General features: G+C 56.6%; 5 protein-coding genes across 7 annotated transcripts in view; 3 read left to right on the top strand and 2 right to left on the bottom strand.

Moving 5' to 3' along the window:
* SLC9A8 (solute carrier family 9 member A8) overlaps nucleotides 1–3313 on the top strand; it is an 18170-nt gene extending 14857 nt beyond the window's left edge. The window contains exons 13-16 of one of the 2 annotated variants that reach the window (XM_041478508.1): nucleotides 1–112; nucleotides 541–761; nucleotides 1831–1977; nucleotides 3158–3313. In XM_041478508.1, coding sequence (XP_041334442.1) covers nucleotides 1–112; nucleotides 541–761; nucleotides 1831–1977; nucleotides 3158–3289 — 612 coding nt within the window. In that variant the 3' untranslated portion in view covers nucleotides 3290–3313. Of the gene's footprint in view, nucleotides 113–540; nucleotides 762–1830; nucleotides 1978–2686 lie in introns of both variants that reach the window. The other variant, XM_041478509.1, reaches the window with a different exon arrangement.
* A 6172-nt stretch (nucleotides 3314–9485) lies between these two features.
* On the bottom strand, nucleotides 9486–15431 carry LOC121359464 (opsin-5-like). The gene is made up of 5 exons (XM_041478410.1): nucleotides 15344–15431; nucleotides 13863–14025; nucleotides 13242–13369; nucleotides 11145–11473; nucleotides 9486–10040 (listed from the first exon to the last, which is right to left on the bottom strand). The coding sequence occupies exons 1-5, from the start codon at nucleotides 15429–15431 to the stop codon at nucleotides 9486–9488; spliced, it is 1263 nt and encodes a 420-aa protein (XP_041334344.1).
* Nucleotides 15432–30050: 14619 nt separating this feature from the next.
* Nucleotides 30051–36938, bottom strand: SPATA2 (spermatogenesis associated 2). Of its 2 annotated transcripts, XM_041478476.1 has the most exons (3): nucleotides 35344–36938; nucleotides 35061–35217; nucleotides 30051–33831 (listed from the first exon to the last, which is right to left on the bottom strand). In XM_041478476.1, exons 1-3 carry the CDS (start codon nucleotides 35376–35378, stop codon nucleotides 32578–32580), a joined length of 1446 nt encoding a protein of 481 aa, XP_041334410.1. In that variant the 5' UTR covers nucleotides 35379–36938; the 3' UTR covers nucleotides 30051–32577. The 2 variants fall into 2 exon arrangements, with proteins under 2 accessions (XP_041334410.1, XP_041334409.1); XM_041478475.1 differs by having other exon boundaries at nucleotides 35061–36938.
* A 1490-nt stretch (nucleotides 36939–38428) lies between these two features.
* Nucleotides 38429–44354, top strand: RNF114 (ring finger protein 114). Its single transcript, XM_041478518.1, has 6 exons — nucleotides 38429–38577; nucleotides 39279–39429; nucleotides 39880–39986; nucleotides 40483–40597; nucleotides 41465–41572; nucleotides 42479–44354. Exons 1-6 carry the CDS (start codon nucleotides 38459–38461, stop codon nucleotides 42542–42544), a joined length of 666 nt encoding a protein of 221 aa, XP_041334452.1. The 5' UTR covers nucleotides 38429–38458; the 3' UTR covers nucleotides 42545–44354.
* Nucleotides 44355–47988: 3634 nt separating this feature from the next.
* On the top strand, nucleotides 47989–51520 carry SNAI1 (snail family transcriptional repressor 1). Its single transcript, XM_041478588.1, has 3 exons — nucleotides 47989–48112; nucleotides 48645–49148; nucleotides 50232–51520. Exons 1-3 carry the CDS (start codon nucleotides 48034–48036, stop codon nucleotides 50411–50413), a joined length of 765 nt encoding a protein of 254 aa, XP_041334522.1. The 5' UTR covers nucleotides 47989–48033; the 3' UTR covers nucleotides 50414–51520.
* Nucleotides 51521–67544: the final 16024 nt, after the last annotated feature.

Raw genomic sequence — 67544 nt, 5'->3', positions numbered from 1 at the left:
GTGCTGGTTCTCTTTGGTAGAGCAGTGAATATTTTTCCACTTTCCTACCTACTCAACTTTTTCCGTGATCATAAAATCACTCCCAAAATGATGTTCATCATGTGGTTTAGTGGTAAGTTAAAGCTCAGAATACTGAGAACCAGAAAAATGTTTTATCTCTTTGATTGTGTGGCCCACTCAAGGACGAACTGGTTTCTCATTGGCTGAGCAAAACTCAGCTGAACATTTGCACTATTCTGGAGCCCAAGTGCAAGGAAATGTTCTCTTTCCCCTTTGTGCTGGAGGACTTTGCTCTGCTGAGCCCCATGAGAGCTTTTCTGCGTGGAGGCTGCTTGTCTCTCTAGGCCCAGCAGCTTCCCAGTTTGAACAGCAGCATCTGAAATGCACAGGCTTGTTTAGGGGGGCAGCCAAGGGGCAGGTGCTGGGCATGGCACAGGATTGCAAAGGCCCTTTTGGGGGTGCAGGGTTGCTCTTGGGGCCTCGGGGTGCTCAGGTGTTGCTGGTGGCTGACTCTGCCTTGCTGCCCTGTTCTCCCCCGAGGATTGCGTGGTGCCATTCCCTATGCCCTCAGCCTCCACCTGGGCCTGGAGCCCATGGAGAAGCGGCAGCTGATCGGCACCACGACCATCATCATCGTGCTGTTCACCATCCTGCTGCTGGGAGGGGGCACCATGCCCCTCATCAGGCTCGTGGACATCGAGGACTCCAAACCGCGCAAGAGGAGCAAGAAGGACGTCAATCTTAGCAAGACAGAGAAGATGGTTGGTTTGGGGGTTCTTGCAGAGCACCACTGGGGTTTCCTGGGGTTTTTTTTTCAGTTCAGACATTTTTCAGGACTAGCACATGATTTTTTACTGAAAAGTAAGATGAAGGCAGTAGAAAAAGCCAAGGTAATAGGGCAAAGCCAAGCAATATAATTTTAAAATATCCCAAAGCCAGAGTTTGGTTAGTGTTTGTACAAAATACGTATTTGGACAAGGGGAGGAGAAATAGTCTCTTAACTCAATCCAATTACAGGCTGATCTGTATAAATTAAAGTAATCCCTGCAAAAGCATAAAGCAGATAATAGAGCATTGAGTCATGTACAGAGAGAAAGTAGTTGGTACAGGGTGAGATGGAAATTAATCATAAAAGGCAGATGGAAATTATTTTGAAAAATCCAAAGGCCATGAGAAGGTCATAACAATAGTCCCCTCTGACTGGACTTTATTTTAAAGCAATTTCTGGCAAAGCAAGAGATCTGACAAAGCCAAAAGCCACTCTGGAACCTCTTGTGCAAAAGATGAGAATAAAAGGTATCACAGAACATTTTTTGCCTGTTTTTCTCTAAACCATTGAAGAGTATATGCAGGGTATTGTTCAGGAGGACCTTAAGAACATTTTCTCTTTGCATGAGGTTGGTTGTAGTCTTTAGAATTACCTTGCACTGTCCACACAAGGAATGCTGGCAGGGAGCAGGGACAGGGCTCGTTTTCAGTGGGACAATGACAGCAGTGGTGCTTGCTGCATTAAAGCATTGTCCAGCTCACAGAGAAAACCTGCACAGTAGAAACCTGTTCTCAGCAATAGTGACAACACAAAACATGGAACATTTGAGGTCTTTTCCCTTTCAGCATGGAAAGGGAAGCTAAGTGGCTCTGGGGTTCAACAGCTGAACAGACTCATACAGTGCTAAGCCCTGCAAGGCTGGGATGGGGATCATTGCCATATTGTGCCAGCAGGACAACTGGTTGTGGCAGGGGAGACCACAGAGCAGGGGCTGAAGCAGAGTGGTGGGATGACTGACTGCCACTTCTCTTGGGTTATTCTGATCTTTGTGATTTTTCTAGGGAAACACTATAGAATCTGAGCATTTGTCAGAGCTCACAGAGGAGGAATACGAAGCCCAGTACATAAAACGCCAGAACCTCAAAGGGTTTATGCGGCTTGATGTGGAGTATTTGAATCCTTTCTTCACCAGAAGACTCACACAAGAAGTAAGTCTTCCTTATTTTCTTGAAGAAGAGAAACTGGTCGAGTTGGTTGTCCTCAGAACCACACAGGGCTCATGGTGCACGTGACTTGTGTGGGGACAGAGGGACATCTGTGTATTGCTCATGCATAGAGAGAGCAGCTGTAATGAGCAGCTGCTCTGTAAGGTGGATTAAGTGAGCATCTCAGAGCTCCCCCAGTTAAACTTGGTGAATGGATTTGCTGAACTCGCCCTTAATGGTGCAGGGAGCCATGAAGGGCATCAGGAGTCACTGGCTGCTGCTGCTGCCACTCGGGCAGAGTTTTTAAAGTGCTGTCACACACAGTTCCTGCCTCTTACTGTCAGTGGTCCTGTGCCTTCTGGAGCTGTGCTGTGGCTGCAGAGTGCAGTTTCTGTCTTGGACATAGGCACCAGCATTGCACCCTGTGCTTTCCAGACTGCTCACTTCCCAGAGACAGGGCTCTGGGGCTGCACATGCAAAACAACACCTGACAGTAACTTAACACTGAGTGGCCCCAAGGTGTAAATACTGTGCCTTTTTCACTCCCATGCTTCAGAAATCTGAGGCTCCTTAGTCACAGAATTCACTGTTTTTCCAATTTCCCATGGAAGCATTTTGGCTGTGGAGTTGATAATTTTGTGTAAGTGCACATTCCATCTTCCTAGCCTGCTCAAAAGTACTGTTTTTCCTCTTGTTTTGTACTTTTCAAAAGTACCATTTCAGCACTTTCCTACAAAAACTAGTCATTTATTGCAAAACCAGAAAGGAATCAAGAAACCAAAGTAAGCATCTGATTCGTAGTTGGTAGCCAAAAGCACAGGCTGCCATCCAGATTGCAACCAAAGGCTGGAAAAATAAGCATGTGAATCACCGTGGCAGGCCACAAGCTTCCCCGTGTCCCTGGGAGCACGGGGGGGAGAGTCAAAGCCAGCATCAGGATTGCTGAAACACACAGAGCAGGACTGTCTAGAGAACACAGGTAGGAATACCATCAGCAGAGCTGTCGTCTGTAGCAGTGATCACTGACCGAGCACGTGCGCAGCGTTTTCTGTTGGGAGGCAGAGCGTGCTCTCAGGGCAGGGGCGGATGCTGTCCCGAGGGCCGTGAGCTGCCCTGGCCCTGCAGAGCCCTGGCACGGGGCTGGTGCAGCGGCAGTGCCAGCGCTGTGCTTCGCTTTGCCCAGGACCTGCACGACGGGCGCATCCAGATGAAGACCCTGACCAACAAGTGGTACGAGGAGGTGCGCCAGGGCCCCTCGGGCTCCGAGGACGACGAGCAGGAGCTGCTGCAGCAGAGCGGGGCCGGGGCACGCTGAGCTCGGGGCCTGCGCAGGAGCGGCCGGGCCCTGGCACGGGGCTGGTGCAGCGGCAGTGCCAGCGCTGTGCTTCGCTTTGCCCAGGACCTGCACGACGGGCGCATCCAGATGAAGACCCTGACCAACAAGTGGTACGAGGAGGTGCGCCAGGGCCCCTCGGGCTCCGAGGACGACGAGCAGGAGCTGCTGCAGCAGAGCGGGGCCGGGGCTCGCTGAGCTCGGGGCCTGCCGGGGCCCATGCTGCGCGGGAGCGGCCGGGCCAGGCCGAGCCAGACTGAGCCAGACTGAGCCAGGCCGAGCCAGGCCAAGCCAGGCCGAGCCAGGCCGAGCCAGACTGAGCCAGGCCGAGCCAGACTGAGCCAGGCTGAGCCAGACTGAGCCAGGCCGGCCCAGCCCGAGCCAGGCCGAGCCAGACTGAGCCAGGCCGGCCCAGCCCGAGCCAGGCCGAGCCAGGCCGAGCCTGCGCGCGCGCTCCCTGTCCAGGGGAAACCACAGCTCTGCTGCCCCGGTCAGGAGGGGAAACCCTCGGGGGTCAGACACTGGGTGGGCTCAGGGAAGAACCTTTTGCTCAGACTGCACTGCACGGCAAATTCCAGGCAGCCTGTTGGAGAGCAGAACCCTCTGCCATGAAATGATGACATTGTTAATGAGGATGGGCTTCTTCCCGTCCCAAAACCTGCTGCGACCACACGCTGCAGTGCAGGGCCCGTGTGTGGCTCTGCAAAACAACAAATTGCACTTTACCTTTTATATATGTATAAATGTATTCATTCACAGCATGAAGAGTCTTGACAGTTTATACTGTGAATTTATTTCAGCACTAGTAAGGGAATCTGACTAGAAGAAACGTATAATTTATGGAATTTGCACATTTTGAACCCAGAAAAGATGCATACCTTGACAAAAGCAATGTTGCACATACAGGGAATCACCTCTGAAAATGCAGTTTTGTCACTTAAGAAATCCTTGATTTCTGTTCTATGGGATTTTCTGGTTTTTATAGTAAGGGATCTGATCCACAGTACTGATTATAGCATGGTTTTGGGGAAATGGGTTCTGTGACAGCACAGAACTGCGTTTGAAATTGTAGTTTCCTTTCTTTGGCTAAAGCCAGTTGCAGTTGGGTTTCTATAATTGGCAGTTGCTCCTTGCTGGCACTTCGGCTTCAAATCTTAGAAAAGAGCAGCTTCTGTTTTGCCTAATTTATGAAGTGTCCCTAACACTCCAGAATTCACCTGTGGAATTTTTAAGCTTCAGTGGAAGCAAAAGCAGCACGTACATCAGGAAAAAGAGCCTACAAAATCTAATCCAGGTACAGGAAGATTAATATTGCACGTGGCTGAAGCAGCCTCTGCTGGGAAGTGCCAAACAGCTTCCATTAAGCTGTCCCATTTTTCTCTTCTGCTTACACTGTTTCAGAATCTGTGTTATCACTGCGTTTGTTCTCCATGGCCCAGTGTTTGCTCAGCCTTGCCAGCACCTGAACGTGTTTGTTGCACATTTGCCATGGTGACACATGCAGCAGTTTGCTCCCACTGCCAAATTCCTCCTTGGTCGTTTGCATATCCACTGCCAGGATGTGAATTACAGTTCAGCACCCAAATCTGACAGGCAAATGCACACGTTTGTTTCTGAAGATGGGAGACTTAGTTTTGGTCTGGTTTTGCTACTGAGTTTTTTAATCCACTGCTTACCTACCGAGAGAATAAAAGTTCAAGAATGTATTCAGAATCCCGCACCTGTTGTCTGAGCAGTTTTTCAAAATACCCGGTCTTGTCCCCTGCCGCCCTTCCCGTGCCTGTGGAAGGGGCCTCACCGCTGGTCCCGGGGCTGGGCGGGCTGTGGAAGCCGCCGGTGCCTGTGTCATCCCTGGGGGATGTGTGTGACCCTCAGCCTGTCTGTCACCCGTCCGGGCCCCAGCAGACGGAGTTCACTTACCCATCACTCCTGCTGCTTCTCCCCTTTACGCCCGGGAGGTCCCTGAGAGCTCCTCAGGTGCTCCGTGCTGGGGCTGCCACAGTGCCCCCGTCCCGCCGCCGCACCCGAGGGCCGCGGCCCGAAGCCGCCGGTGCCTGTGTCATCCCTGGGGGATGTGTGTGACCCTCAGCCTGTCTGTCACCCGTCCGGGCCCCAGCAGACGGAGTTCACTTACCCATCACTCCTGCTGCTTCTCCCCTTTACGCCCGGGAGGTCCCTGAGAGCTCCTCAGGTGCTCCGTGCCGGGGCTGCCACAGTGCCCCCGTCCCGCTGCCGCACCCGAGGGCCGCGGCCCCCGGCCGTTCCCGGTCCCCCCCGGCCGTTCCCGTTCCCGGTCCCTCCCGCTCCCCCCCGGCCGTGCCGTTCCCGCTCCCGCTCCCGGGCCCGGTGGCGCCGCCCCCGCCGCCAGGTGCGCTGTTCGCTGCCGCCCTCTGGCGGCGGGCGGCGGCAGCGCCCCGGGCCGCGCGGCGGTGGGCGCGGGGATCGCTCTGAGGATCCCGGTGAAGACGCTGCGGATGCTGGGTTTAAAAACAACTGTTCTAAAACTTAACATAACATTACGCTTGTCAAACCTTGGAATTAAGTGTGTATTCTGGGAGAGCAAAGCTAACTCTCATTTCGGAACAAAAAGAAGTCTTTACCATAGTGTCCAATGCTTATATTCATTTATCAATACAATGGCTTTTCTGTCAGTCACTTCTCCTTTTGGAGTTTTCACTTAATATGCTTAAGAAATAAATATTATTCTTCATTGACATTTCTGGCAGTTACTTTAGACAATTTCCAGTTTTATCAGACCAATATTAAACCCTAACCCTCTTTCCACAAGTTAGCTCCTCCTTCCTAACCTGATGTCACCTGCAAACCTGTGCAAGAGTGAACTTGATTTCTTGATATTCTCAGCTGAGCAGCCCAGCAGCGGAGGCGGGGGCTGCTGCTCGGTGAGCTCTGGCTGACCCTCCAGGCTGCAGAGATGCTGCTTGCTTTGCACACCAAAGCACTCTGGGCTGTTTCCAAAGCTGCCACAACCAGGAGTCCTCACCTGCCCTTCAGGAGCTCAGCCTCTGGGGAGCCAGAGCAGAGCTCTGACCTGTGCTGATTAAACACCTTTTGGCTTTTCCCCATGCCTGTGCCCCCAGGTGAGCTCCCACCTGAGGCGTTTCCACCTCTGGGGCTGCACTTAAGGGTCAGTGGCACAGGCTGAGGCCACAGGAGGGGACAGCGCAGGACCAGGGCCACGTGCACCCTCAGCTTTGTGCAGCAGCCAGTTCTGGAGCTACAGAAGGGCCTGACTGCAAAGCCTCCCTGGGCATTACTGAGGGCAGCTCTGGTTTGAGCTGATAGCATTTCCATCTGGGCTTCACCCTCACGATTGGAGCAGGAGATGGATGAGTTTTGGGGTCCTGCTGGAGCACAGAGCTGCTGGGGAGGCTGGTCCTGCTCCCAGTCCTGCCCCTGGACAACACCAGGAAAGGAGCTGAGAGCCCCAGCTGGAAGCATTTTTACCTTCAATTATCCACCACAGGCAGAAGGAATTAAATCATTTGGGGCAATGAAGCTGGAGCAATGGGGGGTGGGGGAGCTATTTAAAAAGCAACTGCACTAAAATATCACCACATTTGCACAACTCAGAGTTAAGGCTTCACTTTCCCTCAAACTACACGTTAACCTCCATCGCTCAGAACCACTGCAAGAAATTTCTGCTGTGTTTGATTTTCACATTCATGTACGACTTTGCTGACTTTCCTTGACAGCCACCTTATTCCCCATTTTTCCTCTCCTAGAACAGATGGCGTCCCTGCCACCTTGGCGTTGTAGCTGTGCCCTCAGACTCCCAGGCAAGCCAACACAGTGGGAAATGCAGAATCCATAGTGCAGCCCCCGGGCACCAAACCCACCCCAAGGCAACCCTGGCTCCATTCCTGCTCCGTGCCCTCACTGAGCAGAAATACAGCGCTGCAGCACGACCAGACCCAAGGAAATTGGTTCTTGCAATCAGGAGCCCTCTTCCAAACCCTGCTGGGCCTCAGCTCGAGGGTGAAGCCACCACCCTCTTCTCAGGCTCAGCCCACCAGCAGCACCAGGGGAGCTGCCCGAGACAGAGGGGTTGTCTCTAATCCTCAGTAATTGGTGGCAGCTGTCAGCACCATTCCCAGCTGGGGACACGGCTACATTGGCCCCAGCTGTGCCATGCCCCACGGGATGGAGCCAGCCTGGGCAGTGCCAGACCCTGGACTGGCCGTTTGGCCTGGCCTCAGCACATGGAGTTTGTTGGAATGGTTGGGGTTTGCTGGGTGGCTGCAGCTCCTCGGCCCGTGGCAGCAGGAGTGTCTGGGAATGGAGATTAGACACCCCCAGCACTGGGGCTCAGTGTTGGGCATGCTCACACCGACCTGTGCATGAAAACACTGATCTGGAGGTTTTCTGGACTAATAAAGGACTTGGGGGATTGGCAGGTCATTATCTTTCTCCCTGTCTTCTTTAGATGATCTCTGGAGCACCGGATTTTTAGGCAGCAGGGGCCAAAGCCGTCGGCCAGGGGGCTGGCAGGAGGAGCAGGGACCCAATGCTCTGTCCCCAGGCCTGGCACAGCCCAGTGTCCATCCTGGCTGGTCAGTCCTTGGTCCCTGTCCATCCCGGGGACATGCCCTGAGAGCCCCCAGGAGATGGCAGCAGCCCTTCGTGTTTGTGTCCTCCGAGGGGAAATCGGCCCCGCTCCCTTTCTGGAGGCTCCTCTCCACGGGCAGCAGCAGGATGGCCCGGGGTGGCCCGGGGTGGCCCAGGGTGGTCCAGGATGGCCCGGGGTGGCCCGGGGTGGCCCGGGGTGGCCCAGGATGGCCCGGGGTGGCCCAGGGTGGTCCAGGATGGCCCGGGGTGGCCCGGGGTGGTCCAGGATGGCCCGGGGTGGTCCAGGGTGGCCCGGGGCGGCCCGGGGTGGCCCGGGGCACACGCAGGGCTGTGGCAGGGTCCCGTTGCTGCCGGACACAGCATGTTTGTGGCTCTCTGGAGGCCGGGCTGCCGGGGCAGAGCAGGTTCATGGTGCCAGGTGCCCGTGCCCAGCCCATGGGCTGTGCCCCTCTCTGCGTGCTGCCCGTGGCACCCAGCCCCAGCACGCTCTGGCCCCGGGCAAGCTCTGCACCATCCCCATCTGCATTCCCGTTATCCTGGAGTGCAGCCACCGACACGGAGCTGAACTGAGTCTGACGCTGGTTTTGCACGAGTGGATTTACTTTAGAAATGACAGCTGGAACATGATGAATGCTCAGTGGAGACATGTGAGATGCCCTGGGGATGGGGCACAGGGAGCTTTCCAGGTGGGGTTATGCTGTGGATGGCTTTGCACCAGGCTCTGGCACAGCTTCTGGTTCCTTTTTGTCCCAGGCTCTACCCAGGGTGTGCTGCCCTCAGTGATCCCCAAAGGCCAACTAATCCTTCGGGATGCTGCAGCCCAGGCAGCTGCTGCCCTGTGCATGAGCTGCCCCACTGTCCCAGCACTGGGGACACCCTGCAGCCACTGTCCCTTCTCCAGGGTGCTGCTCACCCACAGATTTGCAGTTCCCTGCCTGCTGATCATTCCCTGGGACTGCCACTACTCACTCCAGGATTATTGTAACCCCAAATCCTTGCTCTAGAGCAAGCTCCCATTTCTGTCTGTGGGACAGTGGTGGCTTTCACTGCAGTGGAGGGAGCAGGATAGCACAGCTGGCACAGAGAGCAGTCCCAGGGACCTGGAGGGAGGTGCTTCCTTACCCCAGGTGAGGTAGCTGTGTGGACAGTGCCACTCCCCAGCAGGACACAGGTGGCTGTGGGGGCTGCAGGAGCTGGCACTGGAGGTAGATTCCCCTCGGGGCCTGCTGGCCCCCAGCCCGCCCTGCCAGGCACGATTTTTCAGACAACCAAGTTCCTACTTGGCCATCAGAGCACCAGGTTGGAAAAACAAAGGCCAAGGGCCCAGAGAGCAAACTGCAGGAGAGACTGTAAGTAAGCTGGGCTGCACCCTGGGCACATCTCAGGCACTGGGCTCTGTTTTTGTTCTTGTTTTTGCGAGTGCAAACACCAGGCTCAGAGCTGCAGGAGCCAAACCAGAGGGGTTGGTCTGTCATCTTCATGTCACTTCAGGTGTGGAACGTCTGGGACCCGCAGGGCACGGGGTGAGAGAATGCTGCGTTTGGGTTTGTGTTCCAGCGCTCTGCTAGGACACAGCTGGGCAGGGCCGGGCTCAGAGCAGCTCCTTGGCCATGGCCGAGGGCAGGGCCTCCCGTGCCACGCTGGCAGTGCCCAGGCCTGGCCACCTCCGTGTGAGCAGCACCACCACCTGCACCGTCCTCCTGAGCCCCGGCTGCCCCGCGGCCCCTCCGGCCAGCACGGCCAGGGGCCCACGCTGGGCAGGGCCGCCGGGCAGCCGGGGGGGAGCGTGGCACCTGGGGCAGCCACTGAAACACTCAAAAACCTCACTGCAGCTGCTGCAAGCACCGGAGCATCCCCTGCAGCCCGCGGCCGGGAAGGGCCGGAGCGCGGTGCCCCGGCAGCCGCAGCACAGGAGGGTGTGCAGGGCCCGCGGCAGCGCCCCGTCCTTGGACAGCAGCTCGTGGAAGCTGGGCTTGAGCAGCAGGTACACCAGCGGGTTGTAGAGCGTCGAGGACTTGGCAAGGACGGCCGAGAGCACGAAGGCCAGCGCTGGCACCTGGCTGGCGTCCCCCAGCAGCGCCCACAGCGCCAGCACGGCGTAGGGAGTCCAGGCAGCCAGGAACCCCAGGCACACGGCGATGCTCAGCTGCAGAAGGAGCAGAGCAGATGGCGGCACCGTGAGCCTCCTGAGCTTTCGGGGGACGCTGACACCCCCCAAACCCAGCCACGTGCGGCAGGACCCTGAGCAGCCCTCACACCCCCAGGGAAAGGTGATCTGCCTTCCGGACCTGTACTGGAATGTGGGAGAGCAGGGCAGCAACTCAGCGCAGCCCATGCACAGACCTGCTCCTGCTTCAGGCCACTCGTGCCCTGTCCCGCCTGGGGAACTCGGGAATGGCCTCAGGCTGCTGTGCCAGGTGGGTGCAAAGGACCCAGTGACCTGGCAGGACCAGCTCAGCATCGGACCCCAACAGCTTTCGGCAGCGCTGCAAATCCCTCCTGCAACCTGTGTGGCTTGGGAGGCCTGGAAGTGGGCTGTGCTCAGTCCCCCTGCCCTGAATGGATGTGGATGTTTCCTTTGGAGCCAGGCTTGCAAGTTGTTTTCTTTCTTGCTGGGTTTTTTAAAGGTTATTCGGGGTTTTTTACATATTCTTGGTAAATTATAGTATTAGCTTGTAGTCTGGGGAACAATGACTCATGCAAGTTCCTTTATGATCTTTTCCAATGTAATTTAAAATGAAAACTCCTCCACCTGATGACTTTAAATGAGGAGCAATGTGTTGTTACCCACGCTGGCACAAACACCTGGAGAATTCCTCAGGAACAGCAGACGCCGGGCAGGAGGGGCCCTGCTGCTCACCTGCCCCTGGGCAGCGGGCTGGGCAGGGCACCCCATGACCCCACAGCCCCTAGTCCCTGGTACCTTGAGGAGCAGCCGCATTCCCTGTTCCTTGAGGAACAGCCCCCATTTTCTGTACCCTGGGGAGCAGCCCCATTCCCCCTGTTCCCTGAAGAGCAGCCCCGTTCCCTGTGTTCCCCATACCCTGAGGAGCAGCCCTGTTCCCCATGTTCCCCCTGTTCCCCGTACCCTGAGGAGCAGCCCCGTTCCCCGTGTTCCCCGTGCTCCCTGTGCTACCCGTGCTCCCCGTGCTCCCCGTGTTCCCTGTACCCTGAGGAGCAGCCCCGTTCCCCGTGTTCCCCGTGTTCCCCGTGTTCCCGGTGTTCCCCGTGCTCCCCGTGTTCCCCGTACCCTGAGGAGCAGGCCGTGCAGGCCGCGGGCCCCGCGCCGGGGGGACGTGTGCTGCCTCACGGCTCTCCGCGACGCCCACACCGTCCACAGGATCAGCGCGTAGGACGCCAGGATGAGCAGGCAGGGCAGCAGGTAGCAGAAGATGAAGAGGGCGAGGATGTAGAGCGTGGCCCCCCGGCCGGAGGCCTCCCAGGTGACGCAGCAGGCTGTCCCGTAGGGCTCGGGGCCGTAGCTGCCCCAGCGGGCCAGGGGCGCGCTGGCGAAGGCCAGGGCGTAGGCCCACACGGCCGGCAGCAGCCCGGCGGCGTGGCCCCGCGAGAACCTGCTCCCTGCGGCGTGGGGAGGGCTCCTGTGGGCCAGGGGCAGCGGAGAGGGAGCTGCCCTGGGGCACCCACAGCCCCAGCCCCGGCACAGGAGCCCGGGGAGGCGCTGGGGTCCGGCCTGGGCCGGCCGCGCACCCCTCGGGCCGGAGGAGCAATGCCGGGGCTCCTGTGCTCACTGCCAGGGCTCCTGTGCTCATGGGCACTGCTGGGGCTCCTGTGCTCACTGCTGGGGATCCACCGGGCACTGCCAGGGCTCCTGTGCTCACTGCTGGGGCTCCTGTGCTCACTGCCGGGGCTCCTGTGCTCATGGGCACTGCCGGGACTCTTGTGCTCACTGCTGGGGCTCCTGTGCTCACCAGGCACTGCCAGGGCTCCTGTGCTCATGGGCACTGCCGGGACTCCTGTGCTCAATGCCAGGGCTCCTGTGCTCACTGCTGGGGCTCCTGTGCTCATTGCTGGGGCTCCTGTGCTCATGGGCACTGCCAGGGCTCCTGTGCTCATGGGCACTGCTGGGGCTCCTTGAGGCCACCCAGACCCTGCCACCTGAGGGACCTTTCCCTCCCTGCAGATTGAAGCTCTGGGGGAGATGTTTTGTTTTCATTTTTGTCCCAACCCCCATCGAATCTCAAACTCTCTGATCTTCTAAGGCTCGCTGTAAAGTGCTGTATCTTCAGACATGTATACAAATAACATTTTGCTTTGAAACTAAGCAACTAAGAGCAAGAAGTGATTCTGCACTTCCTCACAGAAGATGGGCTGGGCTGTAGGTGTGCCCCAAGTGCCAGGCTGCCAAGCACTGGCTGACCAAGAGCAGAGGCTGTGCAGGGAAACGCCACTGCCACGTGGGCTGCCTTTCCACAGCCAGCCTACATCTTCATCTTTCCTCCCACCTTTTTAGCCACCTCCTGAGCTGTAGTGCTGGCACCAAGGTGGCTCTGCTCCAGCACTGTCCTTGAGGCACTGAGAGCTGCTGGGGACACACTGGTGGCTGGCAGCAGACACTGGCTCTGAGCACACGGGCAGTGAGTGGGGGAGAGGGGGATAGGAGGGACCCTGGGGTGCTGGTCTGCAAACCAAACTGATATGTATGATTTCCCATTTTGTTTCTGTTTTTGGTCTTTAATGGAAAGTCTATTCTGAAGATAAATGCTAGAGGGAGGATTAGCAGCTGAGCTGAGGAAATTAAGGACTCCAAATTGGAGTAGGAGCTGTGTAAGGAAGATCCATAGCTCCCTCACTTCCTCAGGGGCTCTCTGCAGTGCAATCATTCACCTTAGCTCTGTGGAGGACACGCAGGTGAAAACAGGGCTACAGACATGAGCTGTGACACTGCAACCCCAGCCCTCCTGTATTAATTATTTCAGTGAATTAAATACATTTATCCTATGGCTCTCCCACCAGGGACCAGGGAAAGCAGCTCTCGTTGCTCTGCCAGAGCTTGTGGCTTCCCAGCTGCAGTCTGCTCTAGCCTAAGCTCAAGTCTGTGTATGGACATTCAAAAACCTGCAATCTGCTGTGATACAGCCACACAGACTGGGGACATGGTTTAGAGCTGGACTTGGGAGTGCTGTGGTAACAGCTGGACTCAAGGATCTTATAGATATTTTCCAGCCTAAACTTGTTTCTGTGATTCCGTGACAAAATATTGACTGGGAATGAGTTGCCCTGGGGCAAAGCTTTCCCTGAGGAGGTGGATGTGGCTCACTAAAGGAAAAGGGCTCTGTTAACCGGGCGGGGTGTGAGTGAGGATCGGATAACGCATCCCAGCACCTACCGTATGCCGGGTAGCAGACCTTGAGGCAGCAGAGCGTGCTGAGCACCGTCAGGCTGGCCAGGCTGCACAGCCCGAACAGGACCCCGCAGAAGGCGTAGAGCGTGCACACGGCCTGGTCGAAGAGCCACCTGCAAGGACAGCCCGAGGTGAGCCCGTCCCTGCCCCTCAGCCCTGCCCTCGGCTGCACTGGAGCTTCTCCTGCGTGGGAGTTTCCCAGCGGATTTCCCATTCCTGCAGCAGAGCTGGGCTCGTGTGGGAGGCTCCAATGGGCTGCACGCTGCAGCACCTGAGCTGCAAATATGGGCATGGCCTTGGCCCTGATTTGTTCCCTGAGCACCCCAAAGATGCCCGTGGGTGGAGCTGGGGGTGCAGGAGCTGCCCTGACCCACAGCAGCTCCCACCACTGCAGTGCCAGCTTGGACACCCACCCGCAGACCCCTTTTGCAGTGAGGAGCTGCAGGGACAGGGAGCAGAAAGCACAGGCTGTGGGATGGCTGCCTGGGAGCTTACGTGTGCCCCCGTGGCACCCCGAGCCCCTCTGCACCTGCCAGGGCTCTCCTGGCTCCCAGGCAGTGCGCACACCGGGCCACTGGCCAGGGCAGGGCGGCTCCCACGAGGTACCTGTGTGCAAAGAAGGAGGAGGTGGCCAGGGGGAAGAGCGTCACCGTCATGCTCAGGTCGCTGACGGCCAGGTTGACGATGAAGAGCTCGGCAGGTTTCAGCAGGGACCTCTTCTGATGGGCCACCAGCAGCAGCAGTGAGTTCCCAGACAGGGACAGGATGCCTGTGGAGGAGGCAGAGCATGGTGCTGAGTGTGACAGAGCCAGGACAGCACCAGGAGCATCCTGAGATGTTTGGAGGGAAACACTGCAAAGTCTGCAGAGCGTGGAGAGGGCTCCAGGCTTCCCTCTCTGGGGTGGGCTGAGCAGGGGAGCCCACGGGACCCACAGAGCTCTGTGAGCACATCTGGAGCTCCTTTACATTGGATTGGATCCCTTCCCCTCCCTGAGATCCTACAGAGGTGTTTGGTAAGAGGGCAGAGATGGGATGAGGCTGCAGCAGGCTCCGGGTGCAGGGTCTGGCCGCAGTCACTTGCTGCAGCTGAAGGAGCAAGGGGCACTTCCTCCCAGCTAGATAAACAGGAGCTCTGCGAGACTGCTCCTCTGATGTGGGGCCAGCGAGCTGGGCCCCTTGGCCTTCGCAATTTCTTCCTGGCAAAGTCACTCCTGTGAGTCTGCACTGTCCCATATCATGGTAACAAAATAAACAAGAAGAAAGGCATTAGGAAGATCAAGGAAAATCCAGACTAAACAAAAGAAGGCTCTTTGTTTGCTATTAATGTATTTAAATCAACAGCGGTGATTTAAGTTTTATAATAAGGGCTTTCTCTTTTTCATCACATAATTGTGATTTCATGGAAAAGAGGTTTCAGTGTCCTCAGAAGGGGAATCATTGCTGCTTTCGGGGCAGGTTGAGCAGGGTAAGAGTTCCTCCCTAATGGATTAGGCTGCAATTAAATCTCATGGCAAGAACCCGCTTCCAAAGCCACTGAATGGCCAACACTGAGCTCCCCTCAGGGAACAGGACTCCCACGTGGGATCTGGGCAAATCCAGAGCTCTGGAGGATTTGGAGTCACTGGAAAGCAGAGTATTGAGATGTTTATCCTTTTTCCCAGCCTCACAAGGCATTTTTCCCACAGAGCAAGTCTCACATCTGTGCTAAGTACACTTTATTAGCTTTTCCAACTCATGCTGAAGTCAACGGCCAGCTCGGGTTCCAGACCCTCTTCAATGGACCTGAAGCTGGTGGTACCAACAGAGCCCTTGCCTGTCTCACCTCAGGTGGCTGTGGTAGGAGTTACAGGACATTCCTCAAAGTTATTCAACTTCTCAAATATTTAAAACCATAACAGGAACTTGCAATTCACCTGAGAGGGGAATGCAGTCACCAGACCATACTTTTGGGTAACATGGGAAGGGTCAGTTTAATTAATCTGCTAATGACTGGACACTTCTAGAAGCACCAGTGACTGAAAAGGCCTGACTGTCTCTGGCAGGCAGCTGGGCAGGGACATGGGGATCAACAGGCCATCTTTCCTTACCAAAGACCAAATAGAGAGTGCCAAAAATCAGGTCTTCTCTCTCCGATAAGGTGGAGGTGAACACTGAGGTGTTGGACGCATTCCCCATCTGTAAAGCAAGACACACATGGGAGTGAGAGTGAATTCTGGCTGAGGAGGAGTGCCCAGCTCCCTGAGTTCCCCAGAGGATCTGTGACACATCCCTGGCCAGCAGGGTCCTCTGGCCAGCGCTGCCTGCAGCACTGAGCAGCCAGGGGTGGGCTCAGGCTGGTAATCCCACTTGACTGCCATTCCTCCAGCCACAGGTTTCACTGCTGAGCATCAGCCTTTGCGTGGCAATTCTCTGGGCAAGTCCTGGCCTTGTGTGACTGCACAGGCACGGCGTGTTGGGACACAGGGGCTGCCTGCTCGGAGCAGCCAGGACACCCCCGAGCTGGCAGCCCCCAGGGCTGATGGGTGGCAGCAGGACACAGGGCTGGTGGTGGGAGGGGGCTCTGGGCTCCTCTCCTCCCACCCTGGATGCTCAATTCTTCACAGCCCAGTGAAAATTATCTTCTTTACTCTCCTGTGCTTTTCAGAGTGTCTGTGTACAGGGATGGGAGATTTATATCTCCCTGTACAGACCAAGTGACTCTGCACATGAGAACGATGTTTTCATTAATCTAATTGGGAACAACCTTCATTTAGAGCTGAGCAAATCACTCCTGAATTTCTCATAATGCACAGTTCTCCCCTAGGCCACAGCTGATCTTCCTCAAGAGCCTTTGGAAGCAGCCAAGCTGAGCACATCACCTCTCCAAGAGGCTTTAGCAAAGCATCTGTGTATTCAGAGCACAGAGCCAGGGAAAAAGGAGGGACTGTGGCCACACAGCTGCACTGGTGATGAGACAGGGCAAGGCCCAGCATAAACAGTCTGGAAGGAATTGTTCCTGCTCCTCAGCACACATGCAGCAAAGGAGAGAACTGGCAAAGCTTGTAGGATTTGATTTCCTTCAGATCCCTGGCAGGTCTCCATCCTGCAGTACAGCAGGGGAGCTGCAAGTGTCCTGTGAGATCAGGCTGGCAAAAAGCACCAATAATCACAGGACAGGAATTTCTATTTCTGACATATTGCTTACGATAAACCTGATTTTCGTGATTGTGCTTGAGCTGCCTGTAAAGCACACCTCTCTCATTCTAATACAGAACTGATGAAAATGCATCTCTTGTTCTGATCAATGTGCTGCTGTCACTGACATAGACGATAAATCAGTTTTATAGAAATGTGGAGAGCTATCCCTCTTGTGTCCAAAAGTAAATCATAAATTGGATCCTCCCATCAAGGTGAGCATGTGGTGGGGGATACCTGCCCAGGCACATCCTTTAGGGAGAGTCACAAACTGCAGAAATATCAGTGCAGGTACCAAACACATCCACAATGATTTCTGACAGAAACAGCTACAGAAGTTTCCTTCCAACTCAGAAATATTCCAAACACATGACTGTGCTCAGTCAAGACGAAATCTGTGACTCCTGTGGGGGGATTCAGCCTAGACTGTCCTTGGAGGTACAGCCAGCACTGAGCAGCCCTTCAACATCAAACTGCTCAGCCACGTAGAGCTGCGTGCTCTGGGCACGCAGAGCTGCTGAATTTGATTTAAGCTCCATTGCTCAGACGCTGCTCTGAGAAGAGACAGACTGTGAAAGCTCCTTTCCCCTCAATTTAATCAGACTTCAAAATGAGATGCAGTTTTCCAAGCAGCTGCTGCCAGAGGTACATTACAAGGAAACCCTCGTATTCTGCATCCCAGCCCTTATTCCTGTGTTCACGGGAAGAATCAGACCTAAACCCAAACCTACACCCACGCCCGTGTCTGGCACCTGGGAGAACACTGGCATGGCTGGACTGGCCTGGTCACATGCACTCTGTCTGCATGGAAAATCCTGCTTTCATTTTGTGTGATTGTCAGCTTTGCCCTTTTCTCCTCCAGACTTGAACAGTTGCTTTCCTTCAGCAGACGTGCTACAAAGCCAGAGTCTGCCTTGGAGAGGAGGAAGAAACCTGATGAGCCTGGAAGCTCTCCTGACATCCAGACTCTTTCGATAGTCAACAGCAGAAATCAATTTCTGCAATTCCCAGCACAGGGGAAGCTCAGACACTGTTGCCTACCTAGCAAATAGTGCAGGCTTTAGAAAGTCACAGAATAGCAGAAGCACACAGCTGGGCAGCGCTCAGGGTGGGAAGGACAGGCAGCAGTGTGAGGACAGACCCCTACCCGAAATCACAGAGTTCTCCTGTGCCAGGGCTGCCCATCCCCACTGGCTACAGACAGTAAAACCTGCTTTCTGCCTCAGTTTCCCACCCGGGACTCCTGCAAGCCTCTTTTAGGGGAGTTCGACCCTGCCCACAGCCCCAAGCGTGTCACTCGCTCACACACACCGCCGGTGCTCAGGGCAGGCACGGAACACACAGCTCGGACCCGGGGGGCTCCCGGCGCTGCTGCACCCGGGCGGGACCCGTGTCCTGCCCTCACCCGGGGGGATCCGCGGGACCCGTGTCCTGCCCTCACCCGGGGGGATCCGCGGGACCCCTGTCCTGCCCTCACCGGGGGGGATCCGCAGGACCCCTGTCCTGCCCTCACCCGGGGGGATCCGCGGGACCGCTGTCCTGCCCTCACCCGGGGGGATCCGCAGGACCCCTGTCCTGCCCTCACCCGGGGGGATCCGCGGGACCCGTGTCCTGCCCTCACCCGGGGGGATCCGCGGGACTCCTGTCCTGCCCTCACCCGGGGGGATCCGCGGAACCCCTGTCCTGCCATCACCCGGGCTGGGGGCACCCGGGGCCCCGCGTCCCTCCGGGGCAGCGCCTCACCTTTCCCGGAGGAGTCCCGGGCGCTGCCCGCTCCTGTCCCCGCCGCAGGAACTTACCGGGGCTCCGCGGGGCGGAGGCGGCTCCGCCACTCGCTCAGCACCGCCGGCGACGGACAGCTCCGCTGGGCACCGCGCCGCGCTGAACTGAACTGTCCGCACCGCTCTGTGTCCCTCCCGCACGGCGCGGTGTCCCTCCCGCACCGCTCTGTGTCCCTCCCGCACGGCGCGGTGTCCCTCCCGCACCGCTCTGTGTCCCTCCCGCACGGCGCGGTGTCCCTCCCGCACCGCTCTGTGTCCCTCCCGCACCGCTCTGTCCCTCCCGCACCGCGCTGTCCCTCCCGCACCGCGCTGTGTCCCTCCCGCACCGCTCTGTGTCCCTCCCGCACCGCTCTGTGTCCCTCCCGCACCGCTCTGTCCCTCCCGCACCGCTCTGTGTCCCGCCCTGCCCGCGGAGCTGGCCGGGCTGAGGGACAAGGGACAAGGGACACGGCCTCCACCGCCCCGGTGTCTGCCCCCGGGGGTCACCCCGCTAACCGCCCCTGGAGCGGCGGTTTTCCCAGCAAGGGAAACTGAGGCACCAAGAGGGTTTTAAAGAGCTCTCCGTGGCCTCAGCGTTCCCGGGCTCGTTTTTAGCTCTGCTTGGCCACCCCTCTCCTGTGCCCCGAGCAAGACAGGCTGGTCACTCGCTCACCTGTCCCTGCAGACCCGGCTGGCCACCGGGCAGGACCCCGCGGCTCCAGGGACGTGCTCAGAGTGACGGTGGCGACGGGGACATGGGGGTCGCCGCACTGGCTCTGTTGTCAGTCGGAGCTGGGTTTTGTTCTCCACCCAAAGCATTTGATCTGTCTCTGCTTGGCAAAACAGGAGTCACAGTCATCACTTAATTTTGTTAATGTCCTCTACACCAAGAGCTTTCCCCTGGTTGCCAGTAAGAAATGGGAACGATATCAAAAATCCTAATATTAATTTTTTGAGCTCCAAATACTGACAGAGCTGCTGGTCAGCTTGGATCCAGGTGCCTACATTTGCTTCAGAACGGAAATCCAAAGCTGGAGAGATGCACAGCAATAGCTTTGTGTACCTATATGTGTGAAAGAGAATCATTTATGGGCTCACCAGCTATGTAAATAGATGCATACTGAGATTGTTATAAACTGAATGTTATTTGTTGTTTATGTTCCAGAAATACAAAAGGCCTCAGCCAAGTCTGAGGCCCCATTGTGCAGCCTCTCCACATGTCCAGAGCTAACCCAAAATCCCAACATGGCCCGGGGAATGTGCCCCATTTTCTCCCTTTCACCTGGAAGGGACCTGGGGGAAGATGCTCAGTAACAGCCACGGGACAGGGAGCTCTCAGCAGTCAGGATCTCACACAGGAGCAGCAGCACTTTGCACTCCACACCGTGCTGCCAGCAGCACCTGCCCTTTGTGGGCACACCTGCAGCATTGCATGATTGCTTCAGAGGGTTTTCCTTGGGAACCAACCTCCTTCCCGGTGCGTCTTCCCTCAACAGCAGCACTGCGTCCGTCAGCCCTTCTCACCCAGCCTGGGAATAGGGACTGAAGCCTTTGGGATAATTGAGTTCCCACCTGTTTGTGTGGCAGGGGAGCTGTGTGAGAAGGGGAGGAAGCTCAGGGGAGATGCCATGGAGCACACACAGACCCCAGTGTGCTGCTTCCCCTCATGTCTGCAAGAGTTTTCTCAGAAGAGATGGAGGAGCCAGGGGTTATGGAGGTGATGGGACAGGAAACCAAACCTGCAGGAAACCAGACTCTACACGCTTGGCTGTCCATGGAGCAGCTTTTTCTTCTTAAGCCTAAGCACACAGAGAGCTGTGCTCAAGCCCAGGCCCGCCACCCTTTTAACATTGCTTTTATGGCAGTGGTCAAGGCAGAGTCTTCAAAGGAGCCCTTTTGACCTGGGAATTAACCAGCAGATTGTCTTCTGGAAACCAAAACTGACCTGAGGCATAATTCTTTGCTGTGAATCCTAGAGAGGCTGGTGTAGTCTTTGTTATCTCAAGCAACTAATTTTGTTTTCTAAGTTCTCCCTTCTTCATCCTTCCAGCAGCTGGAGCATCACCTTTAACAATGCCAGGTTCCAGATCCAGGAGCAAGCATTCCAAATTCCACCTGTGAAATGAAGATTAGGGACTCCTTTTCTTACAAAGAACTTGAAAATGAAAACAAACAAAATCCAATTACTGTGGCTCTTCAAAATGTGTGTCTGGACTCTTCTTCAGCCAAGGGAAGCTGGCAGGGGGGTGAGATGCACATGCACATGCAGGGGTGCCATGGCAGCCCCAGGGCTGCCTCTCCTGCTCCCCAGCTGCTCCGTGGGGATGTGGTGTCACTCCAGCACCAGCTGAGGAAGGCACAGTGCAGCCCAGCTGCTCCTTAGCATTTCTGAACTCCAGATGGTGGGAGAAACCTGAAACTCATACCCCTCTGCCTCTGAGAAACCACCAGACACAGGAGCACCCCACTGAAATGCTGGCAGCAAACTCTGGCAGTGTCAGAGAAAAGAAAGTGAGGCTTGAGAAGCACCAAAGTCTGGCTGAGTTTGGACCTCCTGCCCTGTGGCTCTGCCTGTGCTGGAAGGCACTGACCACAGATTTTGTCAATGCCTGCCACATCCAGAGTCAGAAGCAAAGGGGGAATCCTGCCCAGCATCCTTGTAAGGATTCACTTCTGCCTTGTTTGGTATTCTTTGTGCACAGCCAGCAGCACAGCTGCAGCCCAAGCCCCTCGGGACTAAAGGACAGACTGCAGGTGAGGCACCAGGAGGACTCACTCCTCTGTCAGCACTTTGTGGGGGCAGGAAAGGCCACGTGAGACCAAACAAGCCATCCTAAACCATCACAGACTGCTCGTGGTGCAGCCCAAGAGAATGTCTGTACTGACCAAACGGAGTGGGACTGAAGGGGGCTTTGGACTCTGCTCACGTGGGTTTGCCCCTTCCAGAGAGGCCCAAGGGGCTGAGCACAGCAGAGACTCTGCAAGTCACTTCCCAGCTGCACTGCCTGCGTGAGCAGGGCACCTTAGCCAAGTGCTATTGTCCCCAGTGCAGAGAACTCGTGAAGATCAGTCTGAGAGGTCTCCAAGCCAGGCAGCTGCAGCTAAAGCCTTGCATAGCACCCCTCTTGACTTCCACTCAGGCCACAAGAGCATTTAATTCTAGAGAGCCAACAGACAGCAGAGGCTCAAAGCACAATTCCAATTGCATTCATAAAGCAGACAGCGTCCTAAGCTTTGGAACAGACAGAGCTTGACATAATCAATGAGGGCAAAAATATTTCCCTAAAAGCATGCTCCTAAGATTTGACCTCAATCACAGCAGATTGAAAGGTGGACTAGGTCAGATTTATTAAGACAAAAATGATCACCATAAATAGGCACAGAGGAGGATTCTGAAAACAATTACCTGCATGCAGAGTGATGTTCTCTGTGAAGCCTCCTCCCTCCCCTCGCAGGGCCCTCTGGTTATTTGGCTGGAGCAGGGATGTACCAAAGCAGTCACAGTACATCACACTAATGAAATTAATCTGGAAAGCATTACTTCCAGCTCTATTGCACTCACTTTTCATGAATCATGTCACCTCCCCAGGCCTCTGTTCCCCACCTGCACGCAGCATTAACAGTATTTATTTCACACCGTGGGGTAGGAGGTTCTGCTCGTTACCTGTCTGTGCACGGCTCTGAAATCTGCATGCAATGGGATTTTCAGCAGCCAGTCACATTTCCTCCTTTAGCATCTCCCAGGCACATTTTGTACCTGCTAATCCGACCCATCAGTCTGCTGTGCCCCACTCTCAAGTGACTCACAGGTGTCTGTCCATGCTTCCTGTGCCTGACCTTCAGGGAAGGGAGAAACCCCACGCTTGTCTGACAAGGTTCAGGCCCACTGGCTGGTTCTATCAGCCCATACTTCTCCCACCTCTTTGTGTTCTCATCTGATTTTATCGTCACTACATTCTCACCTAGCCCAGCTGAGCTCACACACCCATGATTTCCTGAGCACTCCTGTGCTGAAGAGGCAGCTCAGCACCTTTGCAAGTGGGTCAGGGAGGGATCTGGAGGGTGACATTTAGTGAGAAACAATGCTGGGTGGTGGCATTCACGTAGGACAGATCCAAGCTACACGTGCTGTTGCCCAGCTTCCTACCATCTGCACACCAAGCTTTCAGCTCTGTGTTAAATACACACTTATTCCCATGCTTGTATACTTAGCAGGAGGCATGAGGTAACACATATGTTGCTCTCGAGATGCACTTCCCCCCTCACGATTTGTGCTTGTGACTGTAATGGAAATATATATTAAATACATGTATTTCTGTTCATGTATTTGGCTTTTCAGTGCCACCCACAATTCCCCCTGCCTGCAAATTCTGGCTTCTCACATCCCACTTGTCCTCCCTGCTTTGAATGCTGCCTGCCTCTTAAAGTCCAGCTGGCCAGAGCTTAACCCTTGACTTCCAGGATCCTCCCCAGGTAAGTCAGCCCTGCTCAGCTCCACAGCCTGACAGGGCACTGCAGAGCATCCCTGGGAGCACCTGGGGGCTGGATCCCACCTCAGCCAAGCAGAGTGCCCCCTCTGCCCCTTCCCTGCATGGAGGGAGCCTCTCCCCCACAGGACCTGCAGGGAACAGACTGAGGGGAGCAGGGAGAGGTGTGGAGTGACCCCTGCAGGGCCTGGGGCAGGCTCTGGTGCTGGGAATCCAGGTTAGCCCTGGGGTGGACACCTGGCTAAGAGCCTGGAGAGCAGAGGGCACAAACCCCAAAGCCAGTAAGGCAGCACTCAGAGCAGCAAAGGAGCACCCACACAGCCTGTGGTTATCCACCACAGCAGGACAGCAGCCAGCTCCTGCCAGCAGCCCTGCAGAGGAGGCTGCCCTTCACTGCCAGGATGGGCATGAGGATGAGGATGAGGATGAGGGCTGGCTGCTGGGAGTGGTGCAAAGGTCCCATTGTGTCCCAGAGGTTATCTCAAAGGAAAGATGTGCTCAGGTCAAAGAGCACTCCAGTTCAGCCTTGTGTAGCCCAGCCCAGCACAGCCTTGCACTGCGGTGCCTCCTGCATGCACACCACACTTTCCTGCTTTCCCCAGCAATCCCCAAGGATGGCACGCTCCAGGCTGCCACCAGACACGGGTCCCATTGCACCTGTAAGTTTAATTTCCTGCAAATCCTCTGCAGAGTGCAGCCAGATGCCCCAGCCCGCAGCTGGCACTGCAGAGCGGAGCAGCTCGGGTGGCACTGCCAGCCCCACAGCCCCAGCACTCACAGGACAGAGCCCCCCTGGCACCGAGCTGCACACTGCCTGCGCCCCCTCTTAACACACTACAAAACATCTCTGCTTTGCTCAAAACATCGTGGAGAGACACAGGAACCTGCACCAAGCCCTCCTGTCTCCCAGCTCTGGATTTTCCCAGCCCTGAGAGCAGCACTGCTGGGAAGGGCTGCATGCCCGGAGTGAATTCCTTTAATTTTTGGTTTACTCTTTTCTAATGCTCTTTTCTTTGAACACGTTCAGACTTAGTATCTTATTATTTAATTTCCAAGTTATGGAAGACTAATTTGCATTAAAAATGCATCAATTTAAATAGATCTTTAGCTAGACTTTCAAATTATTTCAATTAATATTCCCTTTGAAATCTATCAACTTTCTTTGTTGCTACCTAGCTTTTCTGCATTAGGTTATAAAACTAGTATTTCAAGGAACAGTCACTTTTGTGTGTAGTAATCAGACACCATTATCAGGCTCAATTTTTAAGCCAATTTTTCCTCCTCTTCTCTGAAGGACTGTCAGGCCAATAACTTTCTCCCCTTATCTTCCTACTCATTCTGCCTCTTGGCACCGGTATAATTGCTTTCCCACATTTCTTTACTCCGCAGCTGGACAGTTTTAAATGAGCCTTCCACACCTTGGTTTTACCTAGCATGAATTCTGTCCCCTCCGTTGCTCTCCCTGCTGCACAGGGCAGGTTTAACCACGCGCAGTCAGCGCTCCCCAGCACAGTCCTGGCAGGTTTGGGAGCCTGCCTTTGTTTTTGGAATGCAGCTGTGCCTCCTCCAGGGGTGCCTAGGGCAGGTTGGAACTGAACATTTGCCCCAAACAGAACCCCCCTGGAAACCCCTTTGCCTGCTGGGAGCCCCTGACCCAACAGAACTGGAAACCAGGCTCCCCTTCAGCAAGCTGCTTGTGGGGCAGAGCTGCTGCCAGCGCTCCAGGGACAGCTCCTGCTCCCTGGGCAGGGGGGAGCTCTGGGCACCTGCAGCTGAGCTGCTGCTCTTCACCAGCACCACGTCCCAGGAGAACGTGGAAGAAATGGAGAAACCGGGCCGGGACTTCCAGTTTGACAGGGAAGGTGTCTGCTGACAGTGAATGAACCTCCTTGTGACTTCAAGCTTTGTTGGGGAAAAAAAGACAAATTCTAAGTGCCATGGAAATAAAAATGCCTGCTCAGTTCATTTTACCCTGTCACTCTGAAGAAGCAGTGCTTGTTTTTAGGACTGCTTCTCACATGTCCATCTGATTTCTGAGCAGAAAACCCACAGTGCCAAGCACTGACACAAAAACCACAGCCCCTGGCCATTATTTGGTCACATGGAAAATATTCCACCCAGGAAATAATGTCCTTCACTGGAGAGCCTGAGTGAAAACCTTCAGGCAGAAAAAGGAGAATCAAATCAGTGTCAAATCCACATTCACTCCAAAGATGTGCGAGCATCCTACGTGTGCTCAGTAAAAGTGATTTTGCCAGCAGGCTTTGAGCCTGTTGAAAAGCAGGAAGTACAGTGAAGGAGGGAAAAGGATTTTTACATCATGCTCTGAAACGTACCAGAAGATGCCTACAATCTGAGATACAGGCCCAGCAGCAGCCAGGAGGCAAAGACAGGGGTTATGCCTGGGTTTGTACTAGAGCAGGAACGTCTCTGCTTGATCCTGCCTAGCTGACAGAGTTCTTGGTGGCAAAACCCTGTGTGTTTTGCACTTCTGCAGCTGTCTGTTCTTCCTGGGGTCTCCCATCTTTCTTTCCTAAATCATGTTTATAGAGCTCACAGTGTTTCAGCACATCTCAAAAGTTCTTCCTGAGCTTCTCATTGCACTGCAAACCCCTGCAGAGCAAGACCTGGCAGACAATAGGTCCCAGAGGTACCTGGGCCATTGCAACATTTAACAGGTTGTATTTTAAGCTGTGAGCACTGGACCAGGGACCAGCTGCAGGCACAAATCCACACCAAACACAAATTTGTGCTGAAAGTTTTTTGGTGTGAGTTACCAACATCTGAATACTGCACCTTTTTTCATTATGAAGGAGAGCTCTTGGAGAGGAGCATCATTTTATTAAGCAGCACATAATGCTCACTGTAGTACAGACAGCAGCACAGTTATCATGCTCTATTTCACAGCATTAAAAATGAGCTGTTCTCCAAGCAGGAGAAATCTTCATATCAAAGATTCAAACACCACAGGCTTCCATGCTGTCACAAGAGATTAGTTTAATTTTTGATATGCCTCTAAGTAGTCCAAGACTATGAGAGTCACAATGGAAAGTGAATCAGCCTTGGGTCCCTGAAGGAGGCAGAAGCCCTAGAGGAGGCCAAGTGAAGGGAGGTTTGGAAGACTCCACGTGGCAGACTCTTCCCAGAGCCCAGCCATGGTCCTGGGAGGAGAGAACACATTTCAGATGACTCAGTGCTTCTCCACCTGAATATTGAAATGAAGGAGTAAGAAAGGAGGGAAAAAAAGGGATTTCTGAGACTGACCTTTCAAGTTTGGCCTCTGAGGATGCAAAGCTCTCCCTGGCAGGACAAGGACCACGCACAGACCAAACATGGCCTTTGACCCATTCTAAGTCTCATTTCTGTTACTGATTTACACGAAGAGGTTCTGTGTTCTCAGGCTGGAATTCTCCACTGGAGACCCAGGAGTGGTGCTGGAGTCCAGCAGCACCCTGTGCTCAGCTCCCAGCTCCTGCAGCCCATCCCTTGCTGCTGCGGGCACCGCTCAGGGGAGCCTGGGCAGGGCGGAGGAAACATCCCTGAAACAAGGTACAAACCTTCCTGAGAGCCTTATCCACACAAGACACAAAATGTCAGCTCACCCACGGGGAAGCAGCGCCTGTGACAAGGTGCCCGGCAGGAAGCAGCATTCCTGTGCCAGGGTATCCTCTGCCCTGCGCTTCCCCTCGCTCCCTGAGCTCCTTCCTGCCCTTCCTCCTGTGGTGCAGCCTTGCCCACCCGGGTTCCTGCAGCAGCAGCTCACACATCTCCTCCCAGCGGGCTGGGCTGGTCTGAGCGCCCCACGCCAGGGCCACTGCTCCGGCCCCGGCACAAGGCAGCCACGGGCAGCGGTCAGCAGTGACCAGCAGCGACCAGCAGTGACCATCAATGACCAGCAGTGACCAGCAGCGACCAGCAGTGATCAGCAGTGACCAGCAGCAGTGGGCACTGCTGTGGGCACTAAATCCATACAGCCCCTCCGTGGGACTGCTGTGGGCAGTAAATCCACAGAGCCACGGGCACAGCCAGGAGAGGAGCAGGAGGCCTCCCCTCCACCCCAGCCTGCCCTGTGGGAAGGTTCACCAGGGATGCAGCAGTCAGCACCTCCTCAGTGCACTGGGATGGGAAGGGGCTGCTCCTCCCCAGACCTGCTGGGTGGCAGCATGTTCAGCATGAGCAGTTCATTGATGTGTTTTGGGTTTGCACATGTGCAGTGGGGGAGTCACACAGAGACTGCTCCTGCAGCAAAGGCAGCTCACCACAACCAGCCGTGCTTCAGAAAAGTGCCTGGGAAAATTCCAGGTAAGGCAGTCAAATTCAAGCACCTTGGCATAAAGCTACAGAGCGGATTTTACTTTCTTTGGGCGAAAGCAGCATTTTTCTCTAAGGAGTTGATGAGCAGTTGTGGGTTGATTTTTCTTTTTCTTTTTTTAAAGCAGGTTGATGATGAAAAATCTCAGAACAGTATGACTATCATGAGAATGATTTCTAAAGCAGGAAGCATGACAGCCCCACACCCACAACAGCAGAAGCAGCTGCCACACACAAGTTGCCAGGGCTGCTCCTGCACCACTTACAGCCACTGGAACTCTGACACTGCCTTCAGTGCTGAGGCCTGCACAGCGCAGAGTTAACTCAAAGATAAGACAGGAAAAACAAATGGGAGCTATTACCCAAGTCAGATGGTATTTCACATCCTCATCTCAAAGCAGGAGCTGTGTATGATAAAGCCCTGCCTGAGCAGAAGCTCCAGAATCACCATCACTCACATCCAGGATTTGTAGCACTCGGAAAAGAGATTATTTCTCATCAATAAAGAAATATCAATAATTAAAGCAATCTCTAACCTCATGTAGAGTTCCCTGCAAAATTACTTCAGTGCCTCCCAGACTCTGAATGCTGGAAGAGAAATTTCTTCTTGATGCCAAGGGGGGACAAAAAAATCAGAGCAGGTTGTTTCATTTTTGTCTGGAACATTTCCACCTGTCCACCTTTTTTCTGCACTTTCCACACCCATTGCAAGCCCGTGCCTGACACGGGAGGCTGCTGGGGGTCAGGATGACTTTTCCTGCTCCGCCAGCTGAGAGGAGGGGAGCCGGGCAGCCACGGAGCAGCAGCGAGCTGCTGTTCCCGGGGAAAGGAAACACGAACGCGGCTCTCCGGAGCCTCCGTGGCAGCACGGCCGGAGGCGGAATCGTTAATCTGGAAAAGCCTGGGCAGCCCTGCCCGGCAGGAGCCACGGGATCTCTGCGGGAGCAGATCCTCTCTGCCGGGCAGCCCCTGCGGGATCTCTGCGGGATCTCTGCGGGAGCAGATCCTCTCTGCCGGGCAGCCCCTGCGGGATCTCTGCGGGATCTCTGCGGGAGCAGATCCTCTCTGCCGGGCAGCCCCTGCCCTCCTGCGGGATCTCTGCGGGAGCAGATCCTCCTCCTGGGCAGCTCCTGCGGGATCTCTGCGGGATCAGATCCTCCTCCTGCGGGGCTCAGGGCAGCTGGGTCCAAGCAAGGGCCAGCTCCCCGCCGTGCCCGAGCTCCGGGGCCCCTCTCGGCGCAGCAGCAGGGCAGCGCAGGAGGGAAGGGAGCGGCAGGGGGTGACAAGGGGGTGACAGGGGGTGACAAAGGGGTGACAAGGGGGTGGCCGCTCCGGGCACTGCTCCAGGCTCCAGCCCCGCTCCCAGCTCCTCGTCCCACAGCTCCGCACAGGAGCCCAGGCTCAGAGCTGCCTCTGCCGAGCCTGGCTCGGAGCTGGCGGCTCCGGGCACTGCCCGCTGCTGCCCTGGCAGCGGCACCTGCACCCCGGGCTGCCAGGAGCCCCCCAGAGCAAACCGTGCCGAGCCGTGCCAGAGCAGAGCCCGGTGCCCGAGGGGCAGCCCCAGAGCAAACCGTGCCGAGCCGTGCCAGAGCAGAGCCCGGTGCCCGAGGGGCAGCCCCTGCACACGCACACTGCGAGCTGGGCACCGAGGCTGCCCGGCACAGCAGCGCTGGCTCTGCTCCCTCTCCTCGCACGGAGCAGCCTCAGTTCCGCGGCTGTCTGCAGGATTTGGGAGGCAAAGGAGCTGCTGCCGCATCAGGGGCCTTAACCCCTTGCCTTCCTCCCTGCAAGACGGGCTGCGTCCTCTCCATTTCCACCTTGCTCCCAGCTGGTTTTTCACAGCGGGGTGCAGGAGTACAAAACCACAAACCGGCCCAGTTACTGATCCCCTGACCCTACGTTTTTACACTGGCAAGACCAGTTGCAGAAAACTTTTCCCAGGGGAATATGATCAACTGTAAAAAAAGAAAAGTACTTACAATCCTGGACAAACACAGCCACATTCCGTGATTTTCAGAAGGAATCACAGAACACCCTTCAGAAATAACAAGCAGGGACATTTGCAGCCCAGCCCAGTCGCTGCTGAGATACCATGGTAATGATCGTGCTAAAATGCCCAATTCACTCTGATTTCAGAGCCAAACCAGGTACATCAAGAGTCCCTCCTGCTTTTCTCCCAGTCTCTCTGGCAGTGTATCAATTATCACCATGCTCAGATTAGCTCCTGTTTCTAAACAAATACTGGAAAGGTGAATCTCTTCCCCTAAAAACATTCTACAGCATAGTTAGCCATGTGCACTAACTGCTCGTAAGCTGCAGTCATCTTCCAGAAAATAACTTTAAGGAGCTGTCAGTTCAAATCATCGAGTCTAAACTACTTAAGCGTGGATGGAACCTTTAAGCTTCTGTTGAAAGCCAAAGCAGCAAACAAGCTTAGAGGTCTGTAATCAGAGATGCCAGGCAGCAAGACAGCTTACAGGCTTGTTTTATATGCACCAGAAATACGTCAGCTCAAGAAGCATCACGGTGTGAGGCAAGATTTCCTGCAAGAATATTTGAGTTACCTGGAGCCTGATTTTTATAATCCTCCCTGGTACTTCCAGCAGCCACAACAGACCATAAAGCACTTGCAGAATACTTCAGCATTCACCTGACATGCTTTAACACAAGGAACAAACAAAAAGAATGATCTAGTTTGGAACTTGAGGAGTTACCCTGCTCCAGAGCTAGCAGGATGCAAGAGGAGCCAGAAGGCCTAACTCCAGTGCCAAATGTAGCCCAGCAGCATCACACATCCTCTGGGAGACGCAGCTTGGCTCGGGAAGCTCGTCAGGCAACGGAGAGCCACGGCTGGGATCCACGGAGGCAGCTCCACGTGGCCCCAGAAGCTGCTGCCACCCCGCCCGAGCCTGCTGCAGTGCTGCAGAGTGCTCCAGGAGCAGAGCCCTGCTGCTCAGGCTGGAATGCAGCGGGGTTTGTGTGAGCAGCTCCGCAGGCAGTGCGGCCGCACGCCGCGAGCGAGCAAGCGCGGTTGGGAACAGACGGCTACGTGCACACGCCACTTTAAGAAAAGAGTGAAGCCTTTTCTTAAAGGCCTCTTTATTTTTCAATTCCTTCAAAACATAAATTAATTTAAACAAATCAGATGCAAAACACCTGCATTTTAAATTCGCATATATTTTACTGTATCAATCACAGCAACCTCATACAGTAAGATACACAAAAATAGAGCATGGTATCACTTCAATCCAACACAGCTTTGTACTACAGGATTCCATGACATATATACAGAGGACTTCTCTATTTCAGAGCAGGTACAGGCCCTGCCCTGGTCACCATAAAAATTACGTGGCATCACAGTTTTAGTTATTCACTGTAGTGTGAGGAGCCGTATGGAAATTGAACTGGTGAACTAGGAGATACACTAGAGCAGCCAAACAGGCATGAAACTGCAGAAGGTGAACAAAACCCAAATAACCACCAAAATTAAAACCACCCTTAGACTGCGTTTTAATAGTAAAATCGTTTTTAAATTCTTCACTATATACATAATGTATCTACATTTGTGTCATATTTATATATATATATATATATTTATAAAAAACATACAAGATTGAAAACCTTAAAATCATTCACTTAAACAATATTCACCCCAACCTTCAGGGTCAGCAAGGCAGTACTTGCCCTTGACATTATGCTCAGCTGCAGTCCCTTGATTCAGAATTTCCCTGATTGTTAAAAACACTCTGTTCACTTTGTTTCTTAGTGCAAACTGGACAGTAACTTATTGTTCTCAGCCCTCTGTAAGACCCAGGTTTTATCTTATTTCCATAATGCTTCTGACACCCAGTTATGGCTAAAATGATTTTAGCTATTTTACAACACTAGCCTATGTAATTTTCCCCTCTACCTACCTGAAGCCCCCCCACCCCAAAAAATGTGAGACAAAGGATCATTCATGCATGTTCCTGTCACACAGGGAGCGATGGACACTGGAGCTGAGAAGCCTAGACTCTAACAGTGATTAAAAACCCCAAGGTGAATCATTTCAGTGCAAAGTGGACTACAGTTTACATCTCAGCTAGAGTTCTTTACAGATATTTTAAACACATTTAATTCTGCACATCAGATTAGGTTGCCTGATACTTTGTGCTAACTAGCTATAGTTGGAATAAGGGAGTTAGGATTCTTAGGGGTTTTCTTTTAAAAGAACTAAAGTCTATTCATAACCAGGTGGTGTTTGGGGGTCAGACTGTACAGAGCCCAGCAGGAGGGAGCCCTGGCTCTCAGCCAGGGTTCCCAAGTGCTACAGCAAGAGACAAAGGTTATCATCTGATTCACATCCATGACTGATGGGGTCACTTGAACAGGAGTCACAAATGAGCTCTGATTTTTAACCAGGCCAGTGCTTTACTTGCTGGACTACACTACAGACAGACTGGCAGTGAATTTGGGAGCAAGCAGAACATTGATACTTACAATTTCCATAACCACAAAGAAAAGCGTGCACTGAGAGCAAAACCCTGCAATTCTGAGACAAGACTCCACTCAGATGAGCGCCAGCCTTATCAGAGGGAAAAAAATGTCAGATTAAAACCCAAGAACTGATCAGAGCCAAGAACATCATTCTGCCACAGTGGCTATAATAAGCTATGAAATACAGTACAAGGAAAAACAAAAAGTCACCTGAACGAATAACCCAGAGAGACTTCATAGTTATAATGATTCTACCACTTTTAAGAACTCAACATTTTAAATATTTATTAAAAATAAACTGTTTCCAAATCACCTATTTACAGTACAAAGAACAGCATTTAAACCATGTGCAACAGAAGGAAAACGGACACTCATCTGAGGGGACAACACTCCAGGCATCACCTGAGTGACACAGATACAGGATCACCTCTTTGAAATACCACACAGAGAAACCCAGAAGGATGATGTTGGCAACAACGGAAAATAAAGCACACATTGTCCAGGTTCAGGTTATGTAAGCTCGAGATAAACAACCAGGAGAGAAGGGGAGAAGGAGGAAACAAAGACAAAAGGAAGAGAGGTTATGGTGTTTGCATTTTGGAGATCAAGAAATGCAGACACACATCAAAAAATAGTCCTTGTTGGCAAAACAAGCCATTCTCATATTTCCTGCACATTTTGAAGTCATACTTTATCAAAAACTGGCAGTGGTTTCATCACTCATAGAAAACAAGAATCTTAATTCTCTGATTTTATTTTCAAATACTGCCTGGTTTTATTTGGCCAAGATATGATATAATAGGAAGGTATGATGTCACTTTTTAAAAATACAACAGCTGCCAAGTTTTAAGGAAAAATGTGCTCTTCTCCCCCATGTAAGTTAAAAAGCAATGCTCATTTAGGAGTTACCTAAACTATAGCAGCATGAAATCGAATGGATCTGCAGCATCTGTGAAGCCACAAAAATCAAGAACTGGCACCTGATCACTGAACCATGGTTCCAAATATCTGGACGTGTGATTTTGGCAAGAGGTCAGTGTGGAGTCAGAACATTAGTTAGGATAGCCCTTTCCTCTCCCCCTTCCCTTCCCTTCGCAAACAGGCTCACGCAGTCTATCTGTAAACCACGTGGGACAGCTGGGACGATTTGTAGTTCAGCTGGTTGTTGGGCAGGAACCTGTGCAGGTCGCTCTTCCTGCAGCACGGGTCGTAGTAGTAGGCGCTGAGGCAGGAGTCGCACGAGACCTTGGAGCAGAAGGTGCACGTGTTGGCCGCGCCCGAGCGGTTGCAGAAGCCGCAGCGCGAGGTGCCCGAGGCCTTGGACTTGGAGCCGAACTGAGCAGCTCTGTCTTGACTCTGAGTCTGTGATGTGTACTGAGATTTCTCCCTCAGAGCCGAGGCAGGAGACAAGGCGTCGCTCGGGAGCGCTTTGATTGAGTAGGAGCTCTGCTTCACCGCCGGGTACTCCTGCCTCGAGCCGAACAGGCTGTCACACTTCTGGCACACGGCAGCGCCACAGGGTATGCCACAGTTCTGGCACTTGGAGGAAGCTGTCTCTTTGGCTAGGTGGGTGCGTTTGTGGTAAACGGGGTTGGCATCGCTTTTTAACAGCCATACATCAGGCTTAATAGCGTCTTGTCTTTTAAAATTTAACACGCTTCTAGAATCAGGGTCAGTATATAAATCTAAGTCCTCTTGAGCAGAAAAATAGGAGCTGTAAGGGACATTTGTTCTTAGCATGCCATTGTGATGAGAGGAAGCTGGCAAGTATTCATCTGAACACCCGTGTGGGGAGCTGGACATGGTGAGCAGAGAGGGCGACGGACGGATAATTTCGTCTTTAATGTCGTCTTCCGCATCGACCAAAATGGGCTCCTTCCTGAGGCTCAGCGAGCTCATCAGAGGTGGTTTCTTGCTCTCCCAGTAGCTGTCATACGCATCCACTGACTTGGAAGGCTTGCTGACCTTTGGCTTGTAGTAGTCCTTGGAGGCGCGCTCGCTGGCGGATTTCTGGAGCACCATGCGCGCCATGGACGCGTTCAGGCTCTCCTTGCACTCCAGGCGCCGCCGCATGGCCTCCGAGCAGCCCCGCACGTCCTCGCTGCTGCTCCTGCGCTCCTTCACCACATCCACCTCGGAGTAACCCTTATCCTTCACCTGCAGGTGGATCTCCAGCAGCTGCTCACATTCCACTTTGGCCAGGAAGAGCTCAAATGAAATCATTTTCACCTGAATGGCGTCGACCTGCTCCTTGAGCTTGAACGTCGTCCCCAGCTCCTGGACGTAGCCCATGTAGCTCAAAATCTGCCTCACGTCGTCCTCCGTTAGAGCAGACTTCACATAATACACAAAGGGTCCAGTGTAGGTCTGAGGGGCCCGGGGGGAATGAAAGGAAAACTGGGTTACAAATTCAGTGGTGGACTAGATGTTCAGATAATTCAGCGACAGAGACCATATAATTAAATACAACAATAACGACTCTGAACACAGGCAACCGCCTTGGCAAGATGAGCTCCGTTTCTGCATCCCTCCCGCTCAGCAGATGGAAATTCCACATGAGGGAAATTCAAAGTAGGAGAGTTTTCATTCAATTTAAAATCCTGATTAGCATAATGTCCTCCCTGGTGATTTAAATCGCTCTGCTCTGCACTGACATCAACTTTAATGCATACCGGACATGTCTGAATTTACAGAGTCTACCATGAAAGGCAAAGAGGCCAGGATTTGGGAACTACCCCACACAGGGACAAGCTGCAGCTAACAGGAACTCAGAATTACTGCAGGAGTGCCAAAGTCCAATTCAGCTTTAAATATACTTGAGGTGCACCCTTCTTTGTGTACTGTCACTACACAGTTTCAAATGTTAGCTTTATTTAATTTAATATTAATTCAAAAACTCTCCACTAAAAGAGCCCCAAAAGCAGAGACATGAGTTTCTGCAAGCTGAAATCCCCTCAGCATCTGGCACACCTGAGGGATGTGCTTAGCCCAGTGCAGCCTGTTCTGAGTGCAGGCAGGAGCAGTCTGCCCAGCACAGGCAAAACATAAACCACCATCAGGAACCGAGCGCTGACAAGCAGATCAAACACACTCTGAAAACAACTCCTTTGCAGAAGTTCCTCCACCATTATTGTACAACTTGTGGGAACCTCAGCAAAGCATCCACTTGAACACAGGCCCTGGGTTCCATACTTGTGTCCAGTAACAGCTGTGGCAAGACAAATCAAACTCAGTCAGCTTAAATCCAACTTGACCACTCACCATAGTGAAAGCCTCTCCAAGTAGAAATAAAACAATGCAGCAGGGGAGGCTGAACAACAACCTTAAATAAGCTCTTCTCTGATTTTATACACATTCTAATTGCAGAAAGTGCTCGTGCTTCTGCTCTGGGGATACTCTCATCAGCACAAACTTCACTTATTTCACACGGGAACTTTCCTATGGCTTCTGTTTACCTACTGTAATATACACATATACATACATATATAAAATGCTACAAATGGAAAAAAGAGAAGCCTTTAAAGGAAACAAATGAAATGCCTGCACAGAAAGAATAGCAAATCATGTTCTCACTATGGCTACATAAAAAGTCTTACCTTAATGTTTTTGAACTCCTTTTTCCAGGGGTACAGAAAGAGATTAATCCCAACTGTCTCAAGCATGTTGAATGCATTATGGAGACAATGTAAACTTGAGGATTTCACAGATCTCAGTGAGTTTTCAGCCATCTCGTAAAATTTTATCAACCGGAATCTATAAAAGGGATCAATTTTGGGAAGGCAAAGTAAGGCTGCTGCTGCCACTCGCAAGTACTCATCGTTAATAGGACGCTGCTTGTTGTCAGAGGCATTCAGTTTGCATTCGTGGAACTGTACATACTTCCTAAATAAATCGTCTTTATATTTTGTATCCATTGAAATCAGATTTTCCCTCGCGCTGGGGGCAGCTAGCTCCTCTCTTCCATGGTGCCTTGGCAGTGGGTTGGGTATCTGTGCTAGGAATCTTCAGCAATGGCAGCTGTCCTGGAATAAAAACTGAAAACAAACACAAGTCAGCCCAGGTGCACAGAGCCAGCCACGCCTGCCCCTCGGGGCTCTGTACCAGGCTCACAGAGCTGCAGCTCCCCACAGCTCTGCAGGACTCTGAAAAGGCCCAGCAGCCACAGCAGTGCCCCTGTCCTGCTTTCCAGGGCCATTCCCCACTCCTTTTCCAGGTCCCTGCCCACTTTGCTCATTTTGTGAAAGCATCTGCTCTTCCCCCTCACCTCTTGTGGCACAGGACTGTCCCTAGGCTGGGCAGGTTTGTTGCCTTTGCCTTTTGATTTCTACCATTTTCAGTGACATTCCTGCTGCTGGCACCCCAGTGCAGCTCTGCAGCCACCTCCAGAGGACCCACTCCCGACTGCTGCAAGGCACAGCCCAAATTCCAGCTGCAAACACCACTGGGATCTTTCTGGCAAGAAAGCTACACCTGCCACCTTCAGCTGAGTTATGGGACTGGGTAACAGCATTCCTGTGCTTCTGTCCTGCATGCTTCTGTTTGCAGGGACAGCTGGTTTTATGGATATCCTGATCTGCAGTTTCAGAGCACTGAGCTCACAGTGAGCTGAAGTAGCTGGTGATGAATCTCCCAAATGCTGCTCTACCAGAACCAAGGCAATTCACAGGCCAAGACTCCATCTGCAAGGCCTCAGGAACTTGTGATCACAAAGCAGACCACAGGCTTTACTACATGGAAAGACAAACCAGCTCTTGACCTGAGGGGAGAGGAGCTGGGAGAAACCAGTGCACTGTTTCAGATGCAGTCAGTGTCAAACAGCATTTCAGAAAAGACTCTTCACCCAGTATTAACTGCAGCTGCTAGCACAACAATCAACACTCGTGTTAGAGGAAAATTACTTCCCCACTGAAGGAAAGGAGCCAAAACACAAAACACCAGCAACCAAGAGGCCAGGGAAACAAACAAACAACAAAACCAACAGCCTGGCAGTTAACATTCCTTGATGAAAGGCTGTGCTCAGAGCCAGCCCCGTGTGGGGAAAGTTAAGCAGCAGTTCAGCTTCTCCTGCAAGGCACACGCGCTCCTGTCAAGAGACAGGCTGTGAATCACAGGAAATGTGGAGTGCTAAATTAACATCTGAGCATAAGGGCCAGGAGCAGTCCCTTCCCTCCCCACGTTCCTCCGCAAGTTGTGCAGGATGAAGTCTGTGGACAAAGACAGCAGAGTCTGTTCCTTGGCAAGAAGAGCTGCACAGGAGAATTGCAGAGAGAGATCTTTGTCTGGCACGTCAGCAGAACACCCCCAGGACACGGAGTGATCCTGTGCTGGCAAGGAGCTGCACGCAGCACCACAGCTCTGCCATCCCCAGTGCCAACAGGCACCAAACACAGCTCCTGGCCACACGGCAGGGTCAGCGAGCCCCAGGTGACAGGAGAGCCCTTCCTCGAGGCTCCCAGAGCCCCTGCAGCCCTGACTGTGCCCCGTGCCCCGCACCCGAGCCAGGGCACCGCACACACTGCCAGGGCACAGCCTGGCAAGCCTGCCAGGGTACAGCACACAGTGCCAGGGCACAGCCTGGCAGCGGTGCCAGGGCTGCAGGGCACATCACACAGTGCCACAGCACAGCCTGGCAGGCCTGCCAGGACATAGCACACAGTGCCACAGCACAACCTAGCACCCAAGCCAGCTGCAGGGCACAGCACACAGTGCAGGGCACAGCCTGGCAGCGGTGCCAGGGTACAGCACACAGTGCAGGGCACAGCCTGGCAGCTGAGCCAGGGCACAGCACACAGTGCAGGACACAGCCTGGCAGCGGTGCCAGGGCTGCAGGGCACAGCACACAATATCAGGGCACAGCCTTGCACCCGAGCCAGCTACAGGGCACAGCACACAGTGCCAGGGCACAGCCTGGCACCCGAGCCAGGGCTGCAGGGCACAGCACATAATATCAGGGCACAGCACATAATATCAGGGCACAGCATGGCACCCGAGCCAGCTGCAGGGCACAGCACACAGTGCCAAGGCCCAGCCTGGCAGCCCTGCCAGGGCTGCAGGGCACAGCACAGAGTGCCAAGGCCCAGCCTGGCACCCGAGCCAGGGCTGCTCCAGCACGGAGCCGCGGGCAGCACGGCCTCCCCGCGCCGGCAGCCCACCCAGCAGCACATCCATGGTTACAGGCTCCGCAGACTCACGCTGCGAGCAGGCACGGATAAATATAGGTTTGAGCAGCTCCCCGGCTGCCAGAACGCACGGGGGAACGAGGCTGCTCTGCTGCAGGGTGCTCCCCCAAGGGCCAACGCTGCCCGGGGACGCGGGACCAGTAACTGCTGACCAGAGTCCAGCGCCGGCTGTGGAGACGAGCGAACGTTCCCAACCACGTCCCGGGCCGAGCGCCCCGAGGGAGCGCGCTGCCGCGAGCACGCTGCCCGCGGGCTCGGCCCGGTGTGCCCCGCTGCCCGCGGGCTGTGCGGAACCCCCGGCAGCAGCGGGCCGAACCGGGCCGAGCCCGCCCTGCTCCTACGCTGCACGCTCCTGCCCAGCGCTGCCGCTCCGCCGCGCCGGGGCCACGAGCCGGACACCGCGGAGCGGCAGCCGCGGGGCCCCGCGCCGCTCGGCCGCCCGCTGCCCGGACACTTGTTGCAGAGCCCCGGGCACGGCCTGGCCTCCGCGGCCCCGCGTCCCGACGCGCTGACCCGGCAGAGCCGCGCAGGCCCGGCCGGTGCCGCGGACGGAGCGCGCCCGCCCTCACGGCTCGGGCAGGGCCGCGGCGGCGGCAGCGGCGGCCCGGAACTGAACGGCGGGGCGGGAGCACTTCCGCCGCGTGACGTCATCGGGGCGGGGCGCCAGGGGCGGGGCGGCCCCCCAGGACCGCTCCCCGGGGCGAGCCGGGAGAGAAGCGGCCGTGGAACGGCGGCGGGGCTGTGACACCATCGGCCGTTCGGCCACCGCCGTGCCCGGAGCGGCGCAGGGCCGCCCCCTGGCGGCGCGGCGGAAGATGGCGGCGGGCGGGCCGTCGCGGGCCCCGGAGCGCCGCGCGGACCCGCTGTCCCGCCTCACCTGCCCCGTGTGCCTCGAGGTGTTCGACAGCCCGGTGCGCGTCCCCTGCGGACACGTGTGAGCGCCCGCCGCCGGGCCGGGGCCGGGGCGGGGGCTGCGGGGCCGCGGGAGGAGCGCGGCTCGGGCCCGCCGGGGCTGAGGGCAGGCGGGGGCTGCGGGCGCTGCTCTGCGCCCCGGCGGCGGGGCTGGGCAGCGCTGGAGCGGCCTTGAAGGGAGAAAACGAAAAGGAGAGCGGGGGGAAAGGAAGCCGGTGTTCTTCCACTTTAGCTTCCCGTCTCCCCTGAGGAATGCGGGCGTGGAGCGGCTGGACAAGGGGCAGCGGCTTCACCGTCAGAGGGCAGGCTGAGCTTTGGATGTTGGGATGAAATCGTTCCCTGGCAGGGTGGGCAGGCCTGGCACAGGTGCCCAGAGCAGCTGGGGCTGCCCCTGCATCCCTGGCAGTGCCCAAGGCCAGGCTGGACAGCACTGGAGCAGCCGGGACAGTGGGAGGTGTCCCTGCCGTGGCAGGGGTGGCACTGGGTGGGCTTTAAGGGCCCTTTCAGCCCAAACTGTTCCATGATTCTGTCCAGAAGCCGAGGGCGCAGAGCAGCAAGCAGTTCTGGGTGTGACAGCCTGGGATGCTCCGTGCCCCGGTGCCAGCAGCTCCTCTTACCCTTCCTTAAGGAGTCTGAAGCCTCTGTCAGTGTTTGGGCAAGGGCAGCGGGCACTGCGGGTGCCCACGGGGCCGTCTCACCGCCTGCTCCTTTTCTCTCTGGCAGCTTCTGCACGCCGTGCCTGCAGGAGTGCCTGAAGCCCAAGAAGCCAGTGTGCGGGGTGTGCCGCAGCACCCTGTCACCCGGGAGCAGGGCTCTGGACTTGGAAAAGCAGATTGAAACCACAGAAACCACTTGCAACGGCTGCAATAAAAAAGTATGAAGTGTTTGGAAATTCAGTACGTGAGATGTGTCCACCTAGGGGAAAACAAACTGCTTCCTCCTCAGCTTTCTGTAAAATCAGGTCAAAGTGTTTGTTCTGATATGTGCTGAAGGTGTGTGATATAGGCAGCACCCAGACATTAACATTCTTTCCACAGTTTTTTGTTGTTACCTCTCCAGGAAGTGAATTTCAGATGAAAGCTCCTGATTTAAAGTCAGTGAGGCGTTGCTGCTGTGAGCAGGGCTGTATGGTGACACAGACAGCACAGTTACAGCTCAGCTAACTGCAGTCTCAGAAGTTTTCTGCTTGTCCAGCTGAAGTGTTAGCAGCTTCTGCTTTAACCCTTCTGCTGAAAGCTGCTGGGGTCCCAGGTTTGCTGCTGTTGTTTGAACATGTGCAGGAGGTGCAGGAGGTGTGAGCTGCTGTGCTGTTTTCTCTGCACAGATGTACCTGTCCAAGATGCGCAGCCACGCAGCCTCCTGCTCCAAGTACCAGAATTACATCATGGAAGGTGTGAAAGCTGTTACTAAAGAGCCCCTGCACAGCACCAGGTAACACCTCTGCTCTGAAATCCTGGGCTTCTCTGGCACAAGAAAGAATTTTGAAGTAAAAGCGGATTTTAGCACTTTGCTCAGTTTGGGTGCAGATTTTTATGTAGTTAAAAGCTGAGCCTTGATCCTGCAGCTGGCTGTGCCCAGGTAAACTCTGCTGCTTCTGCTTGGACATCTCTAAGATCAGGGCATTCTGTAGATGCAGCTGGTTCTTAAAATACCTTGGTCTCCTGGCTGCACTCAGCCACAAGGGAGGGAAGAGGGAGCTGGTGGCAGTGCACTCCTGTGGGTGGTGCCCTGGCATTTGAGGAGAAGGTGACAAATGGCACTTAGAACATTTGCAGAAAATCTGTAATTCAGTCTAAATATTGAGTTCCCTAAAATACCGTTGGGAGTATTACAGACTGATTGTTAAAATTAGCTTGCCTTAATTGCATACATCTATTATTGCCCTGAGTAATCTGTATTTGTAATTAACCTTTTCTCCCCCAACCAGGAGCTTCCCGAATCGCTTCACCTTCCCCTGCCCCTACTGCAGCGAGAAGAACTTTGATCAAGAAGGGCTGGTTGAACACTGCAAAGCTTTGCACAGCATGGATGCAAAACAAGTGGTAAAAAAAGTCTTGGTGCAAGAATTCCAGTGGAGTCTGGTCTTAAAGCCCTTTGAAACAATGATTTAGAGAGGTTTGAATGAAGTGGGTGTAATTTCTGCTGCTCAGTCGGTGTGGCTGTGCTGGTCATGCCTCTAAGCCTGCTGTGGCTCTGCTGTCACCTTTCAGTGGCTCTCTGGTCTCCACACCCCCTGCAGCTGAGCCACATCCCCTTCTCATCCTTGAAAAATGGCACACCTTCAAAGTTAATTAGGCACAGCAAAGCAATAAAATATAATTTCAAAAAAATGTCAGACATTTAATTTCCTCCTTGTTTTTCCCCTTGTTTTCAGTAAGGAAGTACTATAAGCTGTTGGGGGAAATGCTTGCAAAAAAATACTGTATCACTCTAGTAACCTGTCTGTGGTACTTCCTCTTATGTAAGAGGAATTGCAAAACATGGAACTGAATTGGAAACTTCCATTTTTCTGGGAAATTTTTTGGAATTCCAGATTATTCAGGAAAATAAAGTTCCTTTTTTCTCTTGGAGAGAAGTGAACTTTGCAGAGGAGACCAAGGAAGCTTTCCTGCCACTGTGAAATAAGGCTGAAATCTCCTAAAGCAAGAGGCTTTAATGAGTTCTGATTTTCAGAACGTGGGAGAAGAGTAAGCCATTCCATTTCAGCGATCTAAGACATGAATTAAATTTACTCAGGGTTATCTGAGGCTTTTGCATTCAATGTCCCAGCAAGTTCTTGGCCATCACTTTGCATACAGAGCAGTGACAGCACAAGCCCTCAGCCCCACTCCCCCAGGCTGTCCCTGCCCTTCTGCTGTCAGCATTTAAGCCCTGCAGCATTGGACCTAACTGGCTGTTTTTCCTCGAAGGTGTGCCCAATCTGTGCCTCAATGCCGTGGGGGGACCCCAACTACAGGAGTGCTAACTTCATGGAGCACCTGCAGAGACGCCACCGCTTTTCCTACGACACCTTTGTGGTAGGTGTTCCCTGCCCTGCAGCTCCCTGGGCACTGCTGTCAGTGTGCTGGCTGCCAGGGCTCAGGGGCTGCAGCTGCTGTGCTGCCAGGGCCCTGAGCAGCGTGGCTGTGCAGTGACAGCGTGTCCTGTGTGCCCAGGGGCTGCAGCTCCTCTGCTGCCAGGGCCCTGAGCAGCGTGGCTGTGCAGTCCCTGTGTGTCCTGGTGTGCTCAGGGCTCAGGGAGTGCAGCTCCTGTGCTGCCAGGGCCCTGAGCAGCGTGGCTGTGCAGTGAGAGTGTCCTGGTGTGCCCAGGGAGTGCAGCTGCTGTGCTGCCAGGGCACTGAGCAGCGTGGCTGTGCAGTGACAGCGTGTCCTGGTGTGCCCAGGGCTCAGGGAGTATAGTTCCTGTGCTGCCATGGCCCTGAGCAGCGTGGCTGTGCAGTGAGAGTGTCCTGGTGTGCCCAGGGCTCAGGGGGTGCAGCTCCTGTGCTGCCAGGGCACTGAGCACTGTGGCTGTGCAGTCCCTGTGTGTCCTGGTGTGCCCAGGGCTCAGGGAACTGCAGCTCCTCTGCTGCCAGGGCCCTGAGCAGCGTGGCTGTGCAGTGAGAGTGTCCTGGTGTGCCCAGGGAGTGCAGCTGCTGTGCTGCCAGGGCACTGAGCAGCGTGGCTGTGCAGTGACAGCATGTCCTGGTGTGCCCAGGGCTCAGGGGGTGCAGTTCCTCTGCTGCCAGGGCCCTGAGCAGCGTGGCTGTGCAGTGAGAGTGTCCTGGTGTGCCCAGGGGCTCCAGCTCCTCTGCTGCCAGGGCCCTGAGCAGCGTGGCTGTGCAGTGAGAGTGTCCTGGTGTGCCCAGGGAGTGCAGCTGCTGTGCTGCCAGGGCCCTGAGCAGCGTGGCTGTGCAGTGAGAACATTTCTGCCCTCTGTTCCAGGATTATGATGCTGATGAAGATGATATGATGGCACAGGTTTTGATGCGCTCTCTGCGGGACAAGTGATCCAGGCAGAGGATTTACTGCAAACCCAAGCTTCCACGAGGGGGAAATGCCCAGCATCCTTGCACTTCTCCCTGCACATCCCAAGATTAACTCAGGCATCCAGAAGTACAGAAGACTTTAATCCTATCTCAGTTTTAAATCCTGGTTTGATATTTCTATACCATCCACTCTTTTGGTATCATGGTCTCTGACATTCAGCCCCATTTTTCTACTTGCTTAGACTCAGTTTCATTGTAGATCAGCACGTGGGAACCAAGGCTTTTTCCTTTACCTATGCCTATAGGTTTCTTTGGAAGTTGTGTTTATTTGACTATCTAAAATCAAAAACATTCCAGATGGAATGGCCTGAACTAGTTAATAAATATCTTCCCAATCTCATTTACATATCTCAAGTGATTGTATGTGAGGTGTACTGGTAGCTCTGTTCCCCTTTAGTGAGACTTCAGGTGCTAACTGTAACTGTCAGACCAGCTCTCATTTAAGTGACCTCTGATACCTGTGATTCCATCATGTTTCCCAGTGTTTCAATCCTTACAGGCAGCCTCCCAACTGTATGGAAAACATCTTCAGTATCAGTGTTCAAACTGCAAACTTTCCTAGGAAATCTTTGCACTGTGTAAAAACTAGTTCAAAATACTTCAGTTCTATGCATGATGATTACTTTCCTCCATACTCTTACTATAATTTCTAGCCTGGAAAATTATCTTTAGTGTTGGTCTTAGTTAAAATGCGTAATTTTTTAACTATATTAGCAAATATTAATCAAAATTGCTGGCTTTATGATTAAATTGGTGGGTTTGAAACTGGTTTGCTAGTGATTTTAAGCCTTATGCTGATAGGGGAATTCAGAAGGTTTTTTCAATACCTCGGCTTTCTATTTAAACTGAAATTTTCATACATGTTCTTGGGTTTTCCATCTCTCAAGGCAAGCTGGTGGGAAACTTACGAGTAATTCATAGTGCTGGCATAGTACTTCCTTTCTGCATCACAGATTTTATCAGGTATTTTGAATTCCTGTTCTTCATTGAAATGTTCCTGAAGTGGCTGAGGCTGTGCTTGGATTGTTTGCCATCTGTGTGTGTAGAGCCAGGTGCAGCTTTCAAGGAAAAGTGAAATGCAGCCCTGAAGGCAGGACAGTTGCAGCCCCTCATCAGTGGATACTCTGTGTTCAAGCTACACTTTTACCGTGGAGATTCCTTAGTTTTAATGTGATGCTTTCAAGAAGTTCACAGTGGAGCTGCTGAGATCTGAGGCACCTGACCAGAACCTGTAAATCAGTGTTGAGATTTCAATGCAAGCGTTGGAATTGGAGCAGTGGGCCTGCACCACCCGGAACTGAGTGCTAATTAATTGATTTGAGCAGTCAGCTCCTCCCAGCACTGCCTTACCCTGACGATAATGAAACACAGTCCAGCTAAAACCTCGTGATTCAGCCAGACCTCGGGCACCTCTGTGCCCCTGGGGTTTGTGTTTCTGAGCTCTTACCCTCTCACCCTGAGCCCCTGGGAGCCCAGTGCTGCGGAGCCTCCTGGTTCTGTGGGGAAGGTGCTGTGTTTGGGCTGGTTGTTGTAGTGCCTGGCCTGCAGAGAGGTGCTGGGGGCTGGATGGGGATCTCTGGGTCTGCTCTCAGTGCAGTTTGGGATGCCCATTGCCAGGAATCCAGATTCCTGCTTCTGTTCTAAGTGCACTTCCATGCAATTCTGATCAAATGTTTAAGGAGCATTTAGAAGCTTCCAAGCAATTACTTTGTCATGTTTTTGACTTTTGAGGACAAGTTACAAATAAAGGTCATTTAATTTATAAAATCCTACCTTTGTGTCAGCTCTTGTCATTTGTTCCTCATGTTCCTTTGAGCACCCGGAGCGTTTTCCCGACTGAGACTCCCTGATTGATTTAGAGGCGCTGGTGAGAGGCAGCTGTGTGCTGTGCACAGCCTGCACTCCTCTCGTTCACGTGGTGGAGAAGCCTGGGAGCAGAACCAGCCAGTTCGGGCTCCCGAAGGTGAGTGTCCCTTCCCGAAGGTGAGTGTCCCTTCCCGAAGGTGAGTGTCCCTTGCCAAAGGTGAGTGTCCCTTGCCAAAGGTGAGGGTCCCTTCCCGAAGGTGAGTGTCCCTTCCCGAAGGTGAGGGTCCCTTGCCGGGGAGGGCGCAGCGCTGCCGGGGCTGCTCGCGCCTCGTCAGCAGCTGATCCTGCAGCCGCCCTGTGGGATAATGCAATCGGGCCAGCCCGAGCTGTGAAATTCCCCGTGTCTGGCACAAGGAGTCAGCCCGAGGAGCGCAATTAGCACACAGAGACACAATGGGAGGAGCCGGGCTTGCGGCTGAGCTGTTCCATCAAATTTGTCTCCGGACAACGAATGGTCTTAATAGTTCTGATAAATTTTAGTCAGCATTAATTTCCTAATGCACAGGGGTTGCTTCATGTGGAATTGCAGCGCTAAATCCCCATGGTCTCCTTAGGCTGGGGGATGAGATCTTGCCAAAGGGTAAGTGCTGCATTCCAGGTTTCCATGTCACCTGACTGAAGAGAGAACAGCAAATTTTCTTCAAGGCCTTTGCCCAGCTGTGCTGGACACTCGCTGGTGAGCCCACCTCACAAAGGATTAACCAACCAAGGCTGTGCTAAGTCATGCAAAAGCAAATGAGGGATGTGTTTGCAATCCTAAAGCTTTTCTTCTGTTTAAATATACTAAAAATTACAGTGCAGCATTTGCCTGTTTTGGGGGTGGGTTTTTGTTTGTTTTTCTGACATACAGCTTTGTGTTACAGTTGCATTAGTCTGTGCTTCATTCAATTTCATGGGCAAGTTACATTATTCTCTGGGTGGTACAAATGAGGACTGCTGAAACCACTATGAAACTTGCTTTTCCTTCCTTAGTCCTTCCCCAAAGCTCCAGAAAATACTCAGAAAATACTTAGAGAAAAATTGGTGTCACTGCTACCGGCTTAGAGCTCTCTTCTGGTTCTCACATTTATTCTGTCTTTACAGATGCTGGGCTTTAAAAAAATAATTCCGTGCAGCTTCTGGGGGCTGCCCGAGTGCCCCGCGCGGTGCGGGGTCCCTGGCCAGCCCGGGTGCCGGGGATGGTCCCGGAGCGGCGGCGCCTGCTCGGGGCTGCGGACGGCAGAGGGAGGTCTTGCATCTCGGAGAGCGGGCTCCGGCACCGTGCTCGGCCCCAGCCGCTCCGCCGGGCTCAGCCCCGGGCTGCAGGGGCTTCTCCAGCCTTGCCGTGAGGGTTCTCACCCCGTCCCATGGCCAGAGCGTCTCCTTTTCCCACCACAGCCTCCCTCGGCGGGAGGAGCTCTGCTCTGCCGCCAGATATTCAAAATGCTTCATGGAGACGTGGGGCCAGGGAAGTAAAAAGAAGAGTTTTCAGCAGAGTTGTTGCTCTGGAGGTGGTTGAAGTGTATTTGTGAGCTCCTTGGGCCAGTCCTTGTGCGTCTGGGACTGGAGCCGTGCCACGGGCTGCTGGCAGGTCTGCTCTGAGCGCCTTGGGGCTCAGCTGGTGGTGAGGGTGGGACGGCCGAGAAACTCACTGCCACTTCCAGCCCATGAAGCACTGCCGAGCCTCCCGTCCCCTGCGTCCTGCTCTCTGTCCCCCGTCATGCTGGCCCACAGGCACAGGTACGTCAGGTCGCTTTCTCCCTCGGTCTCGTTTTTTTCCCCTAGCACAGGCAAGTTTCCACGCGCAGTGGTTGGAACAGATCTGATTATTACCATTTCAGAAAGAACAGAAAACCACCTCGCCGTGTTCCCCGTGCAAGTGTCCCCGCTGTGACCACATCCGCGGCAGGTGGAGGAGTGCGGGGGGGCACCTGCCAGGGCCGGGGGGCACCTGCAGAGCCCCGGCCCGGGGGGCAGCGGCCAGGGCCGGGGGGCACCTGCCAGGGCCGGGGGGCACCTGCAGAGCCCCGGCTGCCGCCGCCGCCCACCCGGGAGCGGCACCTCTGCCCCCGGAGAACGGGAGGACCTGATCTTGGTGATTTGTACCCCCCAAGGCCTCTGGGGCACTTTTCCCCCTGAACTTCAGGTGATCCAGGGATGAGTTTCGCAGATAAACACCTGCTGAAAGCCGAGGGATGATGCAGTACCAGAGCACATGGCTGCAGGGGAAGAGTTTGCAAATGCGTCTGGTCCGGGCAGGATGCGCGTGGCCGGCAGGACAGGCTCTCCGAGCTGTTCCTGCCCTGAGGAAAGGCTGACGGTGAGCTCAGGCCCTGCGCCGCAGCCGTGCCAGTGGAAAGCTTTGCTCCCACTTCTGCATTTCATGTCGTTGTGGCTAAACAGCAAGATGCGGTCGGCAGGGGCTGGCGCAGCGGTGCGCGCAGTGTGACGGTGAGTCACGGGTGGCCCAGCACGCGGCCCTTGGCCGGGTGGCGGGGCCGGGGGAGGCATTCCCAGCAGGACCTGCTCCTCCTGCGGCAGCCGCCAGCAGCTGCCTTGGCCCGGAGCTGAGCGCGGCTCTGCAGCAGGTGGCTGGAGCCGTGCCTGAGCCCTTCCAGGGGGAAACCCCCGCGGGAGCCCGGGGCCGGCACGGGCTGGGAGCGCAGGCAGCGTGGTGTGACTGCTACATCTCTGACTGGTACACCTCTGACTGCTACATCTCTGCTCACCGCTGCCCAGCGCCCGCCAGCCATGCCTGGGCACCTTGCCGTGGGCACACGGCCCCTGGGGAGAGGGGAGCCACAGGGAGCGTGTGCCTCAGCGGGGTTTTGTGGCCCGCCCTGCCCAAGGAAAAGAGTCAGGGGAAGGCAGCAGGGAAGAGAACAGAGAGGTTGCTGTGGGGACGGCTGCGCTGCCCAAAACCTTCCCAGCAGGAAAGAAAATGTGTCTGGGCAGGTGCTCCTGACCCCTGGCAGCGGGAGGGAGTCACCGAGGGCTGTGCCGGGTCCATCCCGCTGCTCCAAAAGTCTCTGCCTCTTCCCAGAGGATTACTAACCTGGGAAGCGTGCTTCACCGCAGGGCGGTGTCCCAGCGGGGCACGGCAGAGGTTTGTCCCACCCTGCACCGCAGCCCCCAGCCGTGGGGAAGGGGAAGGACGGACAGGCGGCAGGGCCGCGGGATCGCCGCCAGCGCCTTCCTCCAGCCCGCACGGCCGCTCTGCCCGCGTGGGGCACGGGCTGCGGGTCACTCCACCTTCCGCCCCCTCCGGAGCACCGGACCCGCGGGAGCACGGCCCGGGGAAACGCCGGGAGACAAGCCGGGAGCGGCTGGTGCAGCAGCATCACCAGCGGCGCTTCGTCCTCCGGTACCGGGCGGGCAGCGCGGCCGCACCGTGGGAGCGGCCCCCGGCTCGGTCCCCTCAGCACAGCCCGGCTCGGCTCGGCACGGCCCCGGCGGCGGGGCCGACACCTGCCCGTGCCCGCCCCGTCCCCCGGCCATTGGCTGCGGCCCCGGGGGCGGCCCCGCGCCCGCCCCCGGCCCCGCGCGCATATCAGCGGGCGCGGCGGCTCCGCGGCCCCGCGGCGGCGGCGGCACCGGGGCTGCAAGATGCCGCGCTCGTTCCTGGTGAAGAAGCACTTCTCGGCCAGCAAGAAGCCCAACTACAGCGAGCTGGAGAGCCAGGCCGGTGCGTGAACGGGACGGGACGGGCCGTGCACGTGGGGCGGGGGTCCGGTGCGGGATCTCCCTAAGGCTCCACACAGGAGCGGGCAGGGACCGACCGGCTTTTCCAGGGTTGCGGATTTGTTTGATTTCAATTTCGTGCGTCTCGTGGCGCGCGATCCCGTGTCCCGGGATGCTGAGCCGCTCCCTGGTGCCCCGGGGATGTCGGTGGCTCCCTCATGGGGTGCACTTGGGTGCGTGGGGAGCTCTCCGTGCCGGTAGCGGGCGGGAGCGTGGGGGTCTCTTCACCCCATCCCTCGTGGCGAGGCGGGCGGGGGCGCGGGGTCCCTGTCGTGCGAGGCCGGCCACCTTTGCCCCGGGGCGGGCTGCGGCTCTGGGCTCCCGTGGGGGGGGCTGGAGTCCCCTTTGCTCCTTCGACTCGGGGGTGCGGGGCGAGGGATGGCCTGGGGTGGGGTCCCTCTGAGCCCGCGGGGGTGGGCCGGGCCCCGCCGCCCCCGTTCCGGGCGCGCCGCGCTGACTGCCGCTGCCTCCCGCAGTTCTGGCCGCCCCGCTGCTGTACGAGACGTGCCCGCTGCCCGTCATCCCCCCGCCCGAGGTGCTCGGCCCCGGAGCCTACTACCCTCCGCTGGTGTGGGACGCGGGGCTGCTGTCCAGCCTGTTCCCGGGCGGCCCGGGCAGCGAGGCTGCGGGCGGAGCGGCCCCCGCCCTGGACCTGACGGCGCTCTCCAGCGAGGAGGATGAAGGCAAGAGCTCGGGGCCCCCCAGCCCGGCCTCGGCCCCCGCCGCCGCCGAGCGCTTCCGCTGTGCCCAGTGCGCCAAGGCGTACTCCACCTTCGCCGGGCTCTCCAAGCACAAGCAATTGCACTGCGACGCCCAGGCCAGGAAATCCTTCAGCTGCAAGTACTGTGAGAAGGAGTACGTGAGCCTGGGGGCTCTCAAGATGCACATCCGGAGCCACACGCTGCCCTGCGTCTGCAAGATGTGCGGGAAGGCGTTCTCCCGGCCCTGGCTGCTGCAGGGCCACATCCGGACGCACACTGGTAACGTCCCCTCTTGTCCCTCTCCCTCCCTCCCTTATCGCCTCCCGCTTCCCTGCTCCGCTGCCCTAGCGAATCGGCGGGCCGGGTGTTATCTGGGGAGATAAGGGCTTCCCAGACCCCCTTGGCACATCTCTCTAAAATGTCCTTTAAATATCCTCTTGGCTGGAACGGAGCGCAGGGTCAAGGCCCAGCCTGTAAATCTGCGCTGCTGCTGCGAGCGCGGGGCCAGTGACATAAAGAGGGGCTGTGAGACTGCCGGAGCCCCCCTCCGCGCACTGCCGTGCCCAAAGCATCCCTCCCAGCCGGGGCAGAGCGGTGCTGAGCCCGCTGCAGGCCCGGCCCGGCTCGGCACGGCCCGGGCAGGTGCTGCAGGCACCTGTTGGCGCGGGGCCGGGCGCGCAGCTGCAGCCCACCCCGCGGCCGCCCCGACAAAGCATCTCCCGAGCATCCTTTGTGGGGCCGTGGGACGGTGTAATTGTGACTTGGCACTGATTTCACACCCTCTTAACGTGCTAAAGATGATGGCTGAAGGAAGCCGGGTAGACTTAATTGTGCTTTCCAAATTGAGCATACGCATTTGTTTCCTCCAAAAGAGTCTTTCTGGGAGGAATTCGCCCTGGCCAGGCTTTGAATGCGAGCCGGGCAGGAGAAGGGGGAGCGCAGGGCTCGGCAGAGGAAATAGCTGCACTCACCCTGGGCTGGCGCCTCGCAGCCGCTGCCTGCTATGATATAATTAACACACAGCGCTCGGCTTTCCTGCCGGCCTGCGGCTCCTCCTTGGCTCCGCGCAGCAGACGAGTCTCATGTCTTCGTTTGTCTGTGCAACTGCCGTGCTGCTTGCAGATGTTTCCAGCATTAATTTTCCGCGGTTCGTAGGGAAGGTTTTTCAAGAGCGTACAATTCCCAGGCTGGCCGTTCTCCCCCAAGCAATGCGGTACATAGCCGGCTTTCCCCGAACAATAACAGCCAGCACTTCTTTTCACTGTGCTCCGCACAAACTTTGGCTAATGAATGGCTCCTTCTTTGATATTCCCCATGTGTTGATGCACTGGTTAATTGGGAGCGTTTCTCTTTGTCCCATAGGTGAAAAGCCCTTTTCCTGTACACACTGCAACCGGGCCTTTGCTGACCGCTCTAATCTCCGCGCCCACCTGCAGACCCATTCAGATGTAAAGAAGTACCAGTGCAAAACCTGCTCCCGGACTTTCTCCCGCATGTCGCTGCTCCACAAGCACGAGGAGACAGGCTGCTCTGGCTCTCGCTGAGGACTGCGCTCCCCGGGCCTCTCTCACCACCAATACCCCTATTATTACTAGTTTCTGTAGGAGTAGTTTCCTCCATGGCCATTGCAGTGTGCACCGGGCGGGACGCTGCTCCTCTGGCCCTCGGGACCCTCACACTCCTCACCTGGTGCCTCCAGTGCAATGCAAGAGCCCGATCCACGAAGGTTGGAAGGGACCCGTCAGGATCCTCGAGTCTAATCCCAGCCCTGTGCAGGACATCCCAAGAACCCCCCGTGCGTGCCTGAGAGCCTTGTCCAAACCTTCTGGAGCTCGGGCTTGGTGCTGTGACCACTCTGCCATCCCGGCAGCCGGGGTGCGAGTGTGTGAGCCTGGGGGCTCGCGGTGCTGCCCCAGCCCCTCCCTCGGCAGGAGCCCCCCGGCCAGAGGCACTCGGCACCTCGCGGGGCTGGACCTGCACCTCGCCGCTATTGAACAGCCGCCGTGTAGCCTGGGGGGCTGGGGTTGGATTTTTTTTTTTTTTTTTTTTTTTTTTTTTGTAACACCATAACCACTTGGTAACTTTTAAGAACCAGTATTTTTTTTTTAAATGAAGGACAAGACACTCCCCCCGTACCCCCGAGTGTATATAACCCGCCTGTAGAAGGTGTAACTATGCAATAATACAGTATCCCAGTAGTTGTGAAGCAGCTGCTTCTCCCCAGCACAATGACAATTTGCAATGCCTGCGAGATTAACAGTGTCCATGAAAGGCAGGGGTAGCCATTTCAAACCCCAGCCCTGTTTACAGAGCAGCTATGCACTCAAGCACCTGTTAATATGACTCTTAACAACTGCTTTTCAAGAGAACTGTGACTAATAGCAGGCACTTGTCAGCTGATACAATGGTGGCCTGTCCCAAGGCCGTCCATCGACAGGTGTGTGCCAAAAGCCCTATTTATGGGTATTGACAGGTGCCTCCTGAATGCATCTTTCTTTGGACATTGTTTTCACGGAATCATTACAAAGAGGATGTTTACATTTCAAAGGTACACTGGTATTTATATTTTTGTGCCACAATTTTGTACTGATGAAACTTTTTATATAATGATATACAATTTATTGATATTCAATAAAATCGTTAATTTATAATAGGGTTTTGTGGCTGCTTGGGCTGAATACGCAGCTGTAAGGGGGGAATGCTGGGCTGGGCTCTCCTCGCCCCCGCTGCTCTCGGCTCTGGCTGCAGGTGACCAGAACGTGGCATTTGCCGGAGGGAACGTGTGGAGCAGCCAGGCCGGTCAGCTCCTGCCAGGGCCGGGGCAGCTGTGCCGTGGGGTGGGCTGGGGCTGCAGACACCTCAGAGAAAGCACAAGAGCTTGCCGTGTCCCTCCCAGCCTGCTCGGGTGCGTGCTGGTGTCCCCACGGAGCTGGGGCTGCAGGTGGCCCTGAGCACGCCCTGGGGAGCAGGTCCGTGCCCAGCCCAGGGCACTGTCCCCCGGGGGTGGCAGAGCAGCCCAGGGCACTGTCCCCCGGGGGTGGCACAGCAGCTCAGGGTACTGTCCCCCGGGGGTGGCACAGCATCTCAGGGTACTCCCCCAGGGGTGGCACAGCAGCCCAGGGCACTGTCCCTTAGGCACTGTCCCCCGGCGGTGGCACAGCAGCTCAGGGCACTGTCCCCCGAGGATGGCACAGCAGCTCAGGGCACTGTCCCTTAGGCACTGTCCCCCGGCGGTGGCACAGCAGCTCAGGTCCCTGTCCCCCCGGGATGGCACAGCAGCTCAGATCCCTGTCCCCCGGGGGTGGCAGAGCTGCCTCTGGCTCTCGGCAGGACCCCGAGCCTCTCCAGCTCCAGCTGCAGGTGTGACCCGGTGCCGGTGGTGCGGCAGCAGAGCTGACACATCCCATTGTCACCGCAGAGCTCCGGCACAGGAGGGGCTGTCCCAGCCTGGGGGGCACCGAGGGCCCCCAGGGGTACTCCAGTGTGCAGACTTCCCCCACAGCTTTCCCACAGTGAAGCTCCCGGTGCCCCAAAGCACCTGCCTGCACCTTCCCAGCCGGTGCCTCAGAGACCACAGCCAGGCTCCCTGCCTGCCTCCCGGGGCTGGGTTTGTCCTGCCCGCGTTTCCCTGCCAGCTCCCGACACTCAGCCAGGGAATAAAGGACACCCTCCTCGGGCTCTCATCCATCCTGCATCCCGCGGGGTCCGGCTCCCTGCACCGAGCCTCTCCAGGGCCAGCTTGGGGCAGGAAGATGTGTGTGGCTGTAAAAGTCAGCAGAGCTGCTGCTCGGCCCTTCTTTAATTAAGAGCTCACCCGGTATAAACTGACTTTCCCAGCCGAGTTGGACTCATTACTCGATTATTAAGCAGGGCAGGAAGTTTTGGGTTTGCTCTTGTGTGTGCTTTTCTTCCTTTTCCCAACAGGAAGCGGGGGAGGGGCACTAATTACTTTCAGCTTTCCATCCATAAAATCCTGGAGCCGCAAAAGCAGCTAAACAGTTAAAAAAAAAAATAAAAAAAAAAGAGAGAGACGAATTTTGGGAAGGGACCACCTGCAGGAGCTGGAATGGAAAGGAGGGTCGAGCAGTGGGAGCAGCAGCCCCCAGCCCCGGGCTGCCTTTGCAGCAGGGTCCCGCACGGCCGTGCCTTGTCCCCACCCCGTGTGCCAGGCCTGTCACCACGCAGGGACCCCCCGACCCCTTCCCGTGTCGCTCAGGCTCTTGCTCCATCCCGCACCGGACCCACCGGGGACCCCTGCCAGCTCCCTCTCAATGCGCTTCCACTAACATCGGTCCGGCCGGCGGTGAGAGCTGTGAGAAACCTCCTCCTCAGCGGGCTTTGCTGCTCCCGCTTGTGCTCCTGGCTTTGTCCAGCGCCGGGCTGGGACGCCAGGCTTTCAGAGGGAAGCTCTAAACCGGGTGGAGAGCAGCCTGGGCTCCACTGGCAAATCCCGCTGGCATTCAAACACAAATGCAGCCTTAAAACACTGGGGGAAAAAAAGCAATGCTGCCTGCTCTGAATCACAAAAGCACAGCCCACTGGCACTTGGGCTGCTGCGGCATCTGCCTCTCGCCCTGCCCAGCCCGTGTGCCCCGGGGACGCGGCTCTCAGGTGCTGTCCCGGTGCTCGGGCCGCCCCCGGTGCCGCCCAGCTCCGGACCAGCTGCTGGCCGGTCGCACGGTGATCAGCGTGCTCCAGATCGCTCCTTTCCGGGCCAGCTGCTCGATTCACTACTGCAAAAATATTTCTTTTTCTCCTCCTGAGGGCTGTTGGGGTGAGCAGAGGGTGGAGGAGCATGGCCAGGCCCCCCCGGGCATCTCCACACGCGGGTGATCCTTTCTCGGCCCCTGCAGCGCTCTGGGATGCAGAGATGCCCCCGGGAGCCGGGCCTGAGGACGAGCGGCAATTCCTTTTTCACCTCATTTTCTGCAGGAAAGCCGCGAGCAGCACCCCGGCAGCGGTGCCCTGCCCTCGGTCCCCGGCGCTGCTCAGCGAAGCCGGGGGGCCGCGCCGAGGGCTGGGCAATTCCCCCTCCCCGTTTAACGCCCCAGGAGCCGAAGCCCCCCGGCGGGCCGGGCCGGGCACGGCTCTGGGGCCGAGCGGGGGCAGGGCAGCGGCGACCAGCGAGGAACCATTTGGTGACCACCTTGCGGGACCATCTGCGGCAGGCTGGGGCTCAGGGCTGCAATCAGGCTCTCGGCAGGACTGGGGGACGTGCCGGGGCCGTGCCGGGGCCGTGCCGAGCGTTTGAACTGCGCCGCTCCATCTCCACGGCGGGACTCCAAACCAGCACGCACGGCCCCTCAGCTCCTGGAGCCCTTTCAAAGGCTCCAGGGAAACCGCAAAGCGCCTTTTCTTCCCCGAGGGGACTCGTGCTTCCTCCTCCCTGAGCCGGTGTAGAACTGAGGGTGGTGGGAAGCCCACCGTGCCGTGGCAGGCCCGTTTGGAGACACCGGGCTGAAAAGGGCTTCAAGGCTCCCATTTGAAATATCCCATCCTGTCTGCAGGCATCTGGAGCAGTCCAGAGGCGATGAGAAGGAAAGAAGGAGGATTACACCCATCTCTGCAAAGGCTAAGCTTCATCTCCCCAGTCATTTCGGGGCTGCAGTTCCCAAAATTTCCTTTTTCACCCCTTTCTGTCCCCATCTCTCCCAAGGACAGGCACAAAGCACACCTGGTCCTTGTGCTGGGAGGGTGAAGAGGGGCTCTGGGACCCCCAGAATGCCTCCTCCCACCTCCAGAGCAGTAGAAGGCAAAAAAAAAAAAAAAAAAAAAAAATTCCACTTTCTTCTCGTGTCACTGCAAAGCTATCTGACAGAAATGTTCTCATGATGCTGTGATCCCCCACAGCCCCTGCAGGAGCACTCCCAGCACCTGAGCAAGGGTGCAGCCCCCAGAGAGGGCAGCCAAAGCTCAGCCCTTCCACAGTCTAGCAGCCAATTCTTCTCTTGGCTCTTACCTCAGCCAGAGAAAGCCGGACAAGCGAAGAGGAGCCGGGCAGAGCGAGGGACAGGCCCGTCCTGGAAGCCAAGGGCTGCGAGGCCGCTCCTGATTTGGGGCAGGGAGCGGTGGAGAAGCTGGGACGGCTCGTGGGGTGACCAGCAGGGACAAGGCGGGCTTCCCCCTGGGGACAGGGGGGATGCAGGAGGCCTCGGGGCTGGGTGAGGCTCTCCCTGCCCGGACAGGGGCAGCAGGTGCCGGGCAGGCTCAGCCTGCCAGCAGCGCTCCGGGGAAAGCCTGTCCATTAACAGCTCACAAACAAGCCGCAGGTGTAGCTATTGTTTTCCTGCCTGTGGGCTGTTGACACGAGCAATAATCTCAAATTAATCTTTAATCGGCTGATGAGCTGAGCGCTGGGGCTGGGGAGGTGCAGATAAAGCACAGCGAAGGCAGGGGGACAGGCCCGGGCAGGCCCTGAGGCTGCAGGACCCAAACTAAGCTGCTGCTCCTGGCATGCGGGTGGGCTGGTGGCAGCCCCTCCGTGGTCTTGCACTGTCTGTGCTCACCTTTCCAGGCACCCCCTCCCCCGGCCAGAGCCCCCGGCCCCCCTGAGCAGCGGGACAGAGGCACAGGGGTGATGCCCGCCCAGCACAGGGTGATGCCCACCCAGCACAGCACAGGGCACCTGCCACGGGGCTGGTGTGCCTCCTTCATCACCTGAGGGCGGCCACGGGCACAAGGGCCAGCAGCAGTGACCGTCAGAGGTGGCAGAGGGAACCACCAGCCCGTGCCCGCTCTACAGCAGCAATGCTGTGCTGCAGCTTGTTGGAGATCTGCCTAGAAAACCACCAGAAAGAATCTTAAATCTAGCATAATATACGTGTGTGTGGATCACCTTCTGTTTTACTGGGCTCCCTGGAAGCAATGTGGGGCCTGTTTTACTTTTCCCAGTAAAAAGGCTCACGTTTCACATGGAGGAGATTGGCGGCTCCCGAGCTAATTAGTCCGGGTTTCCCTCCACCTCCGCATTTTCCACGCAGGGTTATGCTGGCGACGCTGTGTCTGTGGCTGCTCCGGGAGTTCGGAGCTGCAGCCGGAGCCGGTGCCGGGTGTGCTGCAGGCAGAGCGGGGCACGGAGTCACGGCCGGGACAGAGCTCCGGGGGCTGCGTGCTGTCACTGCTCAATTAGCCTGTCGGTAACAGCGCTTCATTAGAGAGACAGCTCCTATTCACTGGCCTTAATCCACCTGCTAAAGCCAGGGCAGGAGCCATTGATCGCTTTTCCCGCTTTCCTGATGAGGCAGAAAGTGGTTTTGGAGAGTGGCCCTGCTCGGGGGAGTGACCCTGCTGCAGTGGCCAGGGCACCGCCCTGAGACAGCGCTGGCAGCCCTGGCAGCTCGGGGATGTGGGGAGGACCTGCCCTTCTCAGCAATCAGCCTGTCACTCGGAGAACAAGTGATTTTGGTGTCACGGCCTCTCCCCGCCGAGCCAGGGATGCTCCCGTGGGCCCGGCCGGGGGACGGGCACTGCTGCCCAGCCCGAGCCTCACTCGGCCCAGGGGGGCAGAAGGAAAAGCCACTCGTTGCATTTCGATTTGAATTCCTCCCCGCAGGCTGTGTGACAGCAGGGCAGGAGGCGGTGCTGGCCCGCGGGCAGGGAGCTCCCGTGTGTCAGCAGAGGATGGCAGGAGGCAGGGACGGTCCTGCCGCGGAGCTGCCCTGCCCCGAGCCCGGGCTGAGCGGGGCAGGAGGCACCAGAGCCCTTCCTGTGCCTGTGGAGGCACCTGCTGCCATGCCAGGGGGTGCAGGGAGCTCAGCCCAGCCCAGCCTGGCAGCACAGGGCTGGCAATGCTCCCCGTGTCCTGCCTGGCCTGTTGGCTTTGAGCCCTGTGGGGTCCTGCAGCAGCCTGGTGCCCCAGGTGCCCCACCACAATGGGCAGAGCAGCCTCGGGGGTGGCCCCGTGCTTGGGGCCTCAGCCTGCCTCAGCCTGCCACAGCCTCACCCCACAGCCACCCCACAGCCACCTTCCCCAGGGCATCGTCAGCCACGTGTGCCCTTCATGCCCTGCTGCCACGGGAGGAGCTGGGCTTCCCTAGCCCACGATAAATAACCCTTGCTAGACTTGGGAAGGATTCATCTTAAGACAGAAGTTACTTTATGTCAAAAGACCTACTGGGGTAGGAAAGTTGACTGCCTTGGTTACAGCAGCTGCTGTCTGTGATCAATATAATCTAAATTTCTCCCCCTAAACCTCACTTCACAGCAATAACCTTCCATCATCGCTTCCACGGAGCTGGAGGGCAGCAGCGTGGGGCCCACACTTGCTGGAAAAATTCATAGCCATTGGTAGCTGTGACTCAGATGAGGGCCCGAGTGCAGACACTCTGGTAGATGGCAAATGGTTTCCTTCCAATGGTCTGCAGAGCATCCCGGGAGCCAGCCCAGCCCCTGGCACGTGCCTGTGGGACAGTCCCTGCTGGGGAGGGGGGGCTGGCACGTCACTCCCCGTCACCCAGCGGAAACTTCACATCTTCCACAATTTCAGCAAACACCTTGTTTTCATTCAAACCCTTTTGCCTTTCGTACTGCTGGCTCCTTCTCTCCAAAAGGAAATAGCTGTCCCATAAATAAAAGGTGCTGGGAGGGGGCGTGGGGGCGGCTGGGAGCAGATCCAGGAGCTTCTCCTGGCGTGCCCCAGCTCGGGGCTGCAGAACCAGGGCAGAGATGGTCCCTGGTACAGGGTGTGCCAAGGAACCGCTCGGGCACGCTGGGGTTACAGCAGAGCTGGGGTTACAGCAGAACTGGGGTTACAGCAGAGCTGGGGTTACAGCAGAACTGGGGTGTGCAGCAGAGCCAGGTCTGCAGCAGAGCCAGGTCTGCACTGCTCCCTGCCCCTTGCCAAGGCCACAGCTGACAGTCTCTTGCTCGGTGTCACCCGTCCTTGCCCGTGGCCGGGTGTGGCAGCGCTGGCACCGTGGTGGGATGGTCACAGCGTGGGAGCTGGGGGCTGCCCGTGTGTGGCCTCTCTGGGAGAACATGAAGATCTTGGATGTCTGTTATCACTGAGGAGCAGGGAAAATACTGTGATTAAACAGAAGGAAAATAATAATGGCTAATGCTTCCAAAAGTAATTTGGGGAGTCTCAATTTAGAAAGCCAAAATTGAGCTCCCTTGAAGAGACAGTTTTCCAGAGGCTTCTCCAAGACGTCTGGAGGAGTCATCCATCGTCTGGCACCAGCAGAATTTGCCATTTCTGGGAGCTGTGGCTGGGAAGTGCTGGTTAAGATTCCAGCCTGGCCTGGGCTGCCCGTGCCCGCACAGGAGGAGCTGCCCCCCAAACCCTGCAGCTTTGGGGCGCTCAGGCTGTGCCAGCAGCACGGGGCTGCTGCTCCCCGGGCTCGGGAGCTTACCCCGAGCCAGCTTTCCCAAAATAGCCCCTGGCAGCTCTCCACGCTGCCGGGCCGGGCCAAGAGTCTCCGAGGCTCGCTCCCAGCTTCCCCGCAGCCCCGGGGGAGGAGGAGGCTTCCCCCTGCCCCTTCCCCTGCCCGGGCAGAGCCCCTTCCCCTGCTGCTGCCCAGCTCTCCTGACTCCCGGCTGAGCGAGCCTGGGCACATCCCAGCAGCGTCCTGGCAGGAGGCTGCCAGGGAAGCTGCCCTGCAGTGGGAAGCAGATGCTCGTGACCCAGCCCACGTGGGCAGGGCAGTGCTGCCCCCGGGCAGGGCCACAGTGCCCGCAGCAGGGACTGGGGGCACTGCCCGAGCAGAGAGGAGGGATGGCCCAGGCCGGGAGCCAAGGCAGGGACCAGCCACAGGGCTGGCAGGGCTGCAGGATGGGCCAGGGAGATGCTGCTGCTGCTGGGTGATGCTCAGGGGAAGGGGCTCACACAGCAGAGCAGCTCCTGGGGGCAGTGCCCACGCTTGTGGGAGCCAAGCTGCACTGTTCAGCTCCGTCAGGCTGAGAGAACTGGCTGAGACCAGGGCTGGGAGCAGCAACCCAAAGGCTCACGCTGCCAGGGATGGAACCCTGGCGTCCAGGAAGGCAGGAAGAGCCGTCCCCAGGGCAGCTCCAGCACAGCACCCCCAGCTATTGCCACTTGCAGCTGGATCCCCACACAGCCCCTCGGGCACTGCCTCTCCTCCCTGCAGCGAGGGCTGCAGCCCAGTTCCAAAGTCCAGGGCCCAGTGACCCTGCCCGGGCCCCTCTGCACGGAGTGGAGCTGTGGGTTCAGCCTGCAGGGACAGCCCTGCACGGGGCTCTGTAACCTGAGCACCTTTCCCAGATAACATCAACAACAGGGGGGCAGTTTGCCAGGTCAGGTCGCAGGGGGCTCGCTGACCCCTCTGAGCACCAGCCCAGGACCCCGGCACCAGTGGCCGACGGAAGACACTCGTTGGTGCTGCCAGCTTTGTTTCTTCTTCTTTTCTTCCCTTTCATGGCTTTGTCCCTGAAGGGGGGAAGTCCCCACTTATCTCCTGGCCTTTCCAGCCTCCCCAGCGTGGTTTCTCCAGCCTCGCAAGAAGGGATGGCCATTTCTGTTTCTTCTCAAGGCATTTTTCCACCCACCCTCTCTGGCCCTGGTGGGAATTGTCAGCTTTGAGATAACGAGAAGGATGGATTGTCGTACAGGATGTTGCATGAAGCCCAAGTGCTATTTGCAGGCAACTTTAATAAGTAATAATAAGGAGAGAGAACTCCAAAGGAAGTAACCTGGTACAGCAGACAAGGCAGATTTATCAAGGCAGGGAGGAAATACTCCCCAGAAATGAATCTGGCATGAGTTCCTGCACACCAGTCCCACGATCCTGTCTGCCACCACAGGCAACTCTTATCTGAAACAGTCCAGTGTTTAAAATAGACTGGAAAATAAATAGTCTTCCAGCACGACTGATCCTCCAGAGCCTGCAGTTCATCCCAGCAGCATTTACAGTTTTCTCTGGAGTGTTTCCGACATGTACTTCAAGACCTTCCAACTCTTTTCTCCTCCCCTGCTTGTGACATTAATGAACCTTTAGGGATTCTTAAAGCACATTTTATGTGGATGTATTTTTGAGCAGGAGAAGGAGAGCGGCTCCCAGCCCGGGGTGGCTGCAGAGTGGCTTTGTGAGGCTCACTCCCAACAGGAATCCATCAGGGCTGAGTGTGGCTGCGGCAGCTTGCTCGTGTGAAGTTGTTTAATGTTCATTGTTCACAGCTGTGTCACCCTAAGAGAGTATTTTATTGTTTTTCCAGTTGTACTTAAACCCATCATTCATTATCCTGCCCAGCCAGCGAGTGCCTCACCTTTAATTGATGACACCAGACAAAATGCCTGGTCAAAGTTTCCAGTGTCTCCACCACAACTGGGACTGGCTCCCTGCCACCCCAGCCCTGCCACAGCAGCCTGGCCCCTGTGGGTGACCTGCAGGACAAGGGGGGCACGGCCACCAGGAGCTCTGGCTCCCCGGGTGCTGCTCATGGGCAGCAGGGCTGTGGCAGAGCACCTGGCCCGGGGCACAGCGTGTCCCTGGGCTGGGACATGAGCCCAGGCAGAGACACCCCGAGGGCCAGGGTGCCACAAGCCACCCACTGGGTCGTGGGGAGAACCAGGCTGGGTGGCAGCAAAGCCCCTGGGGCCATCCCCACCCTCCTGGAGAGCGAGTGCCTGGGGACACTGCCCTGCTTGGCCAAAGCAGCAGTGCCCAGTGCCCAGGGCTGGCAGAGGGGTACCTCACACAGGCTCTGACAGCCCCCAAATGACCCTTTCTGGCCAGCAGAGCCATCTCCCCATGCTGCCCCTGTGTGCCAGGCTGGCCTGGCCCACGTCCTGCCCCGAGCCCCCACGATGCCCACCTGCCCAACGTGACAAGCTCGTATGACAGCAAACTGAGTGACCAACTGTGTTTGCTGGAAAACAGCCTCTGTGCAGGCAGGGAAGGTTTCCTGCTCTGTGTAAGGCCTGACAGACTCTCTACAGTAGTTAAAAGGGACAGCATTAAAGAAAAAGAACTTAAACAACCCCAAAGTGAAGGGCCTGTAATTTATTTACTCCCCACAATGAATACTGGTTGCAAATCACTGTATAAAAATAACTCCTTTCTCCAACTTTTGATCTCTGATATTCCTGTATTTCCCTGGGGAAAATGTAAATCTATGAACTTATTACTAATGTTTCCTGTCCCTGACAGTGGAGCCAGTTGATATTTTACTTGAGAAGCTGAAGAAAAAAAAAAGGCAGCATAAACTTAATGACTGCAGACTGTTTCCAATCTTAGTTTCACTTTTCAGATGTAGAGTTTCCATCTTACAACAGGGAGAGGGAGATTTTTAAATAAAACATGATTTAACTTTAGCCAAACTTCCTCCTAGTGTTTATGCTTTTGGCTCGGGGTTTGATCCAGTTAAAGCTGGTTCCCTTTGAAGCAGCCCCTGCTCATCACTGCGCACCGTCACCACGGCTTGGAAATTGTCTGTTCCGCTTCTGGATCCCGCTGCCCCGGCCCCCGGCTGCCTCCTGCCCTCCGTGCCCCGCCGCGGGCAGCAGCACCAGCTCCTGCTGAGCCCCGTGGGCAGCGGCAGGGTGGGGATGGTGCCTGGCACCTGCCCTGGCTGCATCCCTCGGCACGGCCGGGCGCCCGGCTCACGGCACGCCTGGCGGGGAGGAGCGGCCCCACGGCACTGCTGCCCCAGCCACGGCCCTTTGCTAGCCCCAAATGCAGGAGTGGCCAGTGGGGAAGCGCAGGGCAGGAACTCAGGGGTTCAAAGGATGTTGGGAAAGTTTCCAGATTGTCTCATTTTAGTGTGTTCCCCCTCCAAAACTAAACTCGTTTCTAGTTCACAGCAGGCTTGGCTTGGAAGTGCAAGCTCTTTGCTGCCCAGGTACAGAAAAATCCCCAAGCTTGTTCAGGTTTTTTCCTATTTCTGGATAGAAAGAAATCCCCCAGAAATGCCAGAGCAGAGGAGATAGCGTCCTGGCAGCAGCGAGCTGGGAAGCTGCAGGCAGGCAGTGCAAGCCTGGCCCTGCAAAAACGGCCCCTCCCAGCATCTCCCTCCTGTCCCCATCCTGCAGAGCCCGGGGGGACCCAGGGGGACCCTCAGCTCCTCTCCTGTGCTCTGAGCCCACCCTGCAGGGCCCTGTCCCACTCGGGGCTGGGGAGGTGCAGCAGAGACAGCCCCGGGCAGGGAACTGAGATCCTGCAGGAGCAACGGGGGGCTGCTCCAGCTTCAGCCAAAACACAGGGAATAAAAGGAATTTAATGGGGTCTGAGTTGAGCTGTGCACCCTGGAGGATTCCTGGCTGCCTCTGTTGGTGTCAGATAAATAGCCCTGTGACTGCAGTAATGTTTAACATCCCCTCTCATTATCTCTCTGGCATCCCGGGCTCCTGCAGGGATTGCAGCCAGGCCCCAGCCACGTCTTCCCCCAGTCCCCATCCCGCTGGCTGGGCTGCAGCAGCACTGGGACAGCCACCCCAGCCAGCCCACGCCTTCTGGGGGCATGGTGGGAGACAGCTGGAAGCACGGTACTTTTATTTTCATTTCCCCTCATGGTAAGTACAGGAACAAACCCACTTCCCAGCCATGGCCAGCCCACGGGGACAGGGCCACAGAAGGTCCTGGCAGCACCCACGGGTCCTGGCAGCACCCACAGCTCTGCCCCAGCCAGCCCAGCTTTCCTCCACTGATCCTCACATTCCTAACTAGGCCAAGGAAGAGAAGGAAAAGCCCCGGGGAGGAAATGGCCCATCCCCAGCAGCCCTCAGTGCACATTTCCTCTGCCCAGTGGCCAGGAAGGGCTCGAGTGGACAGCGGGGCCATGTCCCTGCTGAGCCCTGGAGCTCTGGCTCCCATTCCTGTTTTCCAGCAGGGAGCCCACTTTGGCAGGCAGTGGTGCATGGAACACATCAGCAACGCAGGGCTTCAAGCACCCTTCAAATCCCCCTGGACCTGCAGCAGGAATGGCCAGAGGCCCCTCTTCCAAGGCTGCCGGGCTGTGCTACAAGCACAGGTGGGCTCATCCCCCAGCCTGGAATTCCCTCTGGGGCCATAAAGCGAGCTGGGAACCTGACTGCATGGGTTTGGGATGAGGGCGTGATTTCCCTGGAAGGTGTGGGCGCAGCCCAGGCAGTGGGGAGGTGTCGCCAGGCCCTCTCAGGGGAAGGCCTGGCTGCTGAGCAACAAAAGTGAAAATTCCCCCCCTGGCTCCCGGCCACCCTGACAGGAGCAGAGGAGCAGGGGCTCGCTGGGGGGTCTGGGATGTCATGGCTAATTCGGGCTGGGGGTTTCGCTGGTGCACTGGTCACTCAGAGAGCTCAGGGCTTCACAGGCAGCCCCTCTTCACCCCCCGAGGGGCACAGGGAGCCACGAGTCACGGGAGGGGTTCCCGTGTTCCCCCGAAGCGAAGCGCTGCCGTGCAGGTGGAGCTGGGAGCGGGGGGTGGGCAGGACCCCCGAGCAGCCCCTGCCCCACAGCCCTGCCATGCAGCCTGATGCTGCGAGCGCGGAGCTGGAAAGCTTCCTGCATACCAGCGTCAGCAGGAATGTTATTTACCGAGCGAGGGAGAGGTCTGACAGCGCGGAGCGGCTCCGGGCCGGCTCTTCCCCTTGTATGGGCTGGCCGGGGCTCCTCGGCAGGATGCGGCACAGACGGGGGAAGCGCTGCGGGGCGGCCCCGGCGTGCCCCGGGCTGCCGGCCGGGCTCGGGGCACACGGCCGGGCCGCGATCGCTCCTCGGCACCCCCGAGGCTCAGCAAGGCTCTGTGGCAGCGAGGGGACACAGGTGGGACGTGACCACCCGCACGTGGGCCGGGGGATGATGCACCGGGGCCGGGGAAGGCTGCCTTCCCTGGGAGCAGGACGAGAGGAGCATCGCGCCGAGAAAAAACCCAAAGCCACCCCTTCCCTTAATAAGCCTCGTTCGGCTCAAAGCAAATATTTTTGTAAAAGTGGGATTTCACTTCCCATTTGTGTTCCTGACATTCGTTGAGAACTGACAGCGTGTTCAAAGGGAAACGCTGCTTCCCGAACCTGCGGACTTTTCCCAGCGCGGGCGCGGCCCCGGGGAAGCCCGTCCGTGTCCCCCTGCGCCGGGGCTGCCCGCAGCCGGGGGTGCCCACCGCCCCCAGCCCCCTGCTCCCGCTCGGGGTAACTATTGGTCACAGAGGGCCGGATTCCCTGAGTCACATCCCAAGGCCCTGCTCTTCTCCCCGAGGGCTTCAAAGGCTTCGGGAGCAGGAATAGCTGCGGCCCGAGTTAAGCCAACAGAGCCTCCTGTGCCGGGGGCGGGCACGGGCGGTGCGGGTCCCAGCCCTGGAAGCACGCCGGGCTCTCCTGGCTGCTGTCCGCCGTGCACGGACACGCGATTAAACACAGGCACTTTGCTTCTCCCGCTCTCGGATTCTCTCACTGCCTCCCCTGCTCCGTGCTGCCCGGGCTGCTGATGCTCCTGGAGCAGCCCCCGGCGGCACCGGGAGCAGGCGGGGAGGGAGAAGCGATGGAATTAGCCCTGGGCAGGAGGCACTGTGAGGGTGGCTGAGCAGATGCGAGCGTTTCCCAGCGGTGACTGGCCGGGGAAGTTCAGCGTGACTCATGTGCTTCCCCGGGCTCTGAATCGCAGCATTGTGCTGAGAAATCACAAACACGCTGCCACGGTCCCGGCACTGCAGCATCCCTCCCGGGTGCCCGCAGCCTCCCCGGAGCCCCGAGGGGAGCGGCCCGGGCAGGAAAGCTGCAGCAGCTTCTCCCGGAGCAGCCGCCTCCTCCGAGGGCCAGGCTGGCTGCTTTGGCAGCTCGGAGAGCTCAGAGCTCTCAAGCAGCTCCTTCAGAACGCCTCTCTTTTCCTTGGCACCCTGGGAGGCAAACACAGTGCCCAGGCAGCCGTGCATACGTGTGCTCCCTCAGCAAACAAGCCGGGGGGAAAAAAGCAGCCAAGAGGAGCCTTCTCTTCTGGCGGCGCCCCTCTGCCAGCGCCACACCTCCCGCGTGCCGAGTACACAGTTTATTTTCCTTCCCATTAAAGTCTCCGCACCAGCCCGGCTCTGGGAAACTCAATTTATGCGCAGAGCTCGGGGTGTATTATTGCTAGCGAGAACAGAGCGGGGCAGTCAGCGCGGAGGCGGCTCCGGGGCCGAACAAGCCGCTCTTTGCTTTCGCAGCGCCGAGCGGGGACGGGAAGTCCCCGTGCAGACAGAAAGTCTGGGGCTCCGCCGCCGCGGCCGCGGGGCTCGGGGGCCGCAGCCCCGCCGGGCACTCCGGGGAACGGGGCTGCTCCGGGGCTGCAGCCTCAGCCCCGCGCAGGGCACGGCCCCGGCGGCACCTCCTGCGCGTCCTGGGGTAACGCTGGGGCTCCCCGTGGCGGGGAGAATGGAGTCACCCTCTGCCAGCTGGGCACTGCGCGGCACGGCTAAAAATCCGGGAGGTCAAAGGGTGCAGGGATGAGGGGTGATGGTTCTGAGCACCCCAAACCATGGCGTGTCCCAGCGCATGCCCTGGGGGCCGGGAGGACGGGGCTGAGCACGGGGCAGTCCACACACAGGGCAGATCCAGATCCACACACAGGGCAGATCCACGTACAGAACAGATCCCTGCACAAGGCAGATCCACACACAGGGCAGATCCAGATCCACACACAGGGCAGATCCAGATCCCTGCACAAGGCAGATCCACACACAGGGCAGATCCAGATCCACACACAGGGCAGATCCAGATCCCTGCACAGGGCAGATCCACACACAAAGCAGATCCACACACAGGGCAGATCCACACACAGGGCAGATCCGAGCACAGGGCAGATCCATGCACAGGGCATTCCCAGCCTTGTGCCAGGTGCTTTCCAGCTGTTTCTGGGTGTCTGAGCTGGCTGCACCGGTACCTGCTGTACTTTCCTGCAGCAGGGCTGGTGCAGTGCAGGGAAAAGCCGTGCCCATGCTTGTGCCACAAGCTCCCACCTGGCCTCACCCCCTCCTTCTCCCTCTCCCCTTCTACGCCCGCTGCATGCGACCCCAGACAAGCTAAATCCCAAATGGCGTGAGCAGGAGGTGACCTGCCATCCCCACAGCTGGTTTTTCCTTGCTCTGCAAGGTTACAATAGCTCCTTGTTCCTCTGTGCGCCCCACTCCTCTCCTGTATCACATCCTACACGGCCGCCTTGCAGTGACCTCATCGTTCTTATTTTCCATGCCTCCTGCTGGAGCCAAGGCCACACTCTGCCCCAGCTCTGCCCCGCGCTGTCTCCTGGGGGTGCTGGACGGGCGGGGGTCTCCAAGTGCCTCCTGCCCCCTTGTCCCTGCGCCCACAGGGGCCCGCACAACCAGAGTGCAACCTGGGGAGCTTTGTGATTGTGGCTGAAGGGCCATCTGTGAAATCCATTTGCAGCTTTTTCCTGCGTTTTTAACCCCTTTGTCCCCACCCAGCCTCAGTCTGCCCTGGGATGCTGAGCAGCCCCTCCCAGCTCCAGCCTTTTCTCTGGGGCACGCGGTGACCCTGTGGGGTCTGCCCCATGAGGGACCTCACCCCAGATGTATTTGGTGTCAGACACCTCTTCTGTTTCACAGACCATAAATGCCTTGGAAATCCGTGCATGGAGTCTGCTTGCTGGCCCTGCGCGTGGGGTTTCTCTCGCCCCGGTGGTTTAGGACAGCTTGGTACCTGTGTTATTTTGGCTTCTCAATGTGGCCCATTTCCAGGGCACAAATTTTTTTCTTCTTGGGAACCTTTTCTGCACCCTCTCCACCCCCGTGTCTTTCATGTGGTGTTCACGGGCCTGGTTTGCATGAAGCAGGGGAAATCACCAAAGGCTTTCATCCCCTGGGGCCTGGGACCTTCACACGCATCCGGGCTGTGGTTAGCCAGAAGAAAACTTTTGTGGTAGCCAAGGGCTGGTGAGAAACCAAGAGAGCTGTCCACTTGTGGCTGTGCTCACCCAGCCCCGGGGAAGGGACTGTCCCTGTGCAGGGCTGGATGTGACACCAGCAGGGACAGGGACAGGGACAGGGACAGGGACAGGGACAGGGCCGAGCTGCCCCCTCGGGTGCCACCCACTCAATTCCTGCATGCCCGGAGGAGCCTCCCCAGGGCACGGGGGGTGCCTCAGTGCCTGTGGCTGGCAGTGCCCCCAGGGCTGTGACAGTGACCCTTTGGCAGGAGCTCCAGGACCTGATTGCTCCCACCCTGGCGCAGCAGCAGCTGAAAGCCCTTTGCCCCTGAGCCCCCCGCTCAGTGGGACCTTCCTCCTTCTCTGCCCGGCTCCGGCATCAGCTGGGGAGGGAAGGTCCTGGCTGCAGGAGGGCACGGCAAACCCGACCACACCAGAGAGGACAGAAGCACCATCCCACGAGCTACACCCTGTCCCTGTGCCAGGGGTGCTCCAGCGTGGCAGGACCTGGCTGGGGACCTGCTGTGCCCCCTCCCACCCTGTGCTGGTGAGTGACAGCTGGGGACATTCTGTGCCCCCTCCCATCCTGTGCTGGTGAGTGACAGCTGGGGACATTCTGTGCCCCCTCCCATCCTGTGCTGGTGAGTGACAAACTCGGTGACGTTGCAGGACTGTTCCTGTGTCACCAGGGCAGGCAAACAGGGGGTCTCTCTCCTGAGTCCCCCTGGTTAATTCTTCTGAGCCTTTCATGTTTAAAACCACGAGGCCTTGGGAGCCCCACAGCCGGGGGGGCCCAAGTGTGGCCCCACCTTTTGCTCCTCAGCTGGTGCCCGTCTGGCGCCCACTGGTGCGGCCAGGAGCTCGGGAGATGTTTTGCCGAGGGCGTCAG

Source organism: Pyrgilauda ruficollis, unplaced genomic scaffold (genome assembly GCF_017590135.1).
Source record: "Pyrgilauda ruficollis isolate IOZ18807 unplaced genomic scaffold, ASM1759013v1 scaffold45, whole genome shotgun sequence".
NCBI lineage: Eukaryota > Metazoa > Chordata > Aves > Passeriformes > Passeridae > Pyrgilauda > Pyrgilauda ruficollis.
This window is presented reverse-complemented; position numbering and strand designations above follow the sequence as displayed.

Coding starts and splice junctions, on each gene's coding strand:
- SNAI1 (XM_041478588.1), top strand. CDS start 48,034: ATGCCGCGCTCGTTCCTGGTGAAGAAGCACTTCTCGGCCAGCAAGAAG. Junction 48,113..48,644: donor CGAGCTGGAGAGCCAGGCCG/GTGCGTGAACGG, acceptor TGCCTCCCGCAG/TTCTGGCCGCCCCGCTGCTG. Junction 49,149..50,231: donor CCACATCCGGACGCACACTG/GTAACGTCCCCT, acceptor TTTGTCCCATAG/GTGAAAAGCCCTTTTCCTGT.
- RNF114 (XM_041478518.1), top strand. CDS start 38,459: ATGGCGGCGGGCGGGCCGTCGCGGGCCCCGGAGCGCCGCGCGGACCCG. Junction 39,987..40,482: donor GAGCCCCTGCACAGCACCAG/GTAACACCTCTG, acceptor TCCCCCAACCAG/GAGCTTCCCGAATCGCTTCA. Junction 40,598..41,464: donor GCATGGATGCAAAACAAGTG/GTAAAAAAAGTC, acceptor TTTTCCTCGAAG/GTGTGCCCAATCTGTGCCTC.
- LOC121359464 (XM_041478410.1), bottom strand. CDS start 15,431: ATGGGGAATGCGTCCAACACCTCAGTGTTCACCTCCACCTTATCGGAG. Junction 14,026..15,343: donor CACTCTCTATTTGGTCTTTG/GTAAGGAAAGAT, acceptor CCTCCTCCACAG/GCATCCTGTCCCTGTCTGGG. Junction 13,370..13,862: donor TCCTCCTTCTTTGCACACAG/GTACCTCGTGGG, acceptor CTGTCCTTGCAG/GTGGCTCTTCGACCAGGCCG.
- SPATA2 (XM_041478475.1), bottom strand. CDS start 35,378: ATGGATACAAAATATAAAGACGATTTATTTAGGAAGTATGTACAGTTC. Junction 33,832..35,060: donor AGGAGTTCAAAAACATTAAG/GTAAGACTTTTT, acceptor CGGGCCCCTCAG/ACCTACACTGGACCCTTTGT.